The sequence below is a fragment of the Rhinolophus hipposideros genome, assembly GCF_964194185.1.
Source record: "Rhinolophus hipposideros genome assembly, chromosome: 18".
NCBI lineage: Eukaryota > Metazoa > Chordata > Mammalia > Chiroptera > Rhinolophidae > Rhinolophus > Rhinolophus hipposideros.
This window is the reverse complement of record NC_138064.1, coordinates 11,858,519-11,909,927: the sequence shown is the minus strand read 5'-3', so window position 1 is coordinate 11,909,927 and position 51,409 is coordinate 11,858,519. Positions and strand designations below refer to the sequence as shown.

Below are 51,409 nucleotides of genomic sequence, written 5' to 3'. Positions count from 1 at the left end.
AAAGCCTTCCTAAATTTGTTTAGACGTGTAAATATGTAAACATGTAATTTAAAGTTTTAATTCAGCTTTAATATACAATTATCTTTATGAAGTATATTAAACAAACCAACATATATATTAGATTTACCATCTTAATGATAGTTCCCTTAATAGATAAACCACATCCATTATCTCAAATGTACAAGATGTATTATTTTGTAACTGTACTGTAGTATAGTCTCAGCTATTATTAAAAGGTTTAAAAGGTTAAGAATAATTGCAAAAACCACAATTACTTTTGTACCAACCTAATAGTTACTACCTTAGCCAAAATAACTCATTTATTTCCTGCAAACACAGAACAAGAATACATATAATCAAAAACTGTTTACATTTCTTCCCCCATGGCTACGCATTTTGTACCTTTTATAGATTTAAGGTGGCAAAAATAAATTAATACCATGTTAAGTGGCCATTGTTTTGTATCTTTTTCTTACTTAGAAATTGTCAAGCTATCTAAAGATTATTTATTAAACTCAATTTAATATTAACTTAAGTTCTTAAAGTTCTTAATATTAACCCAGTTCTTAACTGTAGATCTGGAAACTACAATTTAAGTTTACACATTAAGTTCTTCTGGTTTGGAGCATAAGAAGAATTACACATGACTAAATCAACTTGACACATAAAAACCAATGCAAGAGATTTAAAGAGTTTAAATCATAGAAACATTAAATTCAAGTCTTGTACAAACTAACACTTTGCGCTAGCTTTATTTTTACATGATCGTAAATCAGTGAGACGATCTAGAGCTGTGTTTAAGCTAAAATCATTTCAATTTGTCCAAAGGGATATGATCGGGAATATTACATGAACTCTGTTCTAGTTAACCCTTTGTATTCTGATATAGGATGAACCTCTGTATTCATAAACCAAAATTTTTTATCATGTCAAAAGTTTTAACTTTACTGCTTTTTTGATCATATAACTTAGTAACCAAGGCCATTGTTCAGACTAACAATTTTCTCTCCTGTATTAGTTTTAGCAAGAAAATTTTAAAGAGGCAATACATGTAGTGCTTCAGACTTAAAAAAAAAAAAATCATATGAATTTTATCTGGACTGGACGAATATGTGAGTAACAGCAGAATACTTTTTGATAACTTTTTTATTTTTGATTAATTCCTAAAGTTTTTCCAAGGGAAAGGGGGTAGGGGAAGAAATGAGAGGAAGGGAGCCAGCTATAGAGCGATCAGACTGGAAAAATTAAACTACCACCCGATAATTTTATAATTCTGAAAAGTTTAATTTTACAGTTATAGAAACAGTTGTGTCAATTTGAAGGTTTGTTTCTGTCCTTCCATCAGAGAGAATTCACCTTGGGGCTAAGGGCATCTTTGGAATTGGATGCTACAGTTCCCACTGGATCTCCTTTATAATCACTCAGAGGCTTCTAGTTCTTCCTCTTTGGGGCTAGAATGAGGCAATTTTCCGGTGACCTTTTTGTTTACAATACGAAAAATGTTCTTTTAAAATTATTTTTGCATCGCCCGGACTCATCAAAAGAAGAACTGCTTGATAGAAGTCAAGAAAGTTTGGAGTGTACAGGCCAGGACAGAGTTTGGGAGTCCGTAACCATGGCACAAAGATCTTGAATGTAACCAGGATTAGAAATTGACATGTTAGGAAACAGTAGGGGCCTCTTCATATGGAAGTTGCAATTTTAAGGGACTTTGAGTTAGTATGGATCATTCTGAACATAGAAGAGAAAGGAAAGCTAATAAACAGGAAAGCGTGGAAAGGATTTAGATGAATTCACAAGGGAGGCAGATTTAATTTTTTTCACATATTATTGGTCTAAGTAAAGAGTCTTCTAAGGAAGTTTTAGAATTTGGATTGTATTTAGAAGCCTCTCCTACCAATTTTTTAGCTCTACTTTAAAATAATTGTATACTCACAAGGAATTGCAAAAGATTGTACCAAGGATGGCTGTGGCCCTTCACCCAGTATGCGCCACAGGCCCCAGTGGTGAGATCTTGTGTAAACGCAGTTCATTATCAAAACCAAGAAATTGACATTGGTACAATAAACTACAGATCGTGTTCAAATAATACCAAGTTTTACATGTTTTCTTTTTTAAAAATGTATAGTTATGTGAAATTTTATCACAATCTTTGTTAATCAGTCTTGATACTCAAATCATGTTGTTGTATCCAAATTAGATTTTTAATTTTCACAAATGTGGCGGATTGTCTTTTCTTTCTTTCTTTTTTTAATTGTAAAAATTATATTCTAAATGCAGTCTTTTTGGACAGAGGACTAGACTGTGGCCGACAAACTTGCTCCCTGGCTCCTGAGGCTTTTTTCTAAGGTCATCACTACCTCCCCCCTCGGTTCTTTTTGTGTGATTAATATAACAGATGAGATCAATTCATAGAACATGATTGTTAAACCTATGAACACCTCGGATATAATAAAGAGAAATTGGTTGTTTTTCTTCAGAAAATACATCTTATAAGAAAGAAATAGTAACTATGTATCAGCCTCTTTCTCCTTTTATTTTGTGCTGCGGACCAGAGGATCTCATATTTACTGGATATTTGTGAACTCATCTAACCTGTCAAGTCCTGATTTCTGTATATCGTTTTAGCCATTTCTATCAAAATCCAGAAAAACCGTAGCCAAACGGATGATAATGCTGCTCACAGGAGTGTTTCCCTTTTAGTTACGTAAAGTTTTCACCAAAGCAGAAAATCACAGCTAAAAAATGTGATATAAGATGGGCCAGTCAAACACATCCCTCTTCTTGAATCCAAGCCAAGAGAAGCTCAGCCTTGGGCCTTTGTTTTCATGTATTTGTTTGGTTAGTGGAAATTTTCAAACGTACACTAGATTTGAGAGGACAGTATAATGGAAGCCTGCTGAACTTGAGCAGTTACCAGCTCACAACCGGTATTTGTCATCTATGTTATCCACTTGCTTTCCAAAGTGTATTTAAAATATTCATCGCCGCCAAACCAGTATTACAAGAAATGTTAAAGGGACTACTTTAAGAAGAAGAAAGATCAAACATGTGAATAATAAAATGGCAATAACTACATGTCTATCAACAGTTACTTTAAATGGATTAAATGTTCCAATCAAAAGATACAGGGTAACTTAATGGATAAGAAAACAAAACCCTTACATATACTGCCTATAATAGATTCACTTCAGATCAGAAGACGCACACACTCAAAGGAATGTAAAAAGACATTTCATGAAAATGGAAAAGAAAAAAAAAAAGTTGGGGTAGCAATACTTACCCCAGACAAAATAGAGTTTAAAACAAAAGCTATAACAAGAGACAAAGAAGGACCCAGTAATTACACTTCTGGGGATTTAGCCAAAGAAACCCCTAATTCAAAATGACATACGCACCCCTATGTTCATTGCAGCATTATTCACAATAGCCAAGATATGGAAGCAACCTAAGTGTCCATCAGTGAATGAATGGATTAAAGAAGTGGTACATACATACATGGAATATTGCTCAACCATGGAAAAGAATGAAAACTTGCCATCTGCAACAGGGATGGACTTAGAGGGTATTGTGCTAAGTGAAATAAGTCACGGAAAGGCAAATACCATATGATTTCACTTTAATGTGGAATCTAAAAAACAAAATAAATGAACAAACAAAACAGAAACAAACGCATAGATGCAGAGAACATTTTGATGGTTGCCAGATGGGAGGGAGGTGGGGGGATAGACGAAAAAGAGGGAGGGATTAAGAAGTACAAATTGATAGTGACAAAATAGTCATGGGGATATAAAGTATAGCCTAGGGAAGGAATATAGGCAGTAATATTGCAATAACTATGTATGGTGTCAGATTATCAGGGAGATCACTTCGTAAGCTTTTAGGTTGCTACAAAAGTAATTGCAGTTTAAAAGGTTTAAAAAAAAAATTGCAAAAACCGCAATTACTTTTGCACCAACCTAATATCTAAACGTCTAATCACTATGTCATATACCTGGAACTGATACAATATTGTATGTCAACTGTAATTGAAAAATAAAAAGCTTAAAAAAAACAAAAATTATTTTAAAGCAAAACTCTGACATTTCACCCATAAATACTTCATTATATATGTAAAAGATAAGAGACTCTTTTAAAATATAACCACTGTCTATGTAAGAAACTTCAAATCTGTAGAGAATTTTTATAAGAGTTTATCTGAGCCCAATTGACAGTTGCCGGGGAGCAAGATCTCAAATGCTCGGAGATTGACAGTTTGCAGTTTCTTTTATGCATTTGCATTTGGATTTAAGGAGGGAACGTAAGGAAGATTACATGAGGGTGTGGAAAGCAACATGGGGATTGGATTATGTGATCGTTAACAAGATTATGTGCCTTGTTGAGGATGATGACGCTTACTTCAAAGGTGTCTTAACCTAGATGCACAGAAACAATGGACAGGGCTGCCTAAGGCATGGATAAGCCTTTTACCAAAGAAGTGATAGTTCTGGGACGTGACTACCCACCATGACCTGCCCAGTTAGGAATTTATGATCAGATCGCCCTGTGAGGTTACTTTCTGTAGAACCCCTTTTTCATCCACACCACAATAACATTATCACGCATCCAAAAATTAGCAATTCCGGAGTCTGTTGAAACATGCAACAGGTGTGTCTATAATTGGAGAGAATGAAGCTAAGATACATAAAAGGCATATAACATGAAAAAGAGTTTCTATCTCTGAAGTCCTGGAAAAGGTTCCTGTTTGGCAGATCTTTCTTTGATGTTGAGAGCTACGCCCTATCTTTCTGCCCTAACATATCTCCTTTTGTGATGATGCTGGTTAGAGTTAGACTTTCCTGATTTACACTAGTCATGACTAATCATACTACCACCACTATCTGGATAGCTTAGTGTTACTGTGTGTCTTCATATTCTTTGACTTCTCACATTATTCACTTTATTTATAGTAATACAGTGGTACCTGGTTTTCCAACGTCTCCATTGATGAACATTTCGGTTTACGAGTGCCATAAATTTTATGGATCTATCGTAACATTAGACAGTAAAATTCATGCTAAATTTGCAGTATTAGGGGTTGATTTTAAAGGTCTGGAACGGATTAATCCATTTTGCATTACTTTCTATGGGGAAACAGTGACTCGGTTTTCGAATGTTTCAGAACTCCAACGGTCTTCTGGAACGGATTACGTTCGAAAACCAAGGTACCACTGTAATGCTATTACCTACCATTTACTGAATGACTATCACATGCCATACAGTTTCCCAAATACTTTACATTTAATCCTCACAACAACCCACTGGAGACAATAATTTCCCTGTCTTTTAGATAAATGAAGGTATACATGGATTAGGTCATTTGCTCAGGTTACACAGTAAGCATGGAACTGAAATCCCGCCCGGATCTTTCTAACCCTCAGCCTGTGTTCCCATTATGCCATGTTGGATCTGACAGACATGACTTTTATTTCCTAAAAAGTCAGTTTATTCTATAGCATCGGACTGAGTTGTTCATCAGACTCTTCACCATCTTCCTAGGCACACAACCAGACTGCTTCATTGCAGGCTTGGTCACATGATTGGATTCTACCTATGAAATGTGAACAGGAGAGACATGCCCTGTTTTTTTCACCGGGCCCAGTAAAACTTCCCGTTTGCTGTTCTCTGCTCTTTCTGCTTCTGCTACCTGGTTTACAGTGCCTAAGGTGACCTTGGAAACCACATGTTAAAAGAGGGCAAACACTGGCAGCCTGGGTCCCTGAGTGACTGTGCAGCAGAACCCCCTGCCACCACCCTGAAACCTCCCTGAACTGTTCACATGAGCAGTCAACAAACTTGTGTTGTACTTAAGCCATTATGCATTGAGAGGCTCGTTTATGACAGTAGTTAGCCTGCCTTAATTTTTATCTATCTCAGTTATCCTTTGCTGGATAACAAACCACCCCCAAATGTAGTGGTTTAAGACCACAGTATTAATTAATTCACAATTCACTTGTTCCTGCAGCTACAACCAGCAGGTGGACCCTCTGGGGGCTCATTGGCCTCACGTTGCTCACACATCTGGAGATTAAGTGCTGGCTGCTGGCTGGACCACGTGTCTCTAGCAGGTTTGCCTGGGAGTTTTCACATGGTGGGAGAGGGTTCTCAGCAGCGAGTGAGGGCAAGCCCCGATCTGCAAGTGTTTTGCAGGCTTCTGCTTGCAGTGATGTTTAGCATATGGTCCAAGTTAGATGCCCTCTTTACCTGAGGTTTGATGGGTCCAACTTTTCCAAGTCCTATGGATTTGTAACCAAATCCATACTTCAACTAAAGCAGTCTTTAAAGGGCTAAACCTCGATTCACCCTTATTTAGAGTAACTTGTAAATTGATGATTAAGTTATAAATTTAGTACTTCCTCACTTTCCTTAAACTTTTCCTTTATTAGGTCACACTGAGTCACCCGTAAGAGAGCGGAATGCTGCTTTCACTGCTCAGGGCAAAGTTTTCTTCAGTGCTTTACCTCTGTGACAGTAGCGACTTGAGAAGTAGTGTGCCGGTGACGGGTCTGAGTTCTAGAGCCAGAATGCCAGGTTCAAATCCTGTTACCTGCTTCCTAGTTATGGGACTTTGAATGATTCAATTACTCAGTGCCTCAGTTTCTTCACTATAAAATGGGGATAATTACTTCAGCCTTCCTCACGGGTTGTTGTGAGGGTTAAATGAGAAAAAATGTATAAAGACCTTAGTTCATAGCCTAGCCCAGGTTATAAGAAAAGTTATACTGATTTTCTTTTTCTTTTTAAATTTCAGTTTTATTGAGGTATGAGTGACAATTTTATTTTTTTAATTACTCTTCAGACCTCTATATGAGAATAAAATATTTACCAAAACCTACATCATAAATTTAGGTTTTGTGGATGAGTACCTATTTTCTTAGGAGGTGCATGCTAAAATATTGAGATAAAGTTTCGTGATGTATATAACTTACTTTCAAATGCTATAACAAAAAAAAAAACACATTGAAAATATATAGTGAGGAAGATAAAACAAATATGGGAAAATGTTAATATATGTAGCATATGAATGTTCATTGCATTATTTCAAGTTTTCTGTACGTCTGAAATTTTTCATAAAATTTCAGGGAGGATGGAAATATTTTCCCCATTTCTCTCAAGCTCCTGTTTTTCTTTTCATTTTTCCCCAAACTGTCTCCCAAGTCTCCCCCATGCAGGGCCTCTTGAATCTCCTCGTCTCTGGGGTTTCTGTGTATTATTACTTATCAATAGCAGCAGCATAGCATGAGATGTTAAACGTACTAACTCTGGAGCCAGAACGCCTGTGTTGGAGTATCTGCCATCTCATTTATTTCATGACCTTGGGCAAGTTACTTTAAATTCTCTACGGTGTGGTTTCCTTAACCTCATAGGGTTACGGCGAGGAGTAGAAAAGCACTGATCATATATAGACCATTAGAAGAAGGTCTGGAACATCGTGAGCCTTCTCTAGGGCTTTGCCATGATTATAATGATCTTTTGGTGTCCCTGACTTCTTTCCTTCTTTTCAAGGCCCTGGAGCCTTCCTCCTGAGGAGAGGGAGTTGGGGGAAGATTGCGAATGCTTCTTACTTAATACGTTTCCTTTTTTTCTTTTCAAACACAAAAGGAAATGGGCAACAATTCTGAAAAGTATTTCTACATTACGGGAAAAAAATGTGTATATATACGTCTTCTGTATCCATTCGTCTGTCGATGGACACATAGTTTGCTCTCATATCTTGTCTATTATAAATAATGATGCAGTGAACATAGGGGTACATATGCCTTTTTGAATTAGTGTTTTTGTCTTCTTTGGATAAATACCCAGAAGTGGAATTGCTTGATTGTATAGTAGTTGTATTTTTAATTTTTTTAGGAACCTCTATACTGTTTTCCATAGTGGCTGCACCATTTTGCAATCCCACCAACAATGTACAAGCGTCCCCTTATCTCCACATCTTTGCCAACACTTGTTTGTTGTCTTTTTCATAATAGCCATTCTGACATGTGACGTGATGGCTCATTTTGGTTTTGATTTCATTTTCATAATGACTAATGATGTTGAGTATCTTTTTATGTCTTTAGAGAAGTGTCTATTCAGGACCTTTGCCCATTTTTTAATTGGATTGTTTGATTTTTTTGATGTTGAGTTGTATGGATTTTTTACTTTGGATATTATCCCTTGTTGGATATATTAGTTACAAATATCTTCTCCCATTTAGTAGGTCGCTTTGTGTTTTGTTGAAAGTTTCCTTCATTGCAAAAGCTTATTAGTATGATGTAGTTTGGTGGAATATAGCTTAGCCATAAAAAAGAATGAAATTCTGCCATTTGTGACAACATGGATGGACCTACAGGGTATTAAGCTAAGTGAAATAAGTAAGACAGAGAAAGACAAATACCATATCATTTCACTTATATGTGGAATCTAAAAATAAAAAAACAAAAAAAACAAGACAGAAGCAGACTCATAGATACAGAGAACAAACTGATAGTTGGGGGGGGATGGGCAAAAAGAGTGAAGGGGATTAATAACTACAAACTTCCAGTTACAAGGTAAATCAGTCACGGGGATATAATGTACAACATAGGGAAAATAGTCATTAATATTGTAATAACTGTGTATGGGGACAGATGGTCACTAGACGTAACATGGCCTAGTGTTGTAAGATATATACAGGTGAAATCACTATTGCACACCTGCAACTAATAGAATATTGTAAGTCAACTGTACTTTAATACAGAGAAATATTCTTGAATATAAAAAGTAGAATCCCTCTAGTAGGCAGCTTCTGGAACGGCTCCCGTAATCCCTGCTGCTTGGTGTCCCGGTTTCTGTAATTCCATGACGTTGACCGTGCGCTGGACCTGGTGACTTGCTTATAGCTAGTAGAATATAGCAAACATGAGGGGAGGTTGCTTCCATGACTTCCATCTTTCTCGAACTCTCATGCCCTCTGATTTGCTTGCTCTGGTGAAGCCACTGGCCATATTGTGAGCTGTCCTAGGGCGAGGTCCCCTTGGAATGAAACAGGGAAGCCTCTGAGGAATTGAGGTTCTCTGTCCAGGAGCCTTTGAGGAACTGAACCCCGTCAATAACTACATGAGTGACCTTGGAAGTTGATCTTGCCCAGTGAAGTTGTGAGATGTCCGCAGCCCTGGCTGTCATCTTGACTGTGGTCTTGTGAAAATCTCTGACCTAAGCCATGCTGGACTGCTGACCTACAGACATGGTGAAGTAATAAATATTGTCGTTTTAAACCACTAAAAGAAAAAAAGAAGAAGAAATAGATTCTGCTCGGCTCTGTTTTTGCTTTCCTCTTTCCCCTGAAGAAAGGATGATTTAACAATATGCATAGTCTTGCATTCACTCTAGATAGCAATGGTGGCGTAACACCCTACTCCTAACCTCACAAACCCATCTAGTCTGCACCTGTCTTCTCCTTTCTTACTCTTAAATGGCAAAGCCCTTCTTGCTGTATGAAGTTCATGCACTCATCTATGCTGGAGACCCCCGCCCAGCTCATCTCAAGAACCTCAAATTCTCAGTCACTGCTTCTCTGTCCTATACTTATGTCTCCCTCCCTGTTTTGTCTTTCCCATTAACATTTAGCGCTTTCTTATCTGAAGTCAGATGAGGTGATGCTTCCTAGACCCCATATCCCCATTCAGCTACTGTTCTGATGTCTTTCACATTGTATTTTTTGAAAGAGATCCTCATCTTCCAATTGCTTCTCAGCCCAACCCATCCAGCTTCCCTGCTGTCAGTCTACCAGAACAGCTGTTCTTAAGGGGACGCATGACCTCCGTGTCACTAAGTCCATGGGCACTTTTCAGGACTAACCTGATTGTGACCTTATCAAAACATTCAACAATATTGACTGTCATCCCCTTGAAACCCTTTTATTTGCCATTGGCTATTTTGCAGTTCTGTGAATAATAAAGTCCTGTGTCTCTGACCCAGGGGTCTCATGTCCTGTGCCAGCCTCCATGAAACAGTAACAGACTAACTTATTAAATAACTTGTAAGTAGGATAAAGTCAAATCCCAGGCATGACGTTAACCATTATATTCCTAGCAGCCAGCACAGTACTGGCATAAAGTAGGTGTTCAGTATTTATTGTGAAATGGGTGGGTGGGTGGGTGGATGGACGGGTGGATGGACGGATGGACGGATGGATGGATGGATGGATCGATGGATCGATGGATCGATGGATCGATGGATGGATCAATGGATGAATGGATGGGCCAACATTCTCAGCTCTGCTTAAGATATTGCAGGGATCAACCATGTTCTGGAATTATTTTGATTGTGAGGGAGATGACTGAGGAGACATGAAGATTAATTTGACGTGAAGTGTCTAATTGGAAAGCCTTTGGGTCAGCCAGCTGCTCTTCTGACGTGAACCATTTGTCCTATTAAACAGTTGCATCTACTTTGAATTCCTGAATCAGTGTCACATGCTAATAGCCAGCTGGGCTTAGTAGTGCTGAGGTGGGCACTGTGGGGTGGGAGACGCCTGAGTTCTATCTCAGAAGGGGAATTCTGGACAATCCTGGGTCTCTTAGGGGCAGGGGGTGTGATGGTAGAGGAACCAGGAAGTGAGAAAGGGAAGTGGGACAGCAGCAAAGGCTTGTGGCACTAGCTCGGGACTCGTAATAGAAACTCGTCTCTGAAGCTGCTGACCCCAGAGCGCTTCAGATAGCAACTGTCGCTGTTAAAACAGACTGTTCCCCTTTCACAAACAGCATTTTCTTTTCATAGCATAACCAAAGTTTTTGCACATAGATTAAAATTGTTTTCAGGACAATAAAATAGTGAAAAGGAAGAATGAGAATGTTCAATTTGTAAGTATTAAGATTTGTTGACTTAGAAGCTGAATAATGCATAGAAAGGCAGACAGCCTTTAGGGTGACAGAGGGGTTCTGGAGATGGCACGGTGACAAGAATTACCAACGGTTGGACTAGATGAAGCATTCTCAATAGAGAGGCAATCACCCCTAAGGGAGTGAAAATTAGTTCTTGGCAGACAAAAAAGAACTTGGATATTCAATGGTTTGTGGCCCTCCAAAGGGCCAAAGTACATAAAGTATATGAATATAATATTACCTGTGGTATTTGAATTTCATACTGGGAGCGGAGAGTGGGCAAAAATGTCTGAAAAGTCTCCTTCAAGGGGCAATTATGAAAAAAAGGTTGAAAAATGCTGGACTCGTCGATTTAAATGGAAGGATTTTGTTGACCACCAGTGGGCCCTCCTGGGAAAATGAATCGCAAACAAGTGCATTGGCTCAGCATAAGGAAACACACCTTACACAGTGCCCAGAGAGTATGCACCGGGGAACCTAGAAGCATCATGGGCATCTGGATGTCCCCCACATCTGCTCAGCGGTGAACCGCTGGCTCCGTGGAACTTCAATGTCCAGGAGGCGAGGCCAATGGCCCCCAATGCCCTGGGTGCGAAGCAGGGTGGAAGTCAGGATTCCAGGAGTTAGCTTACCCACCTCCCACCTTCCCGATTTGTTTTGTTTCACTCTATTCTCACCTGCTTCTCTCCTGCATGCTCTCAGGACTTCCCTCATTCTCTGCTACAGGCAGAAATGTCCAAGTGAAAGGAAAGGACTCTAGAAGCAGAACCACATGCTGACATCCAAGAAATGACCTTCAGCCATCTGATGTTAGTGTGGAAAGCCAGATAATACACTGTAACATCTGTGACACCAAGTCACAACGCCCACAGGCTTTGGCGTTCCTGGTCCATGCGTCTGGGTCTGAGCTGGACGGGTAGTTTCTGAGCAAGATGAAATGCAGACCATGTCAAGGACAGGGGATACTTAGTTCTTACCCCTCAGGTGGTCAGCCTTATCTAGAGTTTGCTGTCAGTTGGGAAATGGCGGTGTGGTTTCGGAGGGGCTCCTAAGGAGAGAAAGAACAGCCCAGCACGGGCCCCTCCTTTCTCTTGCCTGATGCCTCGTGATGGGTGAGGCAGTGCCGGAGGGAAGAGGTCCAGGGAGATACCAAGAGTCACGACTTCTGGAGCCCTTGTTACATGCCAGGTACTGTTTGAAGTGCGTGCGTATATTCATTCATTTACTCCTCATAATCAAACCACCCTGTGAGGAGAGGCACAGCAAAGCGAAGTCACTTGTCAATGTCACACAGCTGCTGGTACCACTGGGGTTTGAACCCACATCCTCAGTACGCAGAGGACTTCCCGTCACAGCGTGCTGTCATGTGCCTTGGGGCCACTCTCCTCATTTACCAGCGTCTTTGGATTCATGGAAGAATGGGCTTAAGATGAAATTGCTTTAACACCATGCACTTTGGATCGAGTCTTGTTTAAATAGAAGGTGTCTGCCCACGGCCCCCCCTGCACAGTTGGCTCCTTTGTGGCACTTACATGATGGAGGATTGCTGGACATATGCTGCCCTCTTGTGATGAAAACCATCCAAATAGGACCTTCCGCAGCTCTGGAATGCACCCACTTCCTTCGGTCAGTCCCATGGGAGGATGTGTGGCTGCTGATGAAGCTGCTGGCCCTGTAGAGTGAGACTCTTGCATCAGCTGACATTCTCCAGGCTGTTCTCATCCTTGCGACTTCAGACAATGAGGTTTGTCAACGTGACTCCAGAGTCCTGTGCTATTTAGCCCCATGGATTTAGGACTAAAGATCAGGCTTCCCGAAGAATCCCAGGGACACTACAGAGACCCTGTGTGTGCCTTAGGAGGAGAGGGCATTTTGTTGCCCTCGTGGGTTGGGACCAGGTTTAATAGACATGGCAGAAAGGTCCGTTGCACAGTGAACTGAAGGTCACAAACTGTCAGAACGGAGGGAAAATAAAACCAGCCAGAGACCTGTCTTTTAATTCCTGCTCTACCAATAACAAAGCATGTGTGTGACCTTGGGCAAGTTGCTTTTGCTCCTCAACACCAGTTTCCTGAGTGGTTAGTGAGGACTGAACTAAGCTCAGAATCTTATATGCTGCCAGTCGGAACTTTCTACATTTGCCAAATTTCCTATTCTGAAGGGTTTTGCCCTTTTTTGTCCCATTTGCATACATACCCTGATTAGTAAGGCAAGATACATATCCGTACTCACTAGTTCTCAGTTTCCTCATTCGTGAAATAATTCCTACTTCATAGGGTTGTTAGAAAGGAGTAGTTTCCATCTGACCCACTGTTAATGGGTTCAGTCAGGCTGGGTTTGTTTAGGCAAAGCAAGAAACCTACACATACACACATTTATACGTTTTTTTAAATGAAGGAAAACGTATTTTGAAGATACTGACACCTGCACTAAGTGGTTACCTTGCCCAGTACCACTTTCAAACAGATGCCTATTTATGGGTTATTCATTCTTCCCTGCTTTGTAGTTACTACCAGTGCCTGTCTGCAGCTATGATGGTTGGGAGTGCGGGGGGCCAAAAAAAAGCTACGGTGCCTGAACACTGCCTAGTGCCTCTCTATAGATACACCTGGGTAATAGTCGTGGTTTTGTCTTTCAGCTTTAGAGCGAGGGTATTGTTGTTCTTAGTAAGTGAGCAGTTAGGTACTGGACACAGATGTGTGCCATGTTAGGAAATGGACCAAACTGTCAATGAGCCAAATGCTCCTTCCCAGATTCAGAAACTGAAAAGGATGCGTGGGAAAGGCTCGTGGGCCTGGCTTTGTATAGTGGTGCTGGCACCGCCCCATTTCCGTGAGTGACACTTAGGTGCTAGGGCGCTGTGCTAATAACGATGGAGATTAATGGCCATGCTTTTCACTGACAAAGCGAGGAATTGCAGGAAGCTTGGTGTGAATATTTTTGGACTTGACTCTGAGAGCCTCCTGCCCTTGCTTGACCTTGTGGGAAGTTCCCTAAGCCTAAGAGTGAGATGAGAACAACTTGGGGGCTCCATTGTGAGTGGCAACGAGACCCGTTACTTAATGACTAGTTAATGACTAGTGTACGTCAGCAGCGACCCTGTGCTGGCGCTCTGCTGTTTTGCATCAGCTCATTTACTCTTCACAGCCCTGTGAGTCAGTACTCAGGGATTCCCGTTTTTCAACGAGGAAATTGAGATTTCGAGTCCTAGGACCTTGCCCAAAGCCGCAGTGACCTGGCGTAGCTTTTTTTTTTAAAGTTCCAAATCAGCACAAATGTACCATTAATACAAATCTGAAATGAGGGAGCTGTCATTTTAGTTTCTTTCTCAAAATCAACCAAGACGTCCTGTGGAAAGAAAGAGTCACATCCCAAGTTTGTGGAATTTTTCTTTTTTCAATGGTCTTTTTCTTGACTAGGAAAAGTCTCCAGGTCTCTGCACAGAAGCACGTCTATGGGCAATGGAAGAGTTTTCCAGCGAATTTAGGGGCCTGATTTCACTTTTATAAGAGAAATAGAAAATCTACTATTCACCATCTAGGAGACCAAAGGAGTTCCAAATAGAATTTAAGGCAACATCATACAAATTTTGATCATTCTAAAAGCAGTCATATTAGGTAGTTTGAGTAAATTTTAGACTCTCAGAAGTTTAGAGTTAGCAGTTTAATCAAATATGAATTTGTCAGCTGAGAAATGCAGTTCTTTTCCTCGGTAAGTCTGAATGAAGTCTGTTCCAAGCATCCTCGGCTTTCAGTTTGCCCACTCATTCCTTTGCACTTTCTGGGCGCATTTACTGTCCACAATCTCTGGTAGGGAGAGTTGCTGTCTCAGCAGGGGCCTGTGAAGTGAATTCCCAGATCTGGGGTGAGGGGAGGGAACCACCAAAGCTGAGCCTGAGAAGGATCAATCGAATGATGCCTCTGACCTCCCTTCGTCAGGCTCTCCTTGTAGCACGTCACCCCAGGGCCCCACCGGTGCACTGGGTGCTGCTGAGGAGTCAGCATGGGGTTCAGGGAACACAGCATGCTTACCAGGTTGAATCCCTTTTAAAAAATCCCAGATTCAGGCAATTAGAAACAATGCTTTCAGGATTTTATTAACAAATGAATTGGCCAAACACGAGTTATCTGGTACTGTCACCACCCCCACCCCCATCTAGCATCTCCCAGGTGCCTGCCATGGCGGTAGGTGTCTACACGCTCTCGTAGCTGGGTTCTCAGCGGCTCCCTGCATCTTGGCTCCACCTCAGTCACCCTCAGAACTACTCAGGGGCAGGAAGAGACTCCCTTCCTCAAAGGGGGAGGGGAGAGAGAGAGAGAGAGAGAGAGAGAGAGAGAGCGAGAGAGAGAAGCTTCTGTGTGGATGCCAGGGCCACAAAGGTAAGCCAGGCCTTATTCCTTCTGGGGGGCGAGCAGTGACTCTTCTTCAGGGACAGACCCACTTCCAGAAGAGGTCAAGCCTTGAGTGGAAACTCAGCATTATGAAGACATCATCTTTTCTCTTAGACCAGCTAAGAGGGCACCCGGTGATCTTTGTCAGCAGACAGTGAGACTAAAACAAAAGCCTGTGACGACTCCTTCCCTTGGCATCAATTTCTAGAAAACCTCGGATGCGTATGTGTAGGCACTGTACACACCTCAGGACTGACAGCTGGGAAGAGAATACTATCAGCATGAGGAGAAGGACTAAGGAGAATGTTTCAGGTACAACACTTGTTGTGGGTTGGGCACCTTTTCTCCAAGAGACTCGGCACCACATGGTCCACTGTCCGGTGAAGGCAGCAGACGTTCAGAGGAGCTCAAAGTCTGACTCCTCTCGTTTCAGGTGAAAATATCCATGGATACACATGAACGTCTCTTCATAGTATGCGCACAGTCACAGGAATAGCGCACAGAGCACACTCTCCCCTGCAAAATGGTACTAGCCGTGCAGGGAGTTTGCCAGTCAGAGCGTCCGCATGGAGAGTGATTTGCATGTTGAAGGCAGTGGGCTCCTGGCTGTCCCATGTCAGCCCTTACGGACATCTAAGGCGAGGTGACTGTACAGAGTGGCGTCTGCTGCTAGAGAGCCTCCCAGGGCTGAGACCCGCGAACAGGAGAGCATCCTCTCAGAAACAGACAATCCGCTTCTCTTCTTCAAAGACTTTGGCCTCCTCTGGATTTATCAAGTTTCCATTTACGCTGTTGGAGAGAAACCGAGAACACAAGTGAAATGTTAGGGACTGTTGTACGTACCTTCCCCACATGTGTTCCTAACACACTCTCATGCTTCACATGACCCTGAAATTCAGGAACACGTTCTATCCGAGTACCTGTCGTAGAAATCCTCTCCAGCTACCATCACTCTGATCTAGGTATCACTAAAGTCACCAGGAGTGGAGTGGGGAAAACGCCAACAACAGAGTCAGCAGGAAACAAATGGAGTTCTAGGGAAGGGATCACAGGCCATGTGGGTGGCTGGAGATTAATGCAAACCAAAATTCTGTTCGCTCTCTGATGCCTTCCGGGCTGAGGCGTGAGCTCAGCTCCACAGGCCCACATGCCACCCTGGCCTCCATCCGTCTTGTCGGAGCTGGGCTCTCTTTTCTGGGATAGAGTTTTTCAAACTCGTTTTTTTTTTTTGTTTTTGTTTGTTTTTTTACCATGACCCCCAATAAGAACTGCATATTACATTGATAACCGGCATCTATGCATACACACATATCCACATCTGAAACAAGATTATGGAATAATGCTTCATGCTGTGCACGGTGCATTCTGGGTATTCTGTTCAATTTCGATTTTTAAATAATGCTGGTTGCAACCCACCAAACTGATTTAATGATCCACTCACAATTTCCAGAGCAAAAGTTAAGAAACACTGTTCCAGGAGCCAAGGTTAAGGAGCTGTACCTTGATTTATTTCTATTTGTATTTTTCTTATTATTGTCATCATCATTGGCTGTGAACGTCTTCTCCTCATCATGAAGAAAGAAAGTAGTTAAGAATAACTGCCCCCTGAGCGCAGGCTGTGGGTCACAGTGTGGCAGTTCCCTGGACCTCAGGGAAGCCACTGGGAGTATGAATTCCTGCGATCTGAGTCCTCAAGGGAAATCCAACTCTGCCCCGCTGGATCCTCACGCCCCAGGGCGGGTCTCGGGCTCCAGGTGGAGAACAAATCCCAGAGCACTCAGGCGTCTTCCAGGGCCCTGCCTGTCAGTTGGCTGCGTTTCCCCCAGCATCCGATGACGCAGAGCTGTTGTTACTAATGGGAACCCTGCTCCCGCCCCCACCCTTGCCGCCGCATATGCTACAAGCCCAGGGCCACCTCAGACTGTATGTGTCTTGTGGGAGGCAATGAAGTGGAACAGGGCTCAGTTTTACAGTAAAGCAAACAATGTGCTTTCCTTCCACTAGCATAAGCAAGTCCTCAAGGCAGAAACAACAGGAAGTTGTGAAAGAGGACCAGTCAGCTCAAATACAGCCTGGAAGTGTCCTGCAGCCCAGGAAGCCCAGAAAGGGGGAAGAGAGAGCTCCAAACTCCAGGCCAGCACATCCTTGTCTCAGTCTCGTGAGTCCCAGGGTGATTCATTGTCAGTGGGAATCACTTTCCCCAAGCTGTTTGTCCCTATGTGACCCCAAGACAGTTGACAGGACAGGGTCGTTGGGGAAGAGAGCCCCAACTATGGAGTTGGGCAGTCTGGAAAAATGCCAGCTTCTCCTGTCAGGTGTGACCTTGGTCTGGGCCTCAGTTTCTACATCTGTGAAATGGACATAGTACCACCTACTTTACAGGATTGTTGGAAAGATGAGGGGTAAATGGAAATTGCCCTACATTGTACCTGGCACATAGTCAATGGTGCTGAGTAAATAATCACTATTATTATTTCAAGTGGTGGAAGGGTCTTACCAAATCTCCATTACGCCAGTGTTCTTCTGTAAAGCATCTGCCAGCTGGGCGATCCCCTTGGCTGTGATCTGGTTCTGGATAAGCCTGGAAGAACAACATATCTTTTGTATCAAATACATAATACTGGGTTAAATCTGCCCCCTTCATTAGGTAGTTGTAAGGAGATGGTAGGATAAGAGACAAAGTCAGGGGAAGAACTGAGTCCACGTGACTTTTATTCTGGCTAATATCGTCTGGATCCAATCCACCAGAGGAAAGGATATCCTTTAAAATGTTTAAATTTCTTTATATTTGTATAGTAAGCATTCTACATCTGTGTATTCATATGGAGCTCATTCAATGAGTGAGTGCCTGACATTTTTCATTGCAGGGTTGCCCAATCAAACATGTTTGGCGACCACCAGTCTGAACAACAAATTCTAAGACAATCATCCAAGGAATAGGCAGTCTGTGCTCTCCTTCCAGGTGATTAGGGAAAGGCAATCCTTAAAGCTAAGGAGCTACCAACTGGCCATTCTCTTCTTTGGGGGAAACAGAGTCCTCCAAGAGGGGCTGATGTCTCCAACATCTGAGAGGGAGGGAGGAGAAATAGTTCCCCTGTGCCACTCATGTGTCCCAGTGGAAAAACATCGGTAGGGGGGCCTCTAAGAGTAACCCCATTATGTTGGGGAGCAGTGATCCAAATGAAACAAGGGTCTCAGATACAGCTGGGAGGCAATTCCTGAAATGCTTCCCTGGAAGCAATGCTTCCAACTCAGGAAATAAATGCAGCACAAGGCAGTGATGTGTGTATGCTCCATCCCAGGTTCATCCCTCACTCAGCTATTTGTAGATTAAGGCTACTGCCGCGCTTGACCCTTAGACATCCTGGGAACTAACCCAACTAGGCAGCCCTACCAGGAAGATGAGTGTCTAGGCTGTAATGATTGATGAGGTTATAGAAATTAAGCGTGAAGGGGCCAACCCTTTAAAGAGACAGTAGAGCCCAGTGGTTAAAAGCTCCCCACACGTAAACATACCCACTCTCCACTTCTCGGCTACAGGTCCTTGAAGAAATAAACTTAAGCTATGTGTGCCTCAGTTGCCTGATCTGTAAAATGGGAATAACTATAAGAGAACCCTCTACCCTGGGTGGGAGGATATGTACGAAACAGTTCTTATCACCTATGCCACAGTGCCCAGTGGAAGGGAGCTCTTGTCACCATTACTGCCCAAGCACACGGGACTATGGTGGCTGTTTTGCAACTGGGACCCAATGCTCCCAGTCACATTTCCCACAGGCTGGACCCCCTGGGCTCAGTGGCAGAGTTGATGACCTTCTGGTAAGCTTGACCACAGTGTAACTTGACATTTTTGCAAAAGGAGCAAAAATAGAACTTGGAAGTGGGCACAGAGTTCTGCTTCAGTTAAATGCTGCATTTTCTAATCACTTCCTTCATAGCTGCTACCAAGGGCCTAGCTGGGGGCAGGGTGAACTGCCTCCAGCCAAGACTTGGCAAGAGGCCGGGTAGGAGGAAAGCTAAAAAGCCAGCAGTGCTCAGGCACATATGCCCGCTGGGGCCACATCCCCTAGGGCCAGTGTGGCCCATGACTTCACAAAGCAGCCAAGACACACTCCCTAGTCATGGTCTAGTGCTGTTCTACCTGGAGCGACTGGCCTGGCACCTGGGGAAGGGCATAAAACATACATGCCAGAAAGTAAACAAACAACAAAAAGACGTAAAAGTAGCACAATCAGGCTTTTTTCAGAAATTGGTAAGGTGATCTAAAATTCATATGGAAATGCAAGGGACCCAGAATAGCCAATCTTGAGAACAAAGAATGAAGTTGGAAGACTCACACTTCCTGACTTCAAAACTTACTACAAAGTTACAATAATCAGGAGAGTATGTTGCTGGTGTAAGGATAAATGTGTGGCTCAAGGGACTAGAATAGAAGGTCCAAAAATAAACCAATAAACCCATACATTTATGATCATGTGATTTCGGGCAGAAGTGTTAGGGCCATTCCAAAGGGAAGGATAGTCTTTTCAACCAGCAGTGCTGGGACAGCTGGATATCCACATGCAAAAAGAAAGAAGCTGCACCCTTACACCTCATACCATACATAACAATTAACTCCAAATGGATCCAAGACCTAAATGAAGGAGCAAAGCTGTAACACATAAAAGAAAACCTAGGTGTAAATCCTATGACCTTGGATTAGGCAGTGATTTCTTAGTAAGCTACGTAAAGCACAAGCAACCAAAGGAAAAACTAGATACATTGGACTTCATCAAAAGTAAAAACTTTTGTGCTTCAAAGATCTCTGTCAAGAAAGTGAAAAACTCCACAGAGAGAAAGTATTTGCAAATCATATGTCCAATAAATGTCTGCTACCCAGATTATATGAAGAACTCTGACAACTCAGCAATACAACGACCCAATTTAAGACAACCCAATTTAAAAATGGGCAATGATGTGGAGACATTTCTCCGAAGAAGATTCACAGATGGCCACCAGACACATGAAAAGATGTCCAACATTGTTAGTCATCAGAGGAATGCAAATCAAAACACCCACTAGGTGACAAGACTCAGAAAGAATAACAACAAGAGTTGGTGAGGATGTGGGGAAATGGGGACCCTCATACATTCCTGGTGGGAATTTAAAGCGATGCAACCACTTTGGAAAACCCTTTGGCAGTTCCTCAAAAAGTTAACAGAGAGTAAGCATATGACCCAGCACTTCTGTTCCTCAGTCTATCCCCAAGAGAAATGAAAGCATATGTTTACACACAAGCATGTACCTGAATGTTCATAGTAACATTATGTCGTCAAAAAGTAGAAACAGCCTAAATGCCACCAACATAGGCATGGATATACATAATGTGGAATAAGCACTCCATGGAATAGCATTTATCCATAAAAAGCAATGCAGTGTCGATGTGTGCTATAATGTAGAGGAACCCTGAAGACTTACGCTAGTGAAGGAACACAGAGACAAAAGGTCACCTACTGTATGATTCCATTTCTACGAAAGGCCCAGAACAGGCACATCCATAGAGACTAAAGGTCGGTTAGTGGTTGTCAGGGACTCAGAGAGGAGCAGAATGGGACTGTTGAATGCAGGTTTGGGGGATAGAGGAAGCGAGTAGGTAAATTAGATCGTGGTGATAATTGCACAACCTTTTTGTATGGCACGTGCATTTTATCTCGATATTTGAAAAAGTAGCACAGTCTGAAATTCTAAGGTTCTCTGAGTTACCATAAATGTTTCAATGTCTGGTTGACTTCCAACATCTCTGCCAAGCTCTCTGCTACTTCATCATTGAGTTCGTTTTTGGTGAGCCTAGGAAAGAAAGGAAGTGTTTACTCGGGTGAGCCGTACCTGGCACACATTTTTTAATGAATTCACAGAAGTGGGATTCCAGCCCAGGTATCTCCAGGTTATGTTAATGATTACTTGCTGAGAATCTAGTCAACAGCCGGCTCAAAGCCCAGCGTCCAAGCTCCATAGATGATAAATGGTGATTCATTTCTAGGGCAAACCCTTTACCCGAGCTCCTACTTCAGAGGAGCCCATACCTCCTCCCCATCCTTGCTGAGCCCTCAGGTCTCACAGGAGATGGGGCCCCCAGAAAATGAGGGGCCAATGCCTGCTTCTCAAGTCTCCTCCAGCCCCCAGATTCTTTGAACACCACAGAGCTTGTTACCAAAGTCAGTCGGATGAAAACCTCCAAATCTTGCTGACTGGTGTTAAAATGAGTCCAGCGCTTTGCTGTGAGGCCAGTTATAAGGGACCCAAATTTGGTGACTGAAAGTTCAAGAAGTCTCTCAATGGTTCTTAAAACCGGAAGTGGTCTAGATAAAGCACCGAGGGCTGGAAGCTCCTGGATGTAAATAGGATTAGACCCTGACATGCCAGTGGATGAAAGACTCAGTAGGGAAGGTGAATAGACGAGAAAGAACATTAAAAAAAAATCCTTCCTCGAAGGGCAATTTGGTAGTGGCTGACCAAATTTTAAATGTGTTACCCTCTGACCAAGGATTAGCCTCCTAGAAGCTGACCCTGCAGTGTGCAACAATATACTCACAAGGGTCAGTTATACCGGCGTATCAATTGCAGTATTATCAGTCATAAGATGAACAATTTATCTACCAATAAACGCAACTGGCAAAATAAATTGCTAGAGTCCGCTCTGTGGGACGTTGTGCAGCCCTTGGAGAAAGAGGGTCTCATAAGGAAGGACGCACAGAGCACGGGGTTTAAAGTGCTCTGGAGCCAGAAATGCGGGTGTGTGTCACCAACTCGCAGGGCGACCTCGAGTGGGCAGGTGGTTTAACTGCTCGCCCTGCGTTTTCTCATGGTAAATGTGGACAGTCATAGTACAGGCCTAACAGGTGGTTGTGAGAGTGAGTTAAGACATGTACAGGCTGGAAAGAACGTGTGGCGTACCATCAGTACTCCAGAAGTGCTGGGCTGGACATGGCCCACACAGAGGCGTGGTTCTCAACCACGGCGATTCCCCCTCCGGGGGACAGTGGCCAATGTCTGCAGACATTTTTGATCATCACAACTGGGGTCACTGTTGGTGTATAATGGGTAGGCCAGGGATTCTGCTAACCATCCCTCCATGCACAGGACAGCCCCTCACAACAAAGAATTATTTGGACCAAAATGTCAACAGTGTTGAGATTGAGAAAACCTCACATTAAGGGACATGTAAAATATGGATAATATATGGTTAAAATTTTCTCAAAGCCACTTGTTAAATGCTTTTCCATTTTGTAAGAAAAGGATACACATATATACGTACATATCTGAATATATGTACATTTGAAGGCCAGAAAACTAGAATATACTCAAAGACTAGAAGGAAAAGGTTATATTTGGAAAGCACAGGGGAGGAAGGACTTTCACTTCCTACTTTTCAGACTTCGGTGTCTTACATTTTTTCCAAAAGAGCATATATTACTTTTCAAAATATTTTAAAAGATTGTTTTGAGGGGAAAAGAATTAAGAATGCTCTTACTGGCCAGGCAGGCCTAGTATCAGAACCCTCCTAATAATGACATTTTCATTAATTAACTTAACCAATATCTCATGAGCACTGTGCTGTGAGAACAGGATACAGAGACACAGAGGACCGTTTCCTCACCCATAAGGAATTATGACACAGGCACGTAAATAAAATACAAGTAAATAAATAAAATAGAGTAAATGGCCAAAAAAGAAAGGACCATTAAAAAAGAACACGTCAGAAGGTAACATATACTAATTAATTAGTGCCCCTGGAGTAAGAAAGGGAGCGAGGACAGTGGGCTTCCTGTGACAGGTGACAGGTGACAGGTGAAAGCCAATCCTGATGTGGCTACCAGGGGAAAGGAGGCTGCATGGGGAGGAAAGCAGGGAGGAAGGGAGACAAATTGAGGCACGTGCATGAGAGTTGGACTCTTCAAGGCATAGCTGAGAGGGTTCTGAGGCCCCTCCTGACAGAATGGCCGGCCTTGTGGTTTTCCTGAGGCTCAGGCTGGCAAACAAGGCCTCAAATTCAAGCTCTGGGGCCCACTGCCCCCTTCCGGGAATCGCTGTTTTCTTCTCTAGCAGGAAATTACCAACCTAACTTTGAGGAAGGGCCTAGAGCCTTTTCAGTTGAGAGGCAGCTTTACAGTTAAAATTCCAGGCTGTGCGCCAGAATATTCCCCAAGACCCCACCTTTCAAAATGACTGATTATTACCAAAATATTCTCAGAGACGCGTTCTGCCGCAGGGCGTGCGCGAGGCTCTTTCCTCCTTCTGTAGAGATGCCGTTGAATGCCAGACTAGGAAGGAGAACACGAGGGGTGGATGATTAGAGACCAGCCTACATTTGCCTTCGACGTCACAACCAAAACAGCTCAGAGGATGCGCCTGGAGGTGGCCCTGCCTGGCTGACTTGGGGCAGGAGACAGAAGTGCTTGGCCTTGCCAGCGGCCGGCCAGGCTTTGTTGCTCTAGCACCCACACTCAGAGCACGAGGTCAGGTGCAAGGCTGATGAAGGAGAGGCCAGAGAGGAAACAGAACACTGGCGAGGACTTGAGAGTAATGTGCTTTACTGAAGGCCTCTTCTATCTCAGTGAAAACAATTAAGAAAGAACAAAACCACACACACATAAATACCTCCCGCTTTAGGAAAGCCCTTGGCTCCGCCCCTGGCAAACCAAGACGCTGGCAGAGTGACAGAGAGTTACCTCAGGTTGGTCAGGCTGGGGTGGTTCCTCAGAGCCTCTGCAAAGGCCGTGGCTCCTTCGTCCCCGATGCTATTGCCCCACATCCTGAGGGCAGAGGCAGGACAGTGAAAGTTAGTGCACACTCAGCCCTTATTTCACAGCTGGACTGTACACTCAAGGCAGATGTTTTTGCTCCTTGGAACCAAGGCCTGGAGACGAATTCCTACAGCAGCCCCTCCTTAGTGAGCTGCCCTGGATTTCAAATTCAGAGGGAAATGTAAGGATACAGAGCAGTAGATACAGAGCCTTGTGAACAGAAGTCCATCAGCACGTTGCACGATTAGAGCCCAGCTGTCACCTTGATTTTTCGGAGAGCTGTCTGTCAGTGAGGGAGCCTAAACTCACGTCTGTCCCAGAAATGCCACCCGCAGGTTGGCAGCAGCCTCACCGGAAGGCCTGCAGAGCTGCTGATGATGCCCAGCGTCCACTCGACTCTGGGCAGGGGGCAGACATCACTGAAGACACAGTCAGTCTGCCATGAAGCAAAGATCAGGAAGGAGTTGCAATGATGAAGCCATACTCTCTCCCCCAGAGCAGCTAACCTGAAATCTGGCTAACACGAGGCTGTGCAGAGCCAGGCCTCATATCCTGGCTTTGAACACGCTTGGGCGAATTATGTGGTCTCTTGGGTCTTCGTCCCCTCGTCTAAAAAGAGTGGATAATAAGAGCATTTTCTTGCCGAGCTGTTGTGAGGAGTAAATGAATTAAGATGCCCCAAGCACTTCGAACAGCCCCTGGCCTATATGATAAGCATCAGCTTGTCTTAACAGGCTGAGTGACATCGTCTATACAAAGCAGAGTAAGCCTGCTGGGCTCAGGCGCAGCAGAACCCAGGCGGCCTCAGCTACAAGCTCTCCCCAAGCCAGTGACCTGCTTCCACCCCTCCTGGGATGGCTTGTGAAACCCCTGAATGAGAGTTTTCAGATCTGCTTAAAAAGTGGATGCGCTATCCAATTACATGGTATCAATTTTTTAGTTAAGTGAAAAAGGTAGAATAGAATTCTATACGTATAGTTTGACCTCTCCTATGTTAAAAAAATAAAATAGCGCACATGCGTGTGTGAGCAACAGCAAGAAAGTTTAACCCACCTCAGATGTTGACAATAATTATGTCTGAGAACATGATTTTTATTATACTTTTCACGTTTTCCACAGTTTACAAATAAAATTATCCATGTTTCTTTTATAATAATATAAAAAATAATGAAATAAGAAGCTTTAAAAAGCTACCAAATCAAAACTGCAATACCATGTTTCCCCGAAAATAAGACCTAGCCAGACGTCAGCTCTAATGCGTCTTTTGGAGCAAAACTGAATATAAGACTCGGTAATTATATTACATTACATTACATTATATTATGTTATATTATATAAGACCTGATCTTACATTGTAGTAAAATAAGACTGGGTTTTATATTATTTTTTGCTCCAAAAGACACATTAGAGCTCATCATCAGGCTAGGTCTTATTTTTGGGGAAACACGGTAAGATACCACCTCACACCCGTTAGGATGGTTACAATAAAAATAAATAAATAAATAAATAACAAGCGTTGGCGGGGATGTGGAGAATTTGGAACTCTTGTGCACTGCTGGTAGGATTGTAAAATGGCACAGGTACTATGAAAAACAGTATGGCGTTCCCTCAAAAAATTAAAAATAGAATTACCATATGATCCAGCAATCCCACTTCTGGGTACAGAGCCAAAAGAATGGAAAGCAGGGTCTCAAAGAGACCTTTGTACACCGTGTTCACAGCAGTACTATTCATAATAGCCGAACGGTGGAAGCAACCCAAATGTCCATCGGCTGATGAATGGATAAACAAATGTAGTTACACATACAATGGGCTATTGTTCGGGCATAAAAAGGAAAGCAGTTCTGACACATGTTGTAACATGGATGGACCTCGAGGGCAGAAGGCTAAGTGAAAGCAGCCAGTCACAAAGACAGTGTGAGATTCCACTTATATGAGGTATTAGAGCACTCAAATTCACAGCCAGAAAGTAGAATAGTGGTTGTCAGGGGCTGGGGGAGGGAGGAATGGGGAGTTAGTGTTTAATGGGGACAGAGTTTCTGTTTTGCAAGATGCAAAGAGTTCTGGAGCTGGACAGTGGGGATGGTTGTACAACTATATGGATGTATTTAATGCCACTGAACTGTACATGATTAAAAATGATTAAGATGGTAACTTTTATGGGATGGGTATTATACCACAACAAAAAATTGAATTTAAAAAAATCTCCAGAGAACATATAATATTCTTAAAGGAAAGAACACCTGCCTGTGGAAACTTACCACCCAGGGTAAGACCAGCTCCCTCCACTCGCCGGCAGTGGTAACACTCACTTTTGCGTGAATTAAATAAAAGGCCATGCAATTGAATTTGCAATCAGTCCTGGGACGTCCCCCAGTGAGTCCTGTGCAAAAGCCAGTGGGGCCAGTAGGGCCTCCCCCCGACAGCTTGCCCAGGGGTCCTGCTGGAGTCTTTATGGACCAGAAGACCAACAGGTGCTCAGGGACCCAGAACAGGTTGTGTTACGTACACGTGTGGACTCGTCTCTACTCACCCAACTTCAAAGATCGATTTGCTGTTCTTCACAGCCAGGGCGAGACACTTTCCTCCTTCGCTCGTTATTTTGTTTTTCCCCAGTCTGCAGAGGGAGTCGTGCACGTGTCAGCCTGAGACTGTGAGGGGACTCAGCCACCCTCATGCCCAGCATAGAGCCCTCTGGTCCCTCTTAAGAGGAGTGGCCTTTCTCCTGGGACCCACAGCAGATATTCCCTCAGCTCCCACTCAGGGAAGGACCCAAAGCCTGAAGAGCACCAGTAAGGATTCCTCTCCAGGAGGTGGTCACAGTCTCTGCAGAAACCTAGGGACATAAGATTTCTCGGCGCTTCTTTAAATGACCTCTGCAGCGTCACTCATTTCCATCAGCAGACCAGGGAGGTCCCTGCTTCAACAGGAAATGGTCAAGATGTGTGTTCCCATCACCAGGTCAGCACCAGGGACTTCTCCAAGCCCTGCCCCGTCCCCCTGGCAAGGTATTTCAATGGCAGGGCCAAGGTTCAGGCTCTTGCTTGCAACGAGGTGGGTGCTCTGATTTGAATGTTTGAGTCCTCCCCAAAATCCATATTCCACATTCCTACCCCCCCAGGGTGATGGGATTAGGAGGTGGGGCCTTTAGGAGGTGATTAGGGCACAAGGGTGGAGCCTCATGAATGGGACTAGTGACTTATAAAAGAGACCCCAGAGAGCTCCTTTGCCCGCTTTTCCACCATGTGAGGACACAGTGAGGCCCCATCTGTGACCCAGGAATCGGGCCCTCACCAGACACCTAACCTGCCAACACTTTGATCTTGGATTCCCCAGCCTCCAGAACTGCGAGAAATACATGTCTGGTGCTTATAAGCACCCCCGTTGATGGTATTTTGTTACAGAAGCCTGAGTGGACTAAGACAATTAGGAGCTTCCTTAGGGGAAAAAGCCCTCCAGAAAGGGGGATGGCCGTGGCCTTTCTTTCTGTTGGAAGTTAATGAAATCAAAATGCCAACCTTTCCCTCCACCAAAGGCAGGTGGCCCTTCCAAAATCCCAGCCTCACCCCTGGGTCAGAAATCCTGCCTGTGGCCACTCAGGTGTCCTGATATGACCAAGAAGACCCTGGGCAAGCAGCAGAAGGTGTTAGGGTGAGAGCTCTTTACAGTGACGTTAATTCTTTGTTTGAATAATGAAGGGCGACTAAGAGAAGTCCCTGAAGAACCTGTCATGGCCCCCCACTTACTTAAGGTGCGTGAGGCCTTTGCATTCATCCAGGATTCTGGCGACGTACCTGGCTCCGACATCAGTGATCTGGTTGTTGTATAAGCTTCGAGAGAAAGCACAGCTGTAAGACTTGGTGACGCCCACGGTCATCTTAATGACCTCCCTTTTTTAAAATGAGTATGTGCTGTCTGATTTCCGAAGGAGAAAGGCAGGGCACGTGGAAACCAGAGTTTGGGGCTCTGGGGTCTCCCAGGTGGGGCTCAAAGCCGCTCTGCCACTTTCCCCAGCGTTATGACCTGGGGCAAGTTATATAACCGCTCTGTGCCTTGGTTTCTCCATCTGTGACAGGGTTCGGAATGACAGCTCCCTCACGGGGTTGTCCCGAGGATTATATGAGGTCATTCTGAGCCTTCGCATGTAAGTGCTCGATAAATGGCAGTTGAAGGGTAATTTGGGGTTAAGATAACATCTTGTCGGGGAAAGGTTTCTGAGTACTGGAAGCTCCTCAGGGCCTACCTTTCATCCCTGTCGCCACTTACTACCAACTCAGCAGCACGTAGAAAGAAGCTGACAGTGGTAACTAGACAGGATCAAAGGGTTCCATAGTCACACAGACCTCCCAAGTTTCTCAGTGGAGGGAACTGAGGCCCAGAGAAGCGACTCCAGAGTCAACAGTGGCTGTCGAGCTGGCTGGACTGCACCCCACTCTTACCTCAAATTCCAAAACTCAAGGCTCTGAAAAACCAGTTTCTCACAACTATTTTGGCAGCTGACATGGAGCTATTCGTGGTCTTTTCCCCAACTGGTTTGAATATTCATATGTTTTGCTGCAGGAATATTAATGTATTTGAAAATGGGGTACTGCCTTAGACCCCTCTGGTAATGTCACTACTATGGAACATGTACACTGAATTCTAATCCGTGTCTTGCCCCGAGGGTTCTGGATGAGGGGTCATGGATGCTTAGTAGTGGAATCTAATACATAAATTACAGAAACAGTAATGTCTATAAAACCTATCCCCAGATATTCTCCCGCTGCGTCCCCCAGTCACCACTCTGCCAGCCACTTGCCTATATTAGGCTCCCAGTTATTCAAGTGGGGAGGCGGAGGCCCAGCCTGACTTCCTGACTTGCTCCAAGAGCCGGCCGCCGGCCACGCCAAAAGCAGAGCCCAGCGCTCCTGGCTCCCAGCCCAGCTCTTCCTGCTGCTCCTGGTTCTCAGTCCCAACCAACTAATGACCCATGTGAATGGTAATTTCCTGCTGCTCTGTGTTATCACTACGTAGCTGGCCCAGTGTTCTTGAGAAATACATACCCTAAATACGTCACAATTTTGTACTTGGTCAGCTCTTCATATAGCACCTTTACCCCACAGTCAGTGATCTGGTTAACACTGAGTCTGAAACAAAACAGCAGAGAAAGTTACAAATCAGAGCGGCCCTTCACTCCGAGGGAGCATTCGTTCCACAAGGATCCAGGAGCCTAAGTCCTAGAGTTCTCCCAGCTATAAATGTGCCTGAGAGAATGGCCGTAGCCGTCAGCCAGACAGCCCCGGGACAGCCTGGTCATCGTGGGGCCAGCACACCCACCCAGAACCAGCCCATCAGAAATGCTGCCACACGGTGCTGACTCAACACAAGGGCCATGAGGGATGAGGACAGCCCCCTGACACCCTGCAGTCGTGGGTGGCCTACGTGCCGGCCAGACCCTCAGCGCAGATCTAACTGAGCAGTGCAGCCCTGGCAGTTGGAAGCGTGTGGAGCTGCATTTGGTGGTTACAAGGCTGGGGAGGGAACGTGCCACCCTCTTGCAAGTGGAGCCAGAGATGTCAGGTGTCCTGCAAAAAGCAGAACAGTCCCCACAAGAACTGTCCCACCCCAAATGACGACAGCGTCCACAGCTGGAAACACCTGGGTGAAACCTGACTTGCCATCCAAAAAGGTCAGTCGAGGGCTACTGCTTACGGGGTGTGGTTCTGTGTGCAAAAGCGCCAATGGCAATAGAGAAACACCAGAGTCGTGATCAGAAGAGGCAAATCTCGGCAAATGCACAATCCAGCTCCTCTTTAGTGCAAATGCTACCTCCGTAGGCCAGGCTTAGACGGAGGACAGGAAAAGAGGCCTCTGGACGACGGACATCTGGATAAAGGCCAGCCGCATGCCGGAATTGCCCTGCGAAATCCCTGTACTAGCAGGATATTTTGATGTGGCTAAAGTCCAAAATAATTTCTTTACTACCAGGCATACCTCATTTTATTGCGCTCCGCAGATCCTGAGTTTTTTACAAACTGAAGGTTTGTGGCAACCCTGCCTCGAGCAAGTCAACTGGCACCGAAAAGACTTGCTGAAGGCTCGAAGGATAAGTTAGCATGCTTTAGCAATAAAGTATTTTTTTAATTAAGGTACGTGCATTTTGTATAGACATAATGCTATTGCTCATAATAGACTACAGTATAGTGTAAACGAAACTTGTATATGCACTGGGAAAAAATCCGTGTGCCTTGCTTTATTGTGATATTTGCTTTATTGTAGTGGTCTGGAACCGAACTCAAATCTCTGAACTATGACTGTTATCTTTGTAACAAACTGACCTTCTCAATCCTCCACCCCATCACTATGTGAGGCTGAGGGACAGATAAGGCTCAAGGATGGATGGGAGTGAGAGAGGAGGAGAGGGTCAGGGGTTGGGTGAGGTCATAGACCAGTGGTCAGCACATTTTTTCTGTAAGGGGCCAGATTGCAAATATTTGAGGTTCTGTAGGCTCTATGTTCTCTACTGCAACCACACAACTCCATAGTGTAAAGCAGCCAATATGTAAACAAATGGGTGTCGTTGTGTTCTAATACAACTTTGTTCATAAACACAATCCATGGGCCAAATTGGGCCCACAAGCTGACCTTTGTAATAAGTAAAAGACTGAACAGGTGAAATCTTGATTTTTAGGCCACATCCAAATGATTAGGTCAGACACCCTGGCCCCCTCGCCTCACGGTACCCACCTTGGTGCTGGGGCACAGTATATGTACTCTGTGGCCTTCCCAGGGTGGCAGAGGCTACTACACCCCCAATCTCTCTGCTTTTTTAGAAACAGAATCCCCCATTTTTTAGCTGGACACACGTGATCAAGTTCTGCCCAATGAAATCTAAGTCGAAGTTTCATTAGCAATAATAGTTAAGAAGTCTTCTTCAGACAATGGAGTGTGTTCTTCTTTGCCCCTCCTTCCTTGTGGCTAGAATGTCGACTGATTGGCTGGGGCTTGAGCAGCCACTTGGGCTAAGAAGTAGGAGTCAGGTAGTGAGGGCAGCAGGGCAGCAAGACAGAAGAGAGCCTGGGCTCCTGCTTGTCTTGGAAGCACCACAGCAGCCCCCAATAGCCCCCTCTAAACTAATCCTAATGGATGCCCTCAGGGAACTCACAATGCTTCCCTGGGGTGGCCCATTTCCTGTTTTCACCTTTACTTGGGCACTGTTGCCTGGGGCAGGACCACCAACCACACTGGTTGGAATTTCCATCTCATGAGATGAGCACAGGGAGGTGTGAGGCTGCAGATGGAGAGACGCTGGCTGAGCTCAGGGAGAAGACTGCAGGCCAATTCCCAGGCCAGGGCAGCCTTGGGCTCCCTAACATGCCACTGTCCCCACAGAATTACACCCTGGCATTGGTGTTACCAGTTCCAAATCCCTCTTGCTCTCCAGAAATGCATGAGTCAAGTAATGGAGACCTGAACTCCCAGAGAGATTTACGAGGTGTATTCTGTACAAGAAATGCTAACAGAAGAAAGCAGACAGGTCTTTCTTTCCTCTAAACCAGGGGTGTCCAAACTTTTTTCAACGGTTTTCACCAAGGGCCATATGCGGTAAAATACACAAACAGCCGGGCCACTCACTCGAGGTGAAGTACGTATTGCCTGACCTGGTTTATTTAAGTAAACTAAATATATTTTTAGAATTTGCTGCAGGCCAATTAACAATGGATTGTGGGCTGCAGTTGGCCCCTGGGATGCAGTTTAGACACCCCTGCTCTAGAGCATCAAACAGGAAACTAGTCAAGAGTTGGCATTCTTGGCTAGATGGCTGGCAGCTCAGGGCTGCTGGCTGCGGGGGTCAGCACCCTTAACCCCCGCATTGTCCAAGGGTCAACTACTGCACTTGGCAGGATCTGAGCATCTCCTTCTTCCAGATGAGGATGCTGAGCCTCAGAGAGGTTAAGCACCGTGCTCCAGGACACCCAGCTGGGGCTGATCCAGGTCTGCCTGACTGAAGCTTTGGGCCTTGCCCTGTGCCACTCTGAGACAGAGAAGGTCCCGACGACCCAGGACGAGTGGTCACGATTCCTAGGGGAACCCAGGAGATGGCGCCCCCCGACCCGGTCCAGTTGTGTGCGTCCTGCGCGTGCCCCCCCCACCCTGCTGTGCTCCCTGTGCCTGGTGGCCTCACCTGATGACGGTCAGCCGGCTGAAGCAGGGCTGCAGTTCCCGCACGCCATAGTCATTGAGGTTGTTGTTGTCCAGATCGAGGGCCAGCCGTTTGCGGAAGTGGTGCAGGACGAAGGACAGGGCGCTGCAGTCGGCCGAGCAGGCGTTGCAGTAGGTCAGCTTGAGGTAGTTGGCGCAGATGCCCCTGGCTGCCAGCTGCCCCACCTTCTCGCTCTGCGTCTCGTAGATGCAACGCAGCATCCAGATGAAGGTGGGCATGGCCTGCACCTGCTTGAAGCCCTCATGCTGAACGCGGGGCAGGTTCTTCATGTGGGCCCGCAGGCTGGCAAACAGGTGTGCCCACAGGGCCTTGCGCTTCCTCTTCAGGGTCGCGGCAGGCACCAGGTGCCGCAGGAGTTTCTGTTTGGCTTTGGACAACAGCCCGCACAGGAAGAGGCTGGTGAACTGAAAGTGGTCCTTGTTCCTGAAGAGGTCGTCCCTCGCCAGGCCACTGTCCCCCAGGCACTGGAATGGGAGGAAGTGGGGAGAACAGGAAGTCGCTGCCGCCTCTCCAGGAGGTGCCCACTCCTGGAAGAACCTGAGCAGCTCCGGAGTGCTCACCTTGTCGTCCACCACGAGGAAGAAGGAGGTAAAGAAGGCCTGGAGGGTGACGTGGAAAAACTCGTAGGACTGCTGGTCCCCTTCGAGGCCCCGCTCGGGCACCGCCCGCAGGAAGCCCAGCTGCAGGTCTCCCTCCTGCACGTCGGATGCCTGCACCTCCTCCTGGCTGAAGACAAACAGGTTCTTCTCCATGCCCCAGTGGGCCACCTGGCCCAGCGAGCACAGGGTAGCCCGGTGCGCCTGGTAGGTCTCCGTCTGGCTCCGTGTGTTCCTCTGCACCAGGCTGGTGGGCTGCGTCCTGTTCAGGTGGACCTCGGTGAGCAGCAGGAAGACGTCGGTCAGGGTGACCGTGAAGGTGGGCAGCTGCGGGGAGCTGTGGACGGCGCTGTGGAAGTGCTGGAAGCAGCGGAAGATGATCCAGCAGAACAGGGGCACGGCACACAGGCTGCAGAGGCTCGGGTTGGCGTCCAGCTGCTCCCGCACGCGGTCCTGCAGCGCCCGGTCGGGAAACATCCGCCTGGTGAAGGCCTGCAGGTGACTGGGCGAGAAGCCCCGCAGAAGCACCTTCTTCCGAAGGAGCTGGCGTGGGATCTCAATGCCGGTGCGGGCCGTGAGCAGCTTGGCAGCCCCTTTGAGCAGTGTCCCGCTGAGCAGGTTGGCCAGCAGGACCAGGGGGTGGGCGGGCTCCCAGGGTGAGGAGGTGTTGGGCACGCGGCTCAGGTCGAAGTCCGAGTGGAGCTCATCCAGGCCATCGAAGGTAAAGAGGGCCGTGTGGGGGAAGCGCAGCAGGAAGGCGAACACCTCCTCGGGGTCCTGCTCCGGGTAGCAGTAATGCTTGAAGAGCAGGTCCTGCAGACTCAGCGTGTCGCTCTCCTTGAAGCAGCTGAACATGCGGCAGCGGAAGTGGAAGAAGAACTTGAGCCCCGCGTCCAGCTGGCCCGTGGCCCAGAGGCTCTGCAGCCGCTGCAGCAGCATAGACTTGCCCACACCAGCGTCACCGAAGACGAAGATGGTCTCGCCCTGCTCGTTGAGGACGCCCGTGGAGTGGTCCAGGAGGCAGGCCAGGCTGTCCAGGCTGCCCAGACTCTCATTGCTGAATCCCACCAGCTCCACAATGGTGTCTGTGTACGTCTCCTCCAGCAGCAGCTCCTCCTTCTGCGCGTAGCACAGGATGAACTTGGAGTCCCGGCCCAGTTGGTGGCGCAGCTTCTGGGTATACCTGCTCACTGGAGGCAGAGAGAGAGAGAGAGAGAGAGAGAGAGAGAGAGAAAGAGAGAGAAAGGAAGCCAAACGGCATCAAACAGGGAGGTCTCGGAAGGAGAAGCAAGCACACAGACTCACGACTTGGACCCTGAGCCCAAGGGCAAGGACTCCTCAATGGAGACTCTCAAGACTCTCAAAGAGCCAGAGCTCCGGTAACTGTAGGTCCTCAGGCCTGGACACCAGTTCCTGACCTCGGACTTTCGCCAGCCAGAGGACGACACACTGCACCTGGGATCAGTGTCTGCGACAGGCTCCCGGATTCCTTTCCACAAGTTGTCACTGAACTGCAGCTAAACACGGAAGCTCTCTCACACTCCAGGACCAGACCACATGGCCCTGCTACCCCATCCCAAGCCCAGGGCCTTGTTCCAATAGCTGGAGCCAGTGCCCCCTGAAACCTATATTGTGGAAGAAGAAATTGCCCTAACCTTTCCAACACTGCTCTTGAAACAACATGTATTCTCACAAAACCAAATGCCAAAACGTCGGGTCATAAAATACAACAGTGTCAATCTGGATTACAAAGGATCTGGGCCGCATCTAAAATACCACAGCCGAGAAACTTAGAGGAAACCAGCCTTCTTCTACCAGGCAGAGCCCATCAGCCTGCTCCTGGGCGTCACGGATGCTGGGCACGTGCCCCGGGCTGAGTGCCTGCCCAGAGCGGAGCAGAGGCAGTAACGTGCTCGCATAAGCAGCACGCTCTCGTCGGCCTCGGGTATGTACCCACACATCCCCTGGAACCGCGGCTGTCATCATCATTGGCGAGAGACGTTTGTGGGATGACTGACTATCGCTCTCCTGCGTTAGCCTCAGAGGCCGTGAGGGCAGGAACCGCCTGGGTCTGCTCCCCATTGGACCCCAGGCATCCACACAGGTGGCTGCCTCACATCATGGGCACCTCCTGAACACCTGCTGAACGAACCACTTAACTAATGGGGCCCCTGGTGCTTTGGAAATAAAGACTGGCAGTCAGGGGTGACAAGATTACTTTGCACAGAATCAAATCGGGAAAGATTTTTAAAAGAGGGAAAAAATGCAACCTTGAGTGGGTGCCACCCTGAGCACGTCTCCGTATGTCAGAATGGGAAGCGAGAGGCCATCAGAACAGAGGCCATTCCCACACTTCCCTGGGCCCTCCATGAACAGACCAGCGGTCCTTTGGTCACTCCAACCACAGTCCCCTGTGCTGCGCACTCCCCTGGGCAAGAGACCAGCTCCCCTTTTCTAACAGGAACACGGCCCAAAGGCCCGCAGCCTCCGTGGACCAGCTTCATGCCCTGTTGTGCCTACACACTGCAGCATTTGCACACCCCAGGGACTCGGCTGTTTGGTGTCTGCAGGCCCCCTGGGGCTGACACATACCTGGGTCAGTGTTGACAACAGCTTTGCTCTGAATGAGCTTGGAAGGGGCAAAGCCGATCTGCAACAGCCACGGCACGAGGTCCACGTAAGCGTCGGTGAGCTGCTGGAGCACGTAGAGGAAGAACTCCGATACCTCCTCGCCCTTGCTCTGGACCAGGTCCAGAATTTTGCGGACCTGGTGGCAGCACAAGCATGAGGGTGTGAGCTGGCTCTAGAGGTGCCCTCTCACCGGAAAGGCCCGCACGGCAGGGCTCTTACTGCAGCCTCGAGCCTTACTGTCCACCCAGCCGGTCTGAGATGCTGTGTGTTGAAGGCCTAGAATCTGTGGAATGGGCCACCTTCGCTAGAAATAAAACCACACAGCTCTAAGAAACCAGGAGGCTCCCAGGAGCCTAAACATGAAAAGGTCAGACTCACAAGAAAAGCCGTGCCCACCCCTGGAATTTTGTCTGTCTCCATTTCTCTCTTGACCTAACATTGCTGCTCTCCGGGAACGAGCGCCGAGGGGGTAAAGTCACCCCTGGGCCACACGGCTAGAGGATAACACGTCCCCGTGTAAGTTTTTCCTTTAAAAGAAAAAAAAGGCTTATTGTATTATTAAAAATGCAAGGTAAAAATTAAAGGAGTGTGCTACTGCGTTTTCCCTAGAAAGCCTTCTGGTCTCTTCCAAGTTCAGCAGGATTGTATTACAAACAGGTTCTGTCAGTCCTCTAAGCAAAAAGGAGTTTGGTGTGTCACCAATTTTATTTTTCAGAAGACGACACAAAGCTAGAGTAAAACGAAGGGCTGTTAAGACTTCCCAGAGTGGAGTGGGGAAATTCCTAAGTGTGGACCCGGCTTCCCCTACAGTAATTTCCGACCCAGAGGCGAGGGCCAGGCTCAGGTCTCACCAGCCGTGAGCAGCTCTGCGGTGTTCAAAGGCCCTGAAGGAACATCACCGCTAGTGTTTTAGGCTCATTTTCTTTCTCTTTCCTACTAATTTAAAGTGAATTTTAAAATGCGTTGTTTCAGACCAATGCACATAACCAAGAGAGCTGAGAGATAAAAAAAAAAAAAAAAAAATGTCTGCTCTTGACACGAACATAAAAGTCCAACAGGGTAATTGTGTAATAAGCCCTTAACTCAACAACTTTATGTTCTAGAAATGGCCCCCAGTGGGACATTCTGCCCAATGTACTAAACTCCCAAAGCGCTTTGCTCAGGTCAATAGGGAGAAGCCCCTTCTGGCTACCAAGGCTTGCGTCCTGCCAGGGCCAAGCCCTGTGGCCAGCACCTTGTCGGGCTGCGTGGGGCAGGCACCCACGATCTCCGCGTCTTCGGCTGAGAAGTAGTCATTCTCCCGCAGGTTGTCCACCAGACACTGAGTGTTGTGGATGTGAGTGACCAGAAGTTCGCGGTTGATTGTCAACAATTTAATGTAAGAGTGAGACTCTGGTAGGATGCTTTCCATCTCATTGTGGACCTGCTTTTCCATGCTCAAAGGTGCAAGCCGTTGCTTTTTCCAAATGCATCTTTGGCTGCGTGTGTCTTCCCGGCAGAAGGGCAATCAGGATCCAGGGCCCCTGCCGCTCAGTGTAGCCCCTATGGAGACAAATGAAATCATCAACAACGCAAAGGCTGTGGGAAAGGTCCCTCCCTCTCCTTTGGTCCTGGAATTCGTTTACTCAGAGCACAAGGGAGTCATGCTTATTAAGACATTGGTCTGAGATGCATTCAAGAGAAAAATCATAATTCGATTGCTTCAGCTTGTGGGTTCTATTGCTAAGGTAGAGACTAGAGGTAGACAACCCTTTGTTTTGTTTAGCAAAACTTTTTAATTATCATTTTCTTTAAAGTGTGCCTCAATCCTAGACTAGGATAGAGATGGAAAGCTATAGTATTTTCCATAAAAAGGTGAACTGGGTTTGGAGGTTTCTGTATGCTCTAAGAGGGGACAGAATTGAGAGCAGCAGAACTGTGAGGGCTGGTGAGAGAGGAGCTGAACACAAAATGGCCCGAGGAGAGAGGCAGCCAGCATGAAGTCTCCTGCGGTAGCCAGAGCCCAGGGACCTGGGAACAGTGACATCTCAGTCCTTACTGCCTGCTCTGTGTTGTGCCATAGCCCTGTCCACAACCCCATTCCAGCTGTCCTTATACCTTTAGCAAAGCCTGCTATCCACAAGCACCCTAGGGAACGAAGGAGTGATGCCACGTGTGGAGTGAAGTGGGGCGGAGGGAGGGCAAGAGGGACAAGTGGCACAGATTTCCAAATGGTGTCTGACCAGGAGAGGCCATCTCCCTGGAAATCCTTGGAAATCCTTGGAAACCCTGTGTACGTGCTGAACTTCCTGTCTGGGTAGGAACAGGGATCCAAGCTACTTGCATATTAAAAAAATGCCTGGGTTCATCTAAGCTACCCCTAAATTGCACTGATTCCTTTCTTATAAGATCCCTCGGTCACTCCTGCAGTCATACTGGTGTATACAAAATGGATCATAATCTTGGAAGTAGAAAAGCGTGGAACGGGCCCCTTGGTCCTTCACCTAGGTAGGAAAAGCCACACATTCTAGAGAAAGCCCTTTCCTAGGGGCCAGCATCAGTCTCATGCTTTCCACTCGCCGTGAGAGGCAGGATAACACAGGGCGGAGACGTGGTGTCTGGAGCCAGCTGGGCTGAGTTTAAATCCTGCCTGCACCACTCGTTAGCGAGTTAGCCGTCCTCTCGGTGCCTCAGGTTCCTTAAAATGAGAGTTCCCTACCGCCAAGCATTGCTGTAAGGACTCAGTTCATGTTCGTCAAGTACCCGGACCAGGGCTGGCATACAGCACATACTCAGTAATTAGCACTTCGTTTACTCTTCCAACCCTCAGCCCTAGGACAGCCCTAGGTGGCAGAGGTCACTGGTGCCGCCGACGTACTGAGCTGCGTGGAGGTTAAGTAGCTCCCACCCTCACAGTTTACTATCGGACAGGGCAGGTGGACATAGGACAAGACTGCAGTGTGGTGAGCCCAGGGAATGAGAAAGGAACGGAGAGGGTCAGAGCGGTCCATGGGTCTGCAGAAGGCTTTTGGGGCCCCACTGGAGCCCTCCATCGTGGAAGGTGACAGGGAGAAGGAGCGAGAGCCCCTGTCTCTTAGGGAATGTGAACTGAAGCCATCGAGAGGGACAGTGTGTCCCAATAACCACAGCACACGAGTGGTGGGAGTCAAGGCTGCCCACTGCAGATGGACAGTCTCCACGGCCGCCCACCCACAGCCTGTGGAACCTCACAATAAACGCCCACGAACACAGGGACCGCAGTGAGCTTGTTCCCCAAAAGACACGAGCAAACACATCCACTCAGCAGAAGCTTCGTTCTGTGCCACGTCACCCAGCAGAGCCCGAGCGCAGAGATCCCCGCGCCTAAGGTGAGTGTCCGCTCCCACCCGGGCAGCTTGGCCCCCAGCCCACTGCTGGCGGGGTGGGGGCTGGGCCGAGAACAGACGCCTCGAGAAAATCGTTTCTCCTTATCCATCCTGGCCCCACAATGTCACTCAAATCCGAGATACCCAATTGTTGGGAGGCATCATTCACTCTTCTGCAGAGATATCAAAATCAATGACACAGCTTTCCACAAATTGCTGCTGCCGTGCCCGCAGATAAGATTCCTAACAGATCTGAGTCCTATTCCTTACATTCTTGAACAAGGTAGCAGATGCCGACTTAGAGTTACCACCCAGAGCTTTTTAAACAGTGAGCCCTATGTAATCAGGCCATTCTGCGAGTATTCCTGCCACCGACACTTTCTGCATATAGACGGGAGACAAACAGAAACATCAGCAAAGCCAAGGCCAGCTCTGCTGCCGGTGGAATCTGGCCAGGGGCTCTCAGCCTCTGCTCCCAGCCCAATCTCCAGCCCTCCCCAAGTTCTGCTCATGTCTCGTACTGTGAGTTTCCAAATGGGCTCCTGCACTCCGGAAGCTGCAAGGCCTCAGGAAAAGGTCAATGGTTTTATATACACAGAAAGGAAAAGCCTACAGGATATGACTTTACCGACCACAGGACAGCTTTCGCAGGCTTTCCTACCCCTTCCTTGACAAACAGCACAGTGACAGGAGTACGCTGCTCGTTAGACAGTTGGGATTCCCTCCTACGCACCAGGTAGGGTCACTTCCCCACTCCGTTGAAACGACTTGCTTTGACCCATGAAATGTGAGCAGAAGTGGAATGAGTTCCTCAGGCCAGGAAGCTCTGGGCAGCAGTGCATACGTTATCTGCGTCAACTCTCTTTTTCCTCGGGCACTCCGACCAGCGACACTCAAGGTGGTGGCTGCTCCACCCTCCAGGGCCGAGAGCCTCCTGCGAACTTGTGGCGGACACAGAGTGAGCAAGAAGCCTAACCGTTCTCCGAACTACCGAGATTGTGAAGTCTCTGCCACTGCAGCATAACTTAGCCCAGCCTGACAGATGGCATCATTTTGGACAAGAGCATTGATCACATTAGGAAACCGAGGCCCAGTTCCCGATGAGTTGTCAAAGGCCACACGGTTGGAGGCAGAGCGGGAACCATTACGAGCCTGGCCCGGGGTGCTTCCCACAGCCCCCTCCCTTCCTTCAAACGACAGGCGTTTCTATGGGACACAATCCATGACAGGAAAGGACCACTCGTGGTAAAGAGAAGTCACTACAATTTTTTTCAGATATCATAAAACAGACTTTATGGAAGTAAGAGTTAAGTTAAAATCAAGCCTCATTCCCTGCTTTCCCAGACTTACAATAATCTAAATAAGAAACTACTAATATATTGGAGGGGGATAAAAGGCCAGAATAGATAGTAAGTCATGCAGAGTCTTTTTTTTTCAATTACAGTTGACATTGAATATTATTTTATATTAATGTCAGGTATACAGCATAGTAGTTACATTTATATAATTCACACATACGCTTGATTTGTACTGAGGTGGCCGTTTCTGTTTGTTGTGGTCCCAGATCCTGCCTTTCATTCCACCAGCTACGTTCCCCACCCCAAACCAGTCATTTCAGCCCAGCCCACCACCACCACTGCCATCAAAATCTTCGGGAAGGAACCATGACTAGGGATAAACAAGAATGTGATGGAGCTATCTATATGTACTGACATAGAAAGATCTTCAAGACATATTATCACTTGAAAAATGCAAAATGCAGAGAGAAATATAGAGTATACTAACTTATGTAACTTTCCCACATTGCCTGACCTACAAACACACAAAAGACTATATATTTTCCACAAGCATACATCCATGAACAGAAATGCAAAGAAAATATCTGGAAGAAGACATGCTTTCTGAGGAGACAGATTACTTCTGAACAGGGAAGGAAGGGTACCAAGATTGGTGTAGTACTTGTATCTGCAATGCTTTCATTTTTTTATAAGTATACATACTTGCCTAATTTAAAGTCTAGCCAGCAAATGCCACATCGGGCAAAGCCACACTTGCCAAACACAACACGGGCTTCTAAAATATTGTCTACCACATTCCTGGATAATAGCAATTAATAACTGATATTTATTTATTGAATTCAGATTTCAGATAAGGTAAAATAAAGCAATTATTCCCTGCGTACCTCAAACAGGTACCTGCCTACCTCAGACATAATATTACCCAGATTGCAAAACGTCAACTAGAGCAGGTTCCGCCAGGCTGATAGCAAACCCCAGCACAATGTGAACACACACATCCATGAATGTCAAAGGGTATCCGGTTCTTCTCAAGGAAACTACTTCTCTCTTGAATAAGACTCATTTTGGTGAATAGGATCCATAGCCTCTTCAGACCAGTTTTACCACAAGGAACATAATTCACCAATGTTCGTTCATATGAACCACTTGGATATTCAAGAATAAAGTGATGATATGAACAGCCTGGCTCCACCACCCTCGAGTTGTCCAACAAGGAGGTGGGTGGACTAACCCATCCCAATAGCAACTGAACAGGAAGCTGACAGCAAGCGCATTTTTATCCAATATTGACAGAGCTGCACAGAGAGCACACACAATGCATCAGCTTAAACTGGGTCTTACTGTCCGTGTTGCATAATCCATAGAAACATTAACTTCAGAAACTAAATAAACTCGAGCTGCCATTCTCTATTGGGTCTACATAGAACCCTATCTCTCATGGTTGGTTTTCGTCTTTTGTGGGGGTTTTTTGGTTGTTGATGTTGTTGTTTGTTTATTTGTTTGTTTCTTTGTTTTTAGTCTATTCATTTGTCTTGTTTTGTTTTCCATGTCTTGCCATGGAAACCAAGCCCAGTCCTGTGTGCCTCTCTGGTACCAAAACAACTACCAACAGCCCCGTCTGGAGAAAATTTAGGAGATGGATTAGGTTACAATTATTACTTCAAGCTTTTAAGCTCCATTAATACTCATTGACTTTAAGCATCTGAAAGAACTTAATTCCTCAGAATTTCAAAACAGATACAAAAATCCGTCTGTCTCTCTCAATGTCGTTCGTTCTCCATCTCGCCCTCCATCTCGCTATCTCCTCTTCTCTTTCTCTTTTGAAAGTACCACATAGTTTCAACTCCAGATACAGATACTACCACCCTGACTATAAAGAAAGGAACGCAGACACAGCCGATGGAAGCACTGGGGGCGGAAATGATGGAATGCAAGCTGCATCCACAGCTTCCCGGGCTTTCTGGGAAGTCACGTGTCTGGCTCCACAACCCCCAGAGCCAAGCTGCTTCTTCTGGTCAAGATACCTCTGTTGAGTGCATGCAGAGCCAGTCACTGCACATAATCTGCTGAAACCATGGACTTCTGGAGTAGAACAGAATGTTATCCAACACCACCATTTTAGAAACGAGGAAACTGAGGCCCTGGGAAGGGCAGAGACTTTTCTGGATCAACGAGAACTAGAACCCAGGTCTCTTGGCACTGAGGCAAATGCTTCCTTTGCGTAGTTCTGCTTAGAGTAGCTCCTTCAGCAGCTGAGCATGTCACCCATCTCAGCCCCAGCAGGAAGCGATGCCCGTCACAATGAGGAAAGGGCAGGGACTCCCCTCAACCTCTCTCTCCCCAGTGGAAACAAACTCCCATGGTACTTTATCCCCATCTCTAAGAGGATGTGCTACTTTCCTTCCTAAATTCTCCCTTCAGGGCGATTGTTGGTGGCAGTGAAGGGCAAAGAATCTAAAACCACGCTCCCTGGTTCCCATCACAGGCTGTGTGGTGGAGACACCACCACTCTTGCGCGTTTCAGGGTTCTTCCCTGTGAACTGCTGAGAACAACAGCACCTGCCTCCTAGGATCGCTGTGAGGATTCAGAGTTAATACACACATGGCGTTCAGAACAGCACCGGTCACACTGTAAGCGTTTGTCAGGATCCAGGAGCATGTGGTCTCGGCCAGCACTTGTCTGGTTCACCTTTGGGGCCCAGCATTTGACTGTGAGGAACAGCGTCCACCTGGCTCGTCACTGGGTGTCCAGCACAGGGAGGATGCTAGATGTGAGACTGACAAGTGAAGGAATCGGGCACAGTGCGCTGCGCACAACTGGGGCTTCATCAGTGCTCACTGAATGGGCATTTCCGGCGTTCCCAGACTCACTCGGGAATGGCACTTCTGAGTTTCCTGTGGATACATTCTGATTTGCAGGCGCCAGTATTTTTTACTGCACCAAGGCATTTATATTAGCTGCTGCCTTCACAAGTTTAACCAGGGCCCAGCTCTCAATGTCCATACATTCTCTCGGTACAGAATCCCCTACTGCTTGTGACAATGCCCCCCACAGTGCCTGATGGGGCTGATATACAATTGTGGACTCTCATTTTCCCAGTGTTAGCAGGCTTTGAAATAACCAAGTTCCAAAAACACCCTGCTTGGTATTCATCGCTGAAGGGTCTGTGAATACAAATATCTTAACAAAGAAAGCCAACAGAGGACAACAGAGCCGTGAATCAGAAACCCTGATCTGGAACTCTGTAAGTGGGTTAAGTGCTTATGCAGGAGAAAGTGACACAGAGCAGCAGGGTCCGGAAGTCAAAGGACATCTGAAGAAGGCATTGAGGACTGACACAGAAAGTGCCTGGGGCTTCTCAAATGAAAGGCACCGCCCAGGAACAAAATATATGAGCCATCTCAGAGGCTGGTGTTGGAACTTGGCCTTGAGTAAGTAAACACTCTGCTGATTGCTGGCCAAAACACTTAGCCTGAGACTTATATTTACCCCACTTAAATGTGTAGCCACAGCCAGCAACTGTCTGGGACACAAAAGGATCCTGGAGCTTGGCCAAAAGTTCCCTGCGCTGTGTCGGGTACCTGAGGGGCACTGAGAAGTTGAGAAGATGGTGAGTTCTCCTGACAGACAGCACACATGGGCGTGGACGGGCCCACAGCCCTCACCAGTGTGGTGCTGTTTTAGGAGCAGGCCCGCCCAGCCGGCCTGACCTGCTGTTGCCTCTCTGTGACCTCATGGCAACTTCACAGGAGTCAGGAAGAAGAACAGGGTACTCTAGACACCCCAAAGTCAGCCAGCATGCACAGTGAGGGCTCAGCCCCCCGTGCCGTTGGTGCTGTTCTGTGACCTGAAGGCTCCAAATAAATAATTTTTTTCCCCAAACCCAGTGCCTTTTAAGTGTATGCAGATTCCCCAGCGGATGAACAGGGCAGAGAAAAATGCTCTTCAAGGCTTTGGAGCTAACGCTGGAGGGAAAACAGATGAGCATGAAAAACCGTCTGACATCCCTTCCCTTGGCCAGGGGACCCCCAGAATTTTGTACCTGCAGATCCTGACACCCACACCCCCAACCTGCCTCTGTTCTGTGGGACCTTTTGTTCCTATTTCCAAGGAGCCAGAAAGAATATGGATCTTCCCACATCTATCCATCGAGCCTCCAGCTGAAGGATGCTGCTGCAACCCAGGCCACGTACATTTGCACACCTTGGCCCCGAACGTCACAGAGCAGGTGGTGGGCCAGGCAGACCGGGCTCCGAATCCTGGCGCTGCCATCTTTTGGTTTCCTCTGAGCTCTGTTCCTTCATCTGAAAATTGAAAACCATCATTTCTCTCTTCCGAATTGTTTTACACATTAGGACAAGGTTTATCAGGTTAATAGAGAGGGGCCGTTAATTATCTTTTTCTTGTAGATTACTAACATAGAGAACAGGCAGAGGAAGGGGGGATCCTCAAGGCCTCCCACTCCCTTTACCATAACATTCCAAATCCTTCTCAGCCCAGGAGGCTCTGCTTGGCCTGATTTGGTTCATTCTTTAGCTCTCTCTATACCCGACTCCATGCACGTCCTTTCCCACCATTGAGACTTCAAACCTACCGTTCCCTGAATTCCCAAGAATCAGTTGAAAAGGCTCATTCATGGAGAGGCATAGCCCACACTCCCCTAATCCACTGTGTTGTTTTCACTGACAGCATTTACCCAATTTATGACTATGTATTTCTTGTTGTGTTCCCCACCCTTTCCTCCCATTTTGCCAGGGCTGGGTCTGTTTCATTCATTGCTATATCCCCACACTGAGTAGATTCCCGGCACCGGCACATCTTCTGATAATATCTGTTGAATCAGTGTGTTGAAGAACTGAAGCCCCAAAGAGCCAAGAGGCACCACCAGGAGCTACAAATAGCTTTCTAACAGCCTTCACTCATCCCCACGCTGGAGGGCCAGCAAAGCACTTCACACCCACGGGAAAGCCACATAAACCATCACACAGTCGGACACGCGAGAGCATATACAACGCACTCTTTGGAGACTTTGCTTCTCTAGCCCGAGTTCCACTAGCTCAGGCCTCTTGGAAGACGGTCACAGCCACAGAGGTAAATGTTACTGAGGTGCGAAGAAGAAGGGAGGTGAGTAAGGAATTTCTTTAAAGTAGTGAATGCCCTTGGAACAAGCCACTGCACTTTGGATGGGATGTTGTTGAAGTCCTGTCATGTCCACCTGAGCCCCACCCCAGGAACTGCAAGGCCTGGTTTGTGTCTTCCCAAATACCTAGCACACCTGTCTGAAGGAAAGTTTTATTATACCCAGGCTAAAAAGCTCAGAGCACTCAAAGGACACTTATCTCCAAATCAGCATCATAACCCACTCTAATAACGTTAATCAATACCAGTACCGGGTTTTGAGCCCACCCAGTGGGTATTAGATCATCCCGTGTAAGCAACAGTTGAGGTTTAAAGGTTGCAAATTGAGTGGGGGGTAAGGGGGAGGCCTGTTTCATGAGCAGACAGTTCTTTGGAAGCTGGGGCCCTGTATCCAGAAATACAGCTTTACAAAGAGCATAAGCACCCATAATCTGCTCGTCAATTACAGGAAGTAATCGTGGGGAGGTGGGGGAAGTGAGAATAGAGGGTGGGGTACTCACTGAGCGCTGTTCAGTTGTTAGGAACCGGCACCCTGCTTCACATCATGGGTGTAGCACTTACTGCCTGTTGACTTTGAGATAGTTGTTTAATCTCATTGAGCCTCAGTTGTTGCATCTGTAAAATGGGAAGAATGCTAACTACTGCATAGGATTGTGGGTAGATTAAATGGGTGGGGGAGTAAGCCAAACCTAAAGCCCTTAGAGCAGTGTTGCACATAGTATGTCATGTAAGGGTTTGCTATTATTATTGAGGATCTACCAAATCAGACACATCGTCATTTAACTTCATTTAATCAAGCCTCATATCAATCCTTCCAGATACGTAGAGTTATCCCCATTTTACAGATATGAAATGGAGGTTCATGAGGGTTAAGTATGTTATTCAAAGCCAAACAGCTAGGAGATGGCAAGACCAGCACTTGAACCCAAGTCATCATCATAATCATTATTATTATTACTATTATTGTTATTATTATTACCATTTGCTGAAAGCCAGGTGGTGTGCTAAGCACTTTACATTAATTATCTCATCAAATATTCAAAACCACTCTATAAGGAAAGAATTATTATAACTATTTTACAAAGGAGGACACAGTAGGAAAGGTCAAATACGTGGCGGAGGTCACAAAGTAAGTCAAGGAATAAAGCAGCGACATGATCCTAATTCTGACACCAAGACCCATAGTTTTTTCCCATTAAAGTCTTGCCTGCCTGGTATTTGCTATAGATCTTGTATCCACTTGAAATTATCAATGTGCCTGAATTCATATTAAATATAAAACAGTGGCCTTGTTAAGTGGAGTCCAGGAATGGCCCTTTCCATGTAAGGACCCATCCGTTGTCATGAATTGTAAGGAGTTAGGGTACCCCCAAATAAAAGCCTAGTTTTCCATCCAGTTCCTTCTAGTAGGTTTGGTTTGGGGGGTCAGAGACAGCGACTGGAAAATGTGTTAAAACAAATCACAAGACGTTCTTTGTCATTAGACTTTTATCTTTTGGGAATTAGAACAACACAAATATTTTCTCAATTAAAACCTCATCTGCTCACAGGTCTTCTACCGTGTAAGGATTTTCCTTAGCAATACATGACTGCCTTACTCAGTTACACATGGTTCTGAAAATATCCACAAAGTCCCTACATCTTTTCTGTCCCTAACCTGTGTGGTGGGGATGACACATAGAGGAGAAAGGGATATCAATGTCCTTAAACAAAGATATCACAGTGGTGACTTCATGTTTTATTAAAATATGAACCTACCAAAACCTGGTGCTAATTTGGTGCTCACTTTGCAATTACCTGGGCCATCATGTAGCCCTGTTTATTAGCCCTTTAAACTATCGTTTTCTATAATTTAGATGAAAATGACTATTCAGCAAAACAAATTCCAAAGTGGCAGTTTACTAGAGGTACCCAATTGCTTTTAATGAAATGTAACTCAAAATTGCCTTGCTGGCTTTAAAGACACACACCCCTTGTTAGGGTCTGCTGCCCTGGCAGAGGGCCATGAGAACCCTCAGAGTGACAGGCTGACTCAATGGCTCCAGCTGCTGGAAGGATGTCAAAGTGGGGTGGCGAGCTTGCCTTGGCCAATTTGGCATCATAATCTCTGTCCACAATTTGGTCTGCGGCCGTCCTAGATAAAGCACAAGAATAAGAATTCGAGCAGGAAAGTCTTGCTTTGACAAACTTCCTAGCACTGGGTAAAAAACACCAATTAACTGAAATGGCAGTGACTACTCACTTCTTAGTACAAGAGTCAACTTTGGAAAAAAGCACTTGCCCTCAGTGAGCATATAATGTGCCAAAGAGTTTTCCTCAAAACAAGTTCAGACTGTGTGGATGGACGAAAGGAGGCCCTTGGTGTGAGATGCAACTGACTCTGCCCAGAAGATAAAAGAAAACAGGACTTCCAGAAACTTGCAAAGTACCTACAGCTTCTGCATGACAAAAATTCAGCACAAGTAAAAATTTTAGCTTTTCTAATTTCATCTTTCCTAAAATTTCCCCAAAAGAAGAATCCTAAAAGAAACTGGTAATGTAAACCTCAAATCCTAGGTTTATGTCTTAGATTTTGAAGAAATGCTGAACTTTCTTCTTTGGATTAAAAAGAGACAAGAATTTGGTATTCTCATTTAATTAAATATCAGCGATTGCACACACCCTGTAAAAACACTTAAGCTGATACCTACGTGATGTCACGGTTTATATTGCTAATGTTTAAAAACAGTGCTGCTTTTACTATCAAAGTGACCATCAGGAACACACAGAGTGGCCACTAGCATGAAAGATTCAGCTGGGATGCCGGCATTGGCAATTGTAAGATGTGGGTCCCCTCCTTCCCAAATTCCTGACTGTTCTTAGTCATCAAAGAAGAACTCATTGTTCCTAGGCCAAGAGTCAGGAACAAAACAGCAACAGTCAGGGTGTGGCTTGCTGATGCTGCCAGCAGAAGAGCCACATGCTGAGACCCCGAAGACAGCCCAGCTTTCTTGGGAGCCCATTTTTTTTGACGTATGTGGCGTGGGATGGAAGAAATCTCAAGATTAAGGATCACTTTCTTTTATCAAGAAATTCATTCCTATCACATGGAATAGAATCGTATTCTAGAGCCATTAAGGAGCCTTATAGAATCGTATTCTAGAGCCATTAAGGAGCCTTCGTGGTGGGGAGAAGCTGGTGGCCTGACATTCCAGATCTCAAAGCACTCAGAGCTCAGAGAGAGAAGGAGCGACAGAGCCCTCCCCTGACAGGGCAGGAAGAGAGCACGGAATGGTGCTTCAAGGGAGACAATTTTTGGAGAAACTCTCTCCCTCATCGTGGCTGTACTACATAAACAATTGTCAGACACAAATCACTGCTACTGTGCCTAATAACTTCCAATGACAGAGCCTGCCATGTGCCACCTGCTCTGTCATTTGACACACATTATCTCATTTAACTAGATTTTCCCCGGGGAGAGTTACAATTTTTATCCTCATTGTACAGGTAAGAAAACAGGGACTCCTGAGAGGTCATATAATTCATCCATGGTCACATGTCCCATGTGACAGAATCTGAATTTGGAGCCAGTTGAATGAGTTCCAAAGCTTGAACTTATTTCTCCGTTCCACAAAAATAAAACCTACTTTTTGGACCCTTTGGAAGTCCACGCTTCTCTGACCTCTCAGCTGTTGCTTGTTGTAAATCCACCTTTCTTATCTGCTCTGCATATTCCGTACCAGTCTGTCCAGAGGCCCTGCTTGCTGGGATCACAACCACAGACCCCAGGGTGAGAATGGGTCCGTTCTGTGCACAACTAATATCCATGGTAGAGTTACGGTTCCATGGACATGGTACCTCTTAGGTTTACTTTTAGAAGGAGGGACAAACAGGACTCTCTCTGGCAAGCACACCTGGCTTCATCCTTAAAGCAGAAAACCCAGAAGGTGCCGAGACCATGGGTTCACTGGTTTCCCCAAAATAATTTCAAATGCTAACAATGGAGGCATTTCCCAGAATGCAGGACCAAGGGGGCATGGAATCTGGCATTCCTTTTGTTTTTCACAGTGTGCCAAAAGACCGAATATCTGAGGCTACTTTGAACCCGCTCGCTATTCAGGTGACACTGCCAAGCACTGTCTCACTTCCCTTCTTTGAGGGGCAGGAAGCCCAGGGAAGTCCACTGCGGGGCCACAGGACCATGCCGGGCCCTGGGAGCGGCCGGATCGCCTGCGGGCTGGACTCCATCAAGGCCCCTGCCTGCCTTGCCAGCTTCTCTTGGCAGCCACACTTCGGTGACTGGTTCCCAACCCTGGGTGAACATTGGAATGACCCTGGAAGTGTCAACAATGCAGAGTCTGGGTCCCACCCCCAGGGGTTCTCATGGAACCGGCGTGGAGTGCGGCCTGGGCATCTGGATTTTACAATCTCCCCGAGTGATTCTAAGGTACAGTCAGGATGGAGAAAGCCTGCCCCGACCAGGGTGGGATGCCCGATGCCGCGGACGCGGACGTCCACGCCCCCGCACTTGCCCGCACCCCCCACACCCCGGGTTCCCCGCGCGGTTCCATTCGGAGCTCCCGCCCCCCCGCGTGCCCTCCCTCGCGGCGCCGCGACCCCACAAAACCTCTGCGTGGCGCGCACCCCCGCCCCGGCGCCGGGACTTACGCGGCCGCCGGTCTGCGGAGCTCGCAGCAGCGCGGAGCCAGAGGTCTCGGCCCGGAGCGTGCGGCGCCCCCAGCGGAGGGACGAGCAGAGCGGGAGCTGCCCCCGGGCGGGCCCGGGACGGAAACCGGCTGCCACGGCGGCGGCGGCCGCGCCCCTCGGGCCGGCTTTGCGGGGAGGGCGGGGAGGGCGGGGCGGCAGGAAGCCCTGCGCGCGGAAGGTGGCCCGGGGGCGCTCCTGGGGCGCCCCTGCCGGCGCCCCCCCGCCACACCACCGCGCCAGGCGGCGGGCGGGCTCCCGAGTTCGCGCGGGGGTGACACCTGGAACTCGTCGCGCCGCCCGGCGCAGCCGCCGCGAGCCCGGGCCCGTCCCCGGAACAGTGCCAGCTCGGCAGAGGCCACAGACGCGACACCTGGGCACCACGTGGAGACTCTTGTTAAAACGTGCCGCGCGCTCCCGGGAAAACTGGCTCCAAGGTAGCAAACCTTTTACAGCAGAGCGTTTACGTGGATTTATACTGTTTAAAATCGAAGTTTTCCGTCCTGTCTTTGAATCGGTCCTTGGCAGTGTACATTTCATAGTCTATGCATGATGCTGTAATGACTTGTCAAGGAGTTTTTAACATACTAATAAATTTCCCCCATAAAATACTTTTTAACTCTTTTAAATGAGGAAGGTCTACGTAAGGTGTATCGATGCGGGGGGAGAAAAATGCAGAGACCCATGTACCCTAATCCAGCTTCTCCCAACGGTAACATTTTGCAATATCACAACCAGCACGCTGGCATCGATAGGTCCAGATGCAGCACATTTCCGTCACTGAAGGACTTTCAATCACGTGACCACACATGCTCAGGAATTCAAGTTCCCCTCAAAGGCTGCCTTCCGAGAAAAGAAAAGTATCTTCCTAACTCAAAAGTGAAACTTTGCAGATATAAAACTGATGAGACACAGTGCACAAATTTGAAAGCACCAAAATGAAGACAAGATGCTAAAGACACAAATTTCTCCAGTTTACTCTTCTATAAACCTCTTGTAAAACAAATAAAAATTTTTGTTTTTTCTAGGATTCTGAATTTTATCTTCCATGTCTTTTAAACTCTCCTATTTTCCATATCCTCTTTCTCTGGCTGCATTCTGAGTAAGTTCTTTAGTTCTGTCTTTCCATTCATCCATTATCTTGTAAATGTTTGGATCTGCTGTTTAAGCCGTCTAGTCCCCCCCACACCTCCATGATGTCCACTTCCTATACCTAGAACCTGTAAACATGGCAAAGGAGAATTAAGGCAGCAGGTGGAATTTAAGGTGCTAATCAGCTGACTTTGCGATGGGAAGATGATCAGGGATTATTGGTATGTGGACCCAGAGTAATCACACGCATCCTTATAAGAGGAAGAGGGAGGCAGAAGGAGGAGAACCAAAGAGATGACAGCATGAGAAGGACTTGGCCTGATGTTGCTGTCTTTGAAGATGGAGGACGGGGCCCATCAGTCAAG

General features: G+C 46.5%; 1 protein-coding gene across 3 annotated transcripts; it reads right to left on the bottom strand.

The window, feature by feature from the left end:
* Positions 1-14,958: 14,958 nt before the first annotated feature.
* Positions 14,959-50,073, bottom strand: NOD1 (nucleotide binding oligomerization domain containing 1). Of its 3 annotated transcripts, XM_081079268.1 has the most exons (14): positions 49,917-50,057; positions 45,770-45,884; positions 36,722-37,029; positions 35,449-35,623; positions 32,821-34,046; positions 32,222-32,724; positions 29,100-29,183; positions 27,804-27,887; positions 26,591-26,674; positions 23,983-24,066; positions 23,491-23,574; positions 21,017-21,100; positions 17,772-17,855; positions 14,959-16,063 (listed from the first exon to the last, which is right to left on the bottom strand). In XM_081079268.1, the coding sequence occupies exons 3-14, from the start codon at positions 36,920-36,922 to the stop codon at positions 15,991-15,993; spliced, it is 2,766 nt and encodes a 921-aa protein (XP_080935394.1). In that variant the 5' UTR covers positions 36,923-37,029; positions 45,770-45,884; positions 49,917-50,057; the 3' UTR covers positions 14,959-15,990. The 3 variants fall into 3 exon arrangements, with proteins under 3 accessions (XP_080935394.1, XP_080935393.1, XP_080935392.1); XM_081079267.1 differs by having other exon boundaries at positions 32,222-34,046; positions 49,917-50,019; XM_081079266.1 differs by lacking the exon at positions 45,770-45,884 and having other exon boundaries at positions 32,222-34,046; positions 49,917-50,073.
* Positions 50,074-51,409: the final 1,336 nt, after the last annotated feature.

Bases quoted from the DNA above. Each gene is read 5' to 3' on its own strand.
- NOD1 (XM_081079266.1), bottom strand. From the start codon at position 36,922: ATGGAAAAGCAGGTCCACAATGAGATGGAAAGCATCCTACCAGAGTCT. The intron at 27,888-29,099 runs GTATGTATTTCT...TTTCTCTCGAAG, and splicing joins AAAATTGTGACGTATTTAGG to CTTATACAACAACCAGATCA. The intron at 23,575-23,982 runs GTAACTCTCTGT...TCTCCTTCCTAG, and splicing joins CCCAGCCTGACCAACCTGAG to TCTGGCATTCAACGGCATCT.